At 31.3% G+C, this 51828-nt stretch overlaps 4 protein-coding genes across 7 annotated transcripts in view; 3 read left to right on the plus strand and 1 right to left on the minus strand.

Moving 5' to 3' along the window:
* The window catches only part of LOC129321378 (uncharacterized), a 6420-nt gene extending 2083 nt beyond the window's left edge, over positions 1 to 4337 (minus strand). The window contains exons 1-7 of one of the 4 annotated variants that reach the window (XM_054967113.1): positions 4017 to 4335; positions 3360 to 3830; positions 3155 to 3260; positions 1424 to 1516; positions 1146 to 1341; positions 283 to 461; positions 1 to 65 (exon numbers count right to left, since the gene is read on the minus strand). The exon at positions 1 to 65 is cut by the window's left edge and continues 180 nt beyond it. In XM_054967113.1, the coding sequence (XP_054823088.1) occupies positions 1 to 65; positions 283 to 461; positions 1146 to 1341; positions 1424 to 1516; positions 3155 to 3260; positions 3360 to 3711 (991 nt within the window). In that variant the 5' untranslated portion in view covers positions 3712 to 3830; positions 4017 to 4335. Of the gene's footprint in view, positions 66 to 282; positions 462 to 1145; positions 1342 to 1423; positions 1517 to 3154; positions 3261 to 3359; positions 3845 to 3916; positions 3935 to 4016 lie in introns of those variants that run through there. The other 3 variants (XM_054967111.1, XM_054967114.1, XM_054967115.1) reach the window with 3 other exon arrangements.
* Positions 4338 to 5770: 1433 nt separating this feature from the next.
* LOC129321381 (protein XAP5 CIRCADIAN TIMEKEEPER) lies at positions 5771 to 12465 on the plus strand. Its single transcript, XM_054967118.1, has 12 exons — positions 5771 to 6042; positions 6256 to 6321; positions 6408 to 6472; positions 6731 to 6843; positions 8441 to 8519; positions 8650 to 8726; positions 8858 to 8919; positions 9030 to 9161; positions 10123 to 10176; positions 10889 to 10954; positions 11889 to 11963; positions 12180 to 12465. Exons 1-12 carry the CDS (start codon positions 5872 to 5874, stop codon positions 12228 to 12230), a joined length of 1011 nt encoding a protein of 336 aa, XP_054823093.1. The 5' UTR covers positions 5771 to 5871; the 3' UTR covers positions 12231 to 12465.
* Positions 12466 to 14911: 2446 nt separating this feature from the next.
* On the plus strand, positions 14912 to 20885 carry LOC129321382 (ubiquitin-conjugating enzyme E2 variant 1B-like). The gene is made up of 5 exons (XM_054967119.1): positions 14912 to 15131; positions 16315 to 16454; positions 19560 to 19685; positions 19766 to 19892; positions 20609 to 20885. The coding sequence occupies exons 1-5, from the start codon at positions 15101 to 15103 to the stop codon at positions 20665 to 20667; spliced, it is 483 nt and encodes a 160-aa protein (XP_054823094.1). The 5' UTR covers positions 14912 to 15100; the 3' UTR covers positions 20668 to 20885.
* A 23040-nt stretch (positions 20886 to 43925) lies between these two features.
* LOC129321367 (probable peroxygenase 4) lies at positions 43926 to 50760 on the plus strand. The gene is made up of 6 exons (XM_054967101.1): positions 43926 to 44212; positions 44306 to 44410; positions 47479 to 47564; positions 49531 to 49625; positions 49860 to 49985; positions 50425 to 50760. The coding sequence occupies exons 1-6, from the start codon at positions 43933 to 43935 to the stop codon at positions 50573 to 50575; spliced, it is 843 nt and encodes a 280-aa protein (XP_054823076.1). The 5' UTR covers positions 43926 to 43932; the 3' UTR covers positions 50576 to 50760.
* Positions 50761 to 51828: the final 1068 nt, after the last annotated feature.

A 51828-nucleotide genomic window follows, 5' to 3' on the forward strand; every position in this document is an offset into this window, starting at 1 on the left:
CAGGTGATGCAAGCAGAAAGTTGGGCAGTTGTTTCAACTGAAAGTATCTCAAGAAACCTACACCCCTGAACAAATAGAAATAGACAATTACACCGAATACTTGATTATTTAAATGTCAGACTTTTTTCTCATTCACTGCATATAAAGCCTCTTCAATTTCTTAGAGAGTAAAGATTCACATGTATTCTAACATATTAGGAAAGGGAGGCCAGAGTATAATTAAGAGTACATGAATTCATTATCCAGATTAAAAATACTTGCACAAATTGAAGGCAAACGTACCAATAATGACTCTGGATGTACTTGTAAAGCAGTGGTACCCTTGCCTTGCACCAGGGCCTCAATTCATCATGAGAACGCCCAACACACATATTGTGATATCCATAAGCTTGGTAAGCTATAAAAGGAGCAAAAATACATGCACATCGAAAAGCTCCAGAAATGACAGCCAGTAATGCCAACTGGAGGAAAAAAAAGCGTGTTAACAATAATCATGACTCTCAGATTTCATGATGCACTGAAGATGCAGATCTAATCCTGCAGGATTACAGGTTTATGAATGCTAGGGGTTGGACATCTAAGTGAAGATGAATCAATCACCACAGGTCAAAAAAGAAAGAAAGAAAGAAATTATCAAATCCACATTTCCCCTTCATTTGGATGAGGAGAAAAATAGGGTGGAAGGAAAACTACGAGAGAAAACTCCTAAACACAGTAAAAAAAATTTACTATTTTTGGACATTTCTCCTCCTAGTCCCCCCCTTTATTCTCTTCCCACTTTTCCCTCCATCCAAACTAAGCCTTCATATCAAATACCAGTATAATACAGCTCTATTGATTCAAAACATTTGCATTTGGTCTGTTACATGAATCTACAGTATAAACAAGAGAAATTCACCAACTACATTTCCCGGATAAAGAGATTTTTCATCCTATTTCTCTCATTTCTTACTATTCATGTGAAGTAAAGGAATAATTTTAAAACAGAAAAAAAAAAGTCAGTCAAACTTGGACACAGCAAGTGGAGTAATGAACACATTTAACAATACTTCCATAAAGTTTTCAGACAGGTAAGCCATAGAGCTACTCATAATATAAAAGGAATAAAAGAAAAGAGGAGAGGGAGGGAGAATGAACAAACTCACATGAGCTTGTCTTTTCTGAAAGAGAGCATCATATGCCCGATGCATTGTCTGATAACAAAAATAGCCAGCATTCAGAACCCCATTTGACCTTGCAGAACCAGAGAGAGCGAGGAAAATAACAGACATACTATTTCCACCAGAGATCAAGTGGTATAATCCTCCAAAGGATAGAAAAGCATACAAACTTTCTGTGTATCTGCAATTGCAAACACATAATCACTTTAACCAATAAAAGGACAAGCAAGGCTAAATATAACATATAAGAATGAAAAGGTTACATTGATGAATAAAATATAGAGGCTGGATTGAAGCAGAATAAAATTGAAGCCAATAATGATGCTTCAGGGTCCTTCAATATAGTAGTTGATAGCCTGCAGGAGTTACAACTAACAAAATCAATAACCATGAATTTTGCAATATAACACAGGCCGGTTAACTTAGATATTAACTCAAAATATAGAAAAATGAATTGATGAACATCACACAGACATCATCTTAATATTCAAGAAGCGTGTTTGTCTTGTTCAGTTGAAGATGAATTCATTAGTGATGTATTTCTTTTGTGGCCTTTTGCTCAAGCAATCAGATTTTAGTTCATCTATGGGATTGCAATCAACTGTGTGCCAGATTCAATAATATCTTTGCAGAGATGGTTCATTTATAAGAGCATCTTGATGATGAATTTCAGGAAAGAGTCAGTTTAGCACTCTATGGAATTAGGCTTTGTCAAAATAAGAATTGTTTTAGTAATGATCAGCTAAAACCAGAAACAGCTTTAAGGTTGATTAATGGGTTTCTACATCAATTTTGTAATCTCAACACTGAATAGATTGTTAATTGTTCAAGGTGGTCTGATTATCAGTTCTGTGTTTGGATGGAAAATTTTGAATATAGAATTGGTATTTAATGGCTAGGGTACCCAAACGTAAAAACAGATAAATGGCATGGTTTCAATCAATGTAAGGTCAAGAGAGTGTTTCAGTCAATGGATTTACAATGATAAGTTTTGCCAGACTCCATTAACACTTGTTTTCCAGGCTATACAGAAAGTGATGGTGTTTATATTAAAAAAAAGAGGTTCTTTTAAATCCACAAGGGCATATTGTAAACCTTCTTTCCTTTTCTAGACCTCAGGCTAATATTGCAAACTCAGCATCAGATTTCAGTGCAATCACACATCAACTGGACATCTGGAACTTAGGCTTAGCTTTTCTGCCTCTAAATTTTGCTTAGGAGGAAGTACTTGTCCATATTTCAGGGGGGGAAAAAACTTACGACTTTTCTGGTATTTCTAATATGGAAACAAAAAAGGAAAAAAAGAAAGAAAGAAAGATGAAACTTCACAAAAACGTATTAAAAGGGGAAAGAAATATTTTAGAAAAGGTAAATGCATTCCTGCTACTGTCATAGAAAGTGAATCATGAATGAAATTAATATACCATCAGCACCTCAACCTCATGCAGTATGACAGTGAACAGGCCATTGGCTCTAGGATTATAGCAATGGCTTAGGCAAAACAATTCAGGTCAAATTATCCCCAAAGAAATGCAAGCCTTGAAAGATAGTCCACTTACTATTGATATGACAAAATAATAACATGAAGAAAGGGAAGAAAGAAACACTACTTTGAGGACATTAAAAGGCTCAAAAGTTGATTAAGACATGTCCGATAATTGCAAGGGAACATCATGGTTTCAGTTAAATTATATTAGAGAATTAGGGATGAACATTTTTTTTAAACCAACAACCAAATCAATGGATGTAAAGTCACTGCCATTTCATTTTTTCTATACCTAGAGAGTTTTATACATCTCATGGAAAGTGGCATGCAAACCTCCCTTGATTCAATTATTCCCTTTCATTCTGATTTTTAAATTAGATTTCATTTTTATTTACTGAACCTTGCATGTGGTCAAAGGATAACAATCTAGAATTATGGGTTTTTGAACCAAAGTCAAATCATATATACTGCATAGATAAAAGAAGGACCTGACGCTAAAACAACTCACTTGTAAAAGTAAAGAGCTGCAAATACAAATGTGACATTATTAATTAGATAGCCAGACACTGCCAGAACAGCTCTTTCACCAATAAACGGTACTAAGGGGGCAAACACTGCAACGAATTAGATAATAGTTTAGGTCATACAGAATCCAAATGAAACCATGTCTAATTAAAACCAAATTAGTAAACAGAAAAGGAATGTTCTCAAACCTGTATGCGACACGAAGTAAATGCAAATGGGAAGGAGGGGTAAGAAGGCATACGATTGCTCGTACTCATAGCCACACTGAGCAATGCGGACAAAGTAGACAGAATCCCAAACTATTCCATTCTCAATGGCAGAACTCAAGCGAGGCCAAAGCAGAGGTGGGTGGGAAGAATCGTTGCCAGGCTCAGTGTTGGATCTGGTGAGGCAGTCAGGATTTAATGGTGCAGAGGTATCATAGGGGGAAACAAGAAGCCGGAAGATGATGATTAGTGTGAAGATAAGAAGCCTTGACAGTAATGCAGAGTTCAATACTAGGGTTTTATGTGCCGTCAAAGTTGGCAAGTTATTTGCCATTTCGGAAACAAAAGAATTACCAAACAGGAAATATAATTCACCCGGGCCCCAGATAAAGGAACAAGCTTCCACTATAATGATCAAAATTGTCCATGCTTCCACCAGGAACAATAATCCATCTGGAACATGAAAGCTGAGTTTCAATGGGAACACATCCAATGCAGAAAAAGACAAAAAAAAAAGTTAGATTTTTATCAGAATTAACCTCGCTATAAAACCATTCAAGTCAGTATCAAAGTTTCTCGTGCCTTTACATGAAAGTACCCCAATAATCGACCAAAATAGATTAGCCTCGGGTATCGTACCTGCGGGAACCTAGAAAGCTAAATGGGTCCTTCAGATTCCAGAGGGTAACCCAAGATTAAGGGATAAATAATGAGTGTGAAAGAGAGCGAGCAAAGGGAGCAGCTGAATCCCCCCCCCCCCCACCGAAAGCGATAGATCAGTTCAACATGAGTGACAGAATGAGGCAAAAGCAGCAACTCCGACCATTAATGGCGTCAGACTCGCCGTTCGCTGGACCTTCAAAGCCGCTGCAGGTACTACAACAAGCGGGAAAGGGATCTTCAACGCCGTTCGTGCAGCCACCGCGAGATTATCTTCGATCTTCACCAAGACACCGAAAAAGAAAAGTCAATGAGCAGTTTGAATTTAGACTGGGATAATTAATTATAAAAATCTAATTAATTTTAATTATAATTAATTATGATATATTTATTTTAAATTAATTTTAATAAAATTAAAAATATTTTAATAATTTAGTTTAAATTCATTTTAAGTGTATGAATTAATATAGAGAACATTATTTTTAAAAATTAAATTACTAATAAAATTATATATAATATTAATAAATTTATTAAATTTTATTTAAGAAGTAAAGTATATTATTTAATTTATATATTTAATTAATTATAAAAATTTAAATTATATTAATATGAACATTTTAATTTGTGCAAATAAATAATTCAATAAATTTAAATTTAAAAAAATAATAAAAAAGGATATAATTCTTAGATATTAAATACTAAAAATTAATTTTATAATAATTAAAAAAAATAATATATCAGTTGATCTATAATGGTATTATAAATATGATCATATTTGATAAAAATATTATGAATGATGATAAGCATTAATATTAATAAATATGATAATTTTTTTGCATCATCATACTCTATTTAATTTTTCCTTTATAATGTATAAAAAAAATACGTATAATAATATTGATAAAATTAATATTGACAAGTAAAAGATTATCTGAAAATAATTAATATTTATAACAGTAAAATTAAATTGAAAAGCTGCCTCTCGAAAGCTTATTATTTAAAAGTAATTTTGGCTTATTAATCAATTATACAAATTTTGTGCTGTTTAAATATTTTTTTTCAAATTATAATTTTAACCTAAAAAATTGATTTAATCTAAAGTTATGGTGATTCAGGATTTTTATTTTTAAAAATTATTTTTATTTTAAAAAAGTATTTTTCATCTAATTATTTTTACAACCATTTTATTTTTTATTTTTAAAATAATAAGTTATTTTTATTTTTATTTAGTTATTTTTAAAACACTATACATTTAATTTTTAAAAATTATAATTATTTTAATTAATTTTTATTATTAATCAATACTATTAACTACCCATAACTATTAGTTACTATTTTAATTTTAAAATTATTTTTTAACTAACATAATTAAATAAATTTTTATTTTATTTTATTTTAAAAATAATTTTAAAAACTGTCTTAAAAATAATTTTTAAAAATAAAAAATAAAACAAAAGCCAAACATACCCTTAACTTTAATTAATTAATAATTAATAATTGATTAATATTAATTATTAATATTCATTATTAATCAATCTTAATTGTAAAATCAGTATAAATTATAAAAAAACATGATTAATTATTTATGTTTTAAATTTTATTTAGTATATGGAAATGTCAAGTAATTTTTTAATAAGAAATTAATAGTAATTCTAACAATTCTATTAACATACTCATTCTCAAGATTAAGCGCCCGTATAAATATATATATATAATTTACGACTTCGGCTTTGCACCTCCATCGTGAGCGTTGGTCGTTTGGGTGATCGTGGCTGTTGGTTCCGGTGGAAGTTGAGGGGAAGCGGTCGGCTGAGACGACGAAAAAGAGGGAAGGATGTCGGGAATGGGAGACGGGTACGTGGGCACGGCCCAGGATGCCGTCAGGATCCGACGGCTCGAGAAACAGAGAGAGGCCGAGCGCCGCAAAATCCAAGAGCTCAAAACGAAGTCGGCCTCCGCCAAAGGCCAGCCTGGTCTTCTCCAATTCGGTTCTAGCACTTCTGAGGTTTGAATTCGAAACCTACCTCCACTAAATTTCTTTAATTTGTCGGGCTACGAGCTTTCTCTTTTGATATGCAACGATAATGAGGGTATCCCTTTTTGATGCATTGGTTGCGGCCTCAGAGTCTGAATCCTTGAATCTTTAGTGATTTAGTTTCATCTTATTTTCGCTAATAAACTTCTGAAGTCCCTTTTCTTCGTCAATGGGTTTTTTCAGATTCTTGAGACTGCATTCAAAAAGGAGACTGTTGGTCTAGTGACTAGAGAGCAGTATGTGGAGAAGGTAATGGAAGCTTAGGATTTTTTTAAAAAGATTTGTTTATGCTTATGCTTCAGTAATATGAATTTAATGACTTGTTCGTAATATAGAGGGTTAATATTCGGAACAAGATAGAGGAGGAAGAGAAAGAGAAGCTACAGAAGCTACAGCAAGAGTAAGCCGAGTTATATTCATCTGATGTTGAAATAACAAAATTATCGAGCTTTGCTCGCCCTCTTATTCCCACTCCCCCCCCCCCCAAAAAAAAAAAAAACAAAGAAAGAAAGAAATAACAAAACTATATAGCGATTTCCGTCGGACTTTTACCATTACTGCTTTTGTTATTGTGTGAGCAAGATTGTGTTTCGCTTCCCCAATTAGATTGTCCGATCTCTCTTAATTTATAGTTTACTATTCAATATCCAATATATAGGGAGGAAGAGCTTCAATTAGAAAAGCGTAAGAAGAGGAAAATAAAGGGAAATTCTCGGTTGTCTTTTGCTGAGGATATTGAGAATGGCAGTGAAGAGGAAGAAGCAGAAAACAGTAAGTTGTTTTTCCTACAACATTGTACTTCTCCGATTACCTTTCAGATTTTAGTGGCACTGTTACGATGTTTTATGTCACTGCTCTGGATTGCACTTTTCTTCCTTGCCATCATATCAAAGCATTTTGTTCATTATGCATGTATTGCTGCAGAAACGTTATAAGGAATAAGTGGGGGAAGAAAGACTATTTAAAACTGTAATTTGCAAATTAGGGTTTAAAATTGGGGATTTGGGAAATTCTAGTTTTATTTTATTACATGTATTGAAGCCATTTATGGGCCCTCTAATAGCTTAAACTTCTATGATGATGTCGTCCTCAGCTTTATTACCATTAAGAGTTAGATTATTGCCTCCTTGCTCTTCATAAATGATAACGAATTTATTATAGAGCGAGGGAAGATAGGCTTGCATTTGGTTAATAGTTCAGGGCTGGTTCAAATGGATTTTGCATGAAGAATTGTTCTAGAAATATATATTAATTTGTAATCATTGAAATGATGGAAACTGCAAAACTGCTCCTGTTTCAGTGCTGAAACTCTCACTCCGAACCACTAAATGACAAACTGGCCGCACAAACTGCAAGGATTCACTTGGCCCATCTTTGGAATTATGTTGCTGTACACTACTCTCTTGTGTCATCAATCATCATGCACCAGCAACCTTCCCTGTGCTGCTGTGCATGGACTTCATGTGCCATGCATGCCTGCACCCATCAGATGCTCTAGAAATTTTTTAGAACTCTTTTTCATCGTGGTTTTCACCCCATCCAACCTTAGTTTATGATAATCATCAATTGGAGTATTCTTGGGTATTTCAAATAAATTTGCCTCTTTGAATTGGAACATTAAGATCCTTGTAACAAACATTGATTTGAAATTTACCATGGTGTAAGGCACCCAAATATCCAGACTAGCTTGAACAATCTTGTGCAACAGTTTAGGGATGATAGAGAAAATATTGACTGCTGCTTTAAAGGAATTGTTGGCTGTAGTCTACAAATTAGACAAATCTTTGGGTCGAACTTGGGAGAGCTAAAGAATGAAGAAGAAAGCCTTCAAGATCTCATTGCAATAAAGAAAGCTATCTCAAAAGAGCTCAATATTTTCATTAACTTAGGGAGTGAATATCATGATGATTGTTGATTGTATAAGTTACTTACCTGAATGTGTCCAGATTTGCATGTGCAGACTTTCAAGTCTCCAATTTCCCACAATCTTTATAACTTAAAACATTTCTTAAATGAATTCCTTTGATGCCTAGAAATTATGATCTTGTCTAGTTGTCTTGGTTTTGTAGAAATAATAGAATTAGGAGAAAAGTCTCTATTGAGAGGGTTTGTGAATTTGGGGTGCCTTGAGCTAATGACTTGATAAGTGGAACCATAATATCCTAACCAGCAAGCCAGAAGTCCAATGGCTATTTAGATCCATGTCCATGTGAGATTTAACAAAGTTTTACATTGACTATTTGGATATTTTAGAAAAATATTGGTGAACATCTAAATGTATGGAATATGGATATTTGACACCATGGAGTCATTTGGTACTTTTTCCTTTTTTTTAAAATAACATCAATTTTCTTTTTGGGATTGGCAGAGACTACGGAAACAAATAAACTTAGGCGTGGTAAACTTGGTAAAGACCCTACTGTTGAAACTAGCTTTCTACCTGACAGGTGTTGCATCTCTCTTTCTCTTGTCCTTTCCCCTCATTCTTTCTCCTTTACCCTCCCCAAATTCTCCTATCCATTCTTTATAGTGTTGGCCCTGACCCTAACATCTGAGCATAGGATCATGTTGTTTCAGTGAGCGAGAGGCTGAGGAACAAGCAGAACGTGAAAGGCTGCGGAAACAATGGCTTCATGAGCAAGAACAGATACGAAGTGAGTCTGCAAACTTGTTTACACCTTTTAAATTTTACAATAACTAAAAGTAATGAAGTGTGAAAAGTCAACTTATGGAATATAATCAAGTTAGAGGATGAGTCTTGTGTAACTCAGTTCTTGTATTTCAGATGAACCTCTTGAAATTACGTACAGCTACTGGGATGGAGCTGGCCATAGGCGTGTGATCCAGGCAAGCAAAGGCTATCAGCTTGAATTTTTCTTTTCTAATAATTCCAGAATTTACATTTAATTCATTATAAATGCCTTGGTATCTGAAGCATTTTATTTTATTTTATTAAGGTACGAAAGGGTGATACAATTGGAGAGTTTCTTCGTGCTGTCCAGCAACAATTGGCCCCTGAGTTTCGTGAGATTCGAACAACTTCAGTGGAAAATTTGCTTTATGTGAAAGAAGATCTTATTATTCCCCATGTAAGAACGTGTGCCTTAGACTGTGACTAATAGAACAACCTGCTATCCTTCCTATCTAAGTTGTTTAGGATATCTTGCTTCTTATTTTTCCTCTGGGTAAAATGGTGATAGAGTACCGAGTACCATGAGATAATGGGTGATGTGGGGAAGTTACAGAAATTTTAGGGGCAGTTATTATTTTCAAGTTATTTTAGATACTATGATACAAAAATAATAAAAGTATATGTCATTTAGATGGTTATTGACTGTTAAGGGTAGTTAAGTCATTTAGCTGTCTTTTAATGATGTTACTTATCATTTCCTAGAATCCTATAAATATTAGGATTGCCTTCTCATTACTAGCCTATTGACAGAATGAACTAGCACTATTCAGATTGATCTCTATTCTCTCTTCTGGATCTCTCTCTGGTTCTCTCTATCTCTTCTGTTCTTTCTCTTTCTTTCTCAATTCTTCTCTACTTCTCTATCTCTCTTCTACTTTCTTTTCTATTTTCTATATCATATTATCTGTTAAATAATATTTTTTAGATTATTTTTCTGTTTTGTTGAGTGATCCTTAAATGTAGAAGTAGAGGGTATTGTAGATTATGTTAGTCATTTTATTTATTTATTTATTTTTCAGGTAGTTATGCCCCATTATCTGAGTTATGGATTAGTGGAGTATTTTTAAGAACTATTATTTATTTTTCTATCTATAAATATTGAGGCACAACATGTAGAAATCATCTGGAAATGCAATCATTATTTTTATCAATGGAGATTCTCCTTTGGCTTTATTAGTTGTATGAGTTTAAGATTCCTGCACATCTTCTATAAAAAATTTTCCTTTATCTTTATCAATTGATAAAGTTAGATTCTAATTTCATATTTTAATAAAGATTTTTTTCTTAGTTCTGTCTGCCTATCTTGGATCCTATCAAATGGTATGTGCTAACTTATTAAATTTATTTTCATGTCCCAGCAACACAGCTTTTATGAGTTGATCGTAAACAAGGCTCGAGGCAAAAGTGGACCTGTATGTTTGCCTTCTTTTTTGCTTTTAGTTCAGACTTTTTCTCTTGTTGGAGGACCCTCATACATTACTAATCCATTTCTAAATGGTTTTTCTAAAAATAAATATAATTAATGAATTCCTCTTTTTCTTTTGCTGATGCATAAGAAAATATATCTCAAAATTGCTATATCTAGGATAGAGGTTCTCAGCTGATGGAGGTAGGAGGAAAACGAGATGATAAATGAATAGAAGGAGATACACCATATGAAAGATAGACCGATAAAAAGAGATGATTCAGACCTTGTATTCTTTTATTTCCTTGAAGAAATTTTCTTTTCTCAAAAGCAGCAATGGTTGGTAAAGCCTCATATTGCATGTCAATTCAATGAACTGATTAAAACATGGTTTAAATGACAATTTTTGGTGTTCTGGTTTTAACTATTAATTGATTAAGATTATGTTCTGTTCGTTCTGACTTCTGGGGCAGAAACTTTCATAGTTAATGAATTTGAGAGACTGAAACTTTACGTGGGTTTACCCTGTGATAAATGTTGGCTTTTGCTTTATAGTCTATATGAGCTTGGCGGATGGTTGTTATCTCTTATGTGCTTATCAGCCCTAACTATTAACTGCATGCCATCTTAAATTTGAAAATAATTTATTAGCGTTTTATAATGATTTGCAATGTCAAATTGAGTTTGCTAATTATTTCTATGTGATATATTCCATACAGCTTTTCCACTTTGATGTGCATGAGGATGTCCGAACAATTGCTGATGCAACAATAGAGAAGGATGAGGTAGGTTTTTCTTCCTTAATATTATTGCTACTATTTTGGAATTTAATGTCATAATGACTGGGCTTTTTTATTTCATCTTGATATTGTTTACTCTCCCCAGTTTATTCTCTGATTTGTATTTCCCTTTATCAGTTTGCAGAAATCATAATAGTGTTTAAATCTGTTAATGAGATTATTTGGTCTTGTTTATTAGCAAACCTTCTAATTCCTCAGCCATCACCATTCACCTAATTCCCCAGCCATTACCATTCACCTCCCTGAGATCTCTTCCTAATGTTATATGAGGTTTTGGAAGAATATGGAGTTTTCTTATATGCTTATGTTTTAGTTTAGCAAAATTATTCATTAATAGAATTGTTGCTAGAGTTATCAAAAGAAACTTTTGCACTATATTTTGGCTACCTTGCAAGTGATTGAAGTTTAATGAAGTTAATGTTATTTTTAACTATTTTGGCTTCAGCTCTTCTCAAACTACGATCTATGGGAATACAAACTGATGTCGTTTGGTTGAGACTTGAAAGATCAGCATGTTGTGTAGCTCATAAGGACATAAACCATTAAAAAAGGGGCGGGGGGAGATAATCTTGAAATTAGTTGTTTCACGAATGCAAAAATGCATTGCTGACTTCTATCTGAACATAAAAGGATAGTTTTTATTTTCTTGGGTTCAATAGAAAGGGACGGATAGCTAATTCTGATCACAGTATCACTCTTAAATACTTGTATATGTTATAAAAGTTGGAGGTAATAATTCTTTGTTTGGACGCGGCCTTAGTTGTGTTGCTAAAAACAAAAAGGGAAAAGAAAGGGATATTTGAATTTTCATTTTTACCATATCAGGAATTACATGTGTATGCATGTGGGTGATTGGGTTTTCTATTCCATTTGTCTTCTCTTCTGGCTTAATCATTTTACTATGGTTCTTTGCAAACAGTCTCATGCCGGAAAAGTTGTAGAAAGGCACTGGTACGAAAAGAACAAGCATATATTTCCTGCTTCAAGATGGGAGGTACTTTTACCAGAGCTAAAAAGCATGGACTTTTATACATGATAAAATCCCAAGTTTCCGTGTATAGTTTCAAGTGTCGCATCATGTTGAATGCTGTCATATTCGTGTTCTGTCAATTCATTAGGATGCTTTTAACTGCTTAGATCAGCGTTCTTTTTATTGGTGTCAAAGCATCTTCTGATGTCTTTCTTTTTTGGTATATAATATCTATTGCAGATATATGACCCAACAAAGAAATGGGAACGTTATACCATCCATGGAGATTGATTGTAGCTGCTGATTGATGTCTGTGCATTTGCCTATTTGATCATGCCCCAAGTGAAAATCGTGAAAAGGAAAAGGGGACAATTTTGATGCAATTCATGGGTTGGAACTAGGCGATATTTATTTCTGTAATTTTCAAATTGTGCACAAGCCTGAGCACTCAGATTCATATTATAGGGGATTGTGGCTGCAATTTTAGATGGCTAATCAATATCAATATATTTTTTTAACCGGCAAATCAAGAGCAGCATATGAATATTAGCCATAGAATTTTGATGTGAAGTTAGAACTCGATATATGAATATTAGCCATGGGCTAACGTCAAAATTTCCTTCTCTCGCTTCAATATGCTCCACTAAGATTTACATTTAAAAAAGAATCTCCCCCCTTTCAGTTCTATCTTCACGTTAAAAAACTGTTTTTTTTAAAAAAAAAAAATTCCATGTACGTTGAAAAAAAGAAAAGGCGCTGTCTAAAAATGCTTGCACTTTTTTCTCGGAAGCTGAGAAGGCATGAAGACTTGCTTAGCATTTGTGATTAACATGATAATATTGCTTTGCCAACATTATCTCTAATATTTTACACTGGTCTGATAAGGATGAGCCCTTTTTGTCACTTTACCTCGAGTCGTTTCATCAATGGAGTCTGTCGACGCCATGTTGTAGGCTATTATTTATTAGACTTTGGTAAGAGTGATGTGACGCTTGACAAGCACAAGGTCAAACACTTGTACGTATCATTGAATGAGACGAGACTCTTAAACTTAATAGATTGCTTTTTGTCGGGTTCCAAAATATTCGACTTGTACGAAAACAATGTTTGGATAATTGGGTATTAAATTCTTCAGTTGACCTGTAACATCAATAATTAACTCACTAAGCTCATTGTGAAACTTGAAAATCATCAAAATCTTTTTCTTTCTTTTTTTCATGCAATGAAAATAGCATATGGACAATTTATTTATGGGTTTATCTATCATCTGAAGGGTGGAGACGACGTGACTATTGAATTATGGGTTTATTTGATAGGTCTTAAGATGGTATGGGACATGAGCTTCAAATGATTAATTCTGGAATTATATTTTCTAAAAGCGGTGGAATTGACTCATGCAGAACCTAATATTGAACACCAAGATCACAAGTTGCCACTGGAGATTCATCAATTATGTAGTCATGAATGGGAGATCCAGCTGCAACAGGTTCAACATGAATTGAATAGAGCAGTGGATTGGCTTGTCAAATAAAGATTTACTATGGTTCTTATGTTGCAGTTGATTTCTTCTCCTCCGACTAAGCTTACTAGTTTCATTAATTTTAATATGCTTGATAAGGCTTGTATGGGATTGGTTTAGATAGCTTTGCTCACAAGTGTTCACAAAATGGCATCGAGATACCCTTGTCTCTTGTCTCGTTCCAAAAAAAAAGATCAGAACTGAATTTTTATCTTGTGTCTTATCCTGTTTTAAAAAGTCATCCCATCTTTTTAAAAATTGAGATGAGACTCGGGCGAAATTGAGGTGTCCTGCTATCTCGATAAATTGAACAATGTGGGAGAAAAGTTTGAATAATAACATTCAATAAAATTTTAAATCACATAATTTATTAAGTTTAAAATTAAAATAACATGAGTGCATAAATAATAATAATTTAAAGTCAATTATTAAATTATATTAATTACAACTACAACTATAAGTATATGACACATTATGATAGCAATTATAATTAATCTTTAGGCTATAAGAGCCACAACAACGAACAAATCAGGCACAACATTCAATCATTGTTCTTTTTTAATTGAGATATACTAAGCTAATTATTCTTTTAAAAATAAAGCAAGAAATACAATATAAACAAAAGTTATTAAATAGATAGATATAGGAATAAATTATATTAATATAATTGATATATTATAAAAAAAGATATTACCTTATATTACTTACTCTATGTCATTAAAATTATCAATATAAATTATAATTGATATAATTAATATAAGTATAAATTGTATTAATATAATTAATATATTTAATATATATTTTTAAAATAAAAATAATATATATATTATTTGGAATGGGAAGGGATGTTCTAAGGGAACTCTTGTATTTTATCACATCCTGAACTCCTTTTCTGTCTTATCTTAACTGTTTTCGAGTTGAGACAAGACCCGTTCTGATATAATCGAGATAAAACCAGATTAATTGAGATTGATACAAGTTAAACACCCTTGATTTTGCTACTCTTCTATTATAAAAAAATAACATTTATAAAAATAAATTATTTTTTATTTTTCATTCACTATTATGGTCAAGCAATTTTTTAAATACATCAGTAACATACCAAAAATTGTATAATATCAAAAAATTATCAAATCTTATCAAATTATCCATTTAATGTTATCCACTTATTCTATCGAGTATCTCATACAACCAAGATGACATCTCTTAAGTTTACATTTGTTTATTATTATTATTATTATTATTATTATTATTGGTGAAGTGAGTATTGATTATCCAAAAGACCAAATCTTGACCCCTGGGTTTGAGTTTAGGGCAAGCAAGAATTTTCCCAATCTTGAAAACCGCTTCTGATTGGCCAAATCTTGTAGTCCATGGTAAAACAACGGTAGTGTCCGCAGGTAATCACGTATCCCCGAATCCAACGCCCATTTATCAGTCCTTCGTTTTCTACTTTTCCATGCGTTACGTGTAAACCTCCTTCCTCGACTTTGCCCAACAGTAGGTGAAGTGTGTTGGTCTACAGTGATCATCAACGCGGTCTTTCTCTCCCCTTCGCTATCTCTTGCACAAAATTGCTCTTTTTCTCTCTCTGGGATTAGCAAAACCCTAGACCTTTTGTGTGCGCGCGATCAGCGGCAACATGGGTTCCGAAGGATCATCAAGGGTCGTTGGTGAGTTTTTTAAGACCTAGATTTATTGACGTTTTTGTCGTTCGTTTTCCTTTGTTTTCTTTCTTGTGAATAAACTGTGCTTGGTTTCCTTATGGAGATTCAGTTTTTATTTTGTTTGGTTTGTTCTGTTAAGCATGTAAATTAAGTCGTTGCATCCAGGCCTTGGTCAGTTGTACTGATAGAAACTGATTGCCGGAGTGGGAATTGCTACGGTATTTCGAATATTCAAAAAGCTTGCTGCCCATCGTGATATTGCTTAGGTCGTAGTGCTTCCGGCATTTGATGTCTTGTTAGGAATTCTAATTAAATCGGTCTTACCAAAATCTGAAACCGGCCTGAGTCGTGGTCTGATGCCTTAAAAAGATTAACTTATTGTTAAACCTAATTGTATCCCAAATCTTATGATTTACTACTATCGAATAATAATATTTAGTTTCTGCTGTGTCTTACCTGCAAAAACTCAATATGGATGCTATGTAATATTGTGTCATGTATGAATTTGGTATTTTCTGCAATCAATCTTTGTACATTTTGGATGTTTAAATTACTTTTCGTCCCTCTTAATATGGATGCTATGTAATATCAAGTGATGTGTGTTCAACTTTATTATTTTGTGAATTTGGCATTCTATATTGCGATTCTTTGTGGAGCTTGTAGTTTGATCTTAGTTTTGTGTGTTTCTTGGGAAATGACCTTCTGGTAATTTCCCCCCATTTTCTTATGCAAGTACTATGGTTGTCTATCTAGGGACAAAACTCCCCAGCAGTGGAAATCCTTTTCTAATTAATTTATCTGTTGCCACCTGCAACTTACAATAATTACATAAAGCCTTTCCCATCATTAGCCTATGCTCACAGTATGTTAAGATTTTTCAGTTGATGAATTTATAAGGTGACCAAATGTGTAGTTGGAATCTGTTAAATGCAACCAAAGGCTTAGTTACTATACTACTGATGAAGCACAGTGGCATCATGCAATCTATGTAGTTGACTCTGCCTAGTGGGATAAGACATCATGTTGTTGTAGTCTTCCAATTTATTTCTTCCTATTTTTTTAACTTTTAAGCTTAAGTTGTCAATTAGTATACTTGCTAGTCAATACACAATCTCAGGTTTTCTATGTTTTTGCTGGAAAGTATACCTGTGAATTTCACTTATCTGGTCAAATATTTGGGTATATGCAGTGCCTAGAAATTTCAGATTATTGGAAGAGCTTGAGAGAGGTGAAAAGGGGATTGGAGATGGGACTGTCAGCTATGGAATGGATGATGCTGATGATATATTCATGCAATCATGGACTGGAACTATTATTGGCCCCCCTGGTGTAAGTTAATTTTATTGCTGATCGATCTCCAATTTTTTTTTTCAAGTGTCACCATCTTTTTGAGAATATAAATGCCAATTCTCCATATTATGGGTTGGGCATGCAAAGTAGCACATTGTATTAATGCCAGATCATGGTATGTGCAGCTCATTGAGGAAATGTTTGTGGTTCACTTAGAGTACTGCTTTTTGTTTGAACATATAAATCACCATCTTTGGTATCTCCTAAGTTCTTTTTATAGAGTGCTTTGTTTCTGCTTGAGTGATAGAGTTAGACTTATGACAAGCTGTCTAACTGCAATACGTTGCCCGCTCTTGGTGAAGAAGGGGCCTCTTAGTTTTATACATTCTATTTGTTTTTCTTTCTACTTTTTCATCCTATAAGCGATTATATTCCAAATTTTGCGTCTTAATTTTACTCATCAAGAGACTAGATTGGACTAGCGCTGACAGGCTTAAACAGTTTGCTAGTTAACTCTAAGGTTCAATCCTCTTTGCTTTTATGTTTTAAAGATGATAATTCTAACCTCTGCTATATATAACATAGACTGATAGAGTATAGATCCTGGTTGCTATTTGTTGAGGGAAACGCCTGTTCAGAACTTAAAAAATTTTCTATTGTACATTGAAGAGATCCATTCTCTGTAATTGTTAACTGAGGTGAAAGCAGTTATGGAGTTATGGTGGTGGTTGTGCTGGCTTTATTTTTCTGGGAGTAGGTTCTTTTTGAGCCAAAAGACTTTATAACTGATTTTTTTTAGCATGTTAGGCATTTATGTTACTCCAAGATGGCTAATAGGGGTTAGAGCAGGCAGATGGTATATGAAAATAATTACAATTACAAATCAGGATGGAATATTATGTATTATGAACTTGTTATAAAATGGTTTATTTTTGTCATTCCTTTTGGTAACTGATCATGTGTTGATGAACAAAATGGCTCCAGTTCTGTCACTTGTTTTAAAGTGGTATGTAAAGAATAAAGAAATATAAAGATTAAATAGTTTTAGCTAGATAGGGAGTTAGTTGTTAAGATTTGCTTTAAGGGTTTAAGTAAGGTCCCATCATATAAGGTCCTAAGTAAGTAGATGCTATGCTTACTGAAAAACCCTAGAAATATTTCCGTCTCTCTCTGTTTCTCTATCATATTTGTCTGTTTCCATTCTGTATTCTTCCCCTCTCTTCTCTATTTTCTGTTTCTATTCTTTCTCTTGCCCCTTCTATCCTATCAGTGGTATCAAAGCCTACCTTTCCTACCTTTTATGCCCGAAACATGCTCCTATACAGCATTAAAGAAGATGGCAGATCAAACAGATGAACGTTTACGTACTGTTGAAACCCCGATTGAGGCACTCATGGCTTAGATAGCCCAACTTGTGTAAAGTGGATAAATTGCACTCCAATGGGGGTTCAAACAACAATGGTGGGGGTGGCTGCCAGAAGCCAAGAAAGGACCAGCGAGAATATCAACCTTTGACCAAATTTACCAGATGGAATTCCCAAGATTTTGGAGAGGGGATGTTCTTAGGTGGCTTATGAAGTGTGAGCAATATTTTCAGATAGATGCCACCCCTGAAGCATGGAAAGTCATGATGGCCAGCACTCACCTAGATGAGAAGGCCCAATGGCATCAAGCCCTCATGTGTGCCAGAAGGGGACGAGTAGTGGGTGGGAAGAATATGCAGAAGCTATAAAGAAAAGGCTTGGACTACCTATGAGGCACGCATGGCCGAATTGATGTACCTACGACAAACAAGGGCTCTTGGCAACTATGATGACTCTTTTGATGAGATGATGTGCAAGCTTGATCTGCCAGAAGACTATCTGGTGCAGACCTATCTTGAAGGCTTACAAGAAAGATTTTCTGGACCTGTTCGTTTACTGAAGCCAATGACCCTCCAGGATGCTCAGCTTCTGTTGCAGGAAATACATTTGACAAAGGCATCTGATGAAAACAAGGTCTCAATAAAGGCATCTGATGAAGTAAGGGAGATGAATCATCTTGGGCTGGTCTTTGAGGTCCTTCTCCACACGCGTTGCAGGTGAAATTGGCAGCTGGAGAAAGTGGGTCCAATTTCATTAAAGGCAAAAATGTCTTTTTGCACGAGTCCCACTCTGTTCCTTCCGTCTCCTCTGTTCCTTCATCTTCAGGGGGTCTTTCTTCATCAACTAATGCAAAGGTTACAAAAACGCTGAACCCAGAAGAAGTTGATGGTCTTAGGTCAAAGAATCTTTGTTTTTATTGCCACAAACCCTTCTTCAAAGGCCATAGATGTTCACCGAATCAGCAGATGCAGATCCAATTTATTGAACTTCAAACTGACATTGTAGAAGAAAGTGAAGATACTGGACAATGATTAGAAAAATAGAGATCTTTTGGTGGAGGAAAGGAGTTTTCTCTATAAGCAAGGTACTGGTTTGCTGGTTCTATTTGTTTTTTCCTTTTCCAGTTTTTTTCATCAAAGGGTTCAAATGCCGCGTCCTTGAGGTCAAGGGTTTTTGAGGGGAGGGTATTGATATGTAAAGAATGTAGCAATAGAAAGATTAAATAGTTTTAGTTAGTCAAGGAGTTAGTTGTTAAGATTTGCTATAAGGGTCTATATATAAGATCCTAAGTGTAGTAGTTAGATATTATGCCTAATGAAAAATCCTAGAAACATTTCCGCCTCTCCCTCTCTCTCCCTCTCTCTGTCTCTATCCTATTTCTCTGTTTCTATTTTGTTTTCTTCCTCTCTCTTCCCTATTTTCTGTTTCTATTCTTTCTCTCGCCCCTTCTATCCTATCACAAAGTTTCTGAAGTAGTTATCTTGAGTCTTTTCCAAGAATTCAGTCTATATCTCCTGTGCCTAGCTGATCAAAATGATATAAAGATGTGTTGAAGTGAGTTCCTAGTTCCTACTATTCTGATGACTTTTCTAGTTAATCTGAGGGGGAGGTTTTTGCGCTGCACTTCTAGAACTACAGTCGTACAGTCCTGTGCAAGTTTTCTTCCTCCACGTGACTATATCATGTTTTTGTTTTGTGGTTTTGTTTCTATGGAAACTGGTTTCAATTCCCAACCTTGCAAGGTTGAAATGTTTACCTGGTTCAATTTGTTGCTTTACAGACTGTGCATGAAGGGCGTATTTACCAGTTGAAATTGTTCTGTGGCAAGGATTATCCTGAAAATCCACCTTCCGTTAGATTTCAGACAAGGATTAACATGACTTGTGTCAGCCAAGAAACTGGAGTGGTAGGATTGCATTTTTTTTTTTCAGAGCTTCTTTTAGGCTGCTCTGATTGAAAATGATCTTATAAATAGCTAATTATCAGGTTGAGCCTCATTTATTTCCCATGCTCGCTAATTGGCAACGGGAGCATACAATGGAAGACATATTGATGCAATTAAAGAAAGAAATGATGTCTCCTCAAAACCGGAAGCTAACCCAGCCTCCTGAAGGTCTGGAAATCTTACTGTTAATGCGTTTGATAAATGTTTCTATGTTTTGCTTATTTTATAATGTATGAATCCTTTTGATGAACTTGTAGTTTCTTCACTTTGGTTAACTTGGAGGTTTAAGGCACCCTTAAATATCTCATTGAGGAGTTCATATTATACTATTTGGTGTGGGATTTAAATATTTCATATCTTAATTCTTATGAGTAGTTTAACACGAGAGGTTTTAGATTGCTTCTCCTTTAGCTTAAATGCTTAATATCGAGGAGTGCGAATCTTGACTGTTTCTTGAGTCTCTTCTTGAGATAATGTAATGCATTTCCTGAGGAGTAATGCCAGAATTTGAGATTTGGAAAATTGATATTGCTTATTAATTGGTCTGAAAATATTTAATTGTTTTTAAAAATTTAGAAGCAACCAGCATTTTTTATCTTTTGCTTAACTGTTTTCATTGCTCACCTATGAAGCAAGGTCATGAACACGTTGGCATGTCAAACTTACGGATCAAAATGACTAATTTCAATGTTGAGTGCTAAAGTAGACATAAGAGCTTTAGGATTAGGATTAATATTTATAGTTTCGCTGCTCTTTATTCTCTCTCTTGACCCATGCTTGTTGATTTATGCACAAAGTTCGAATGAGCTTATGTTTGTAGATTGATTCCTTAATCTCCATCTTGTATGGGATGAGAAAGCTGACAGATGAGTTACGTGTTTCAGGCAACGACGATGGCAGAATTGATCAGAAGGGGATGGTGGTGAGATGCAGCATTGTGTAATGAAGTCAAAATCTACAAATAATAATGTAAATAATTATCATATTCAATAGATTAACTCCCTGTTATTGGGAGAATGGCTTTACAAATGTAATTATGGACCAATTACGTATGGAACCTATAATGTGGAGCAGTCTGAGATAGTGGTCATCTTGTCCATCAATTTTCTGGAGAATTACAATTCAGAACTCTAAATCAAAGATATTTACATTGTAAGTTTACTTTTGGAATCATCAATATCAACGTAGCTATAAAAGATATAGGAAACTATACGTAGCGTATAGGTAAGAGCGTAATACATGGATGTTCTGTCCTGTAAAGGATTTTTTTTTTTTTTGGCCCCAATAACATAACACAGGTCTATCCATATGGACCCGAAGAATCCAAGAAATAAACGCATGTTGAAAGTTGACATGAAAATGTGAAATCCTTTCATTTGGTGTACGAGTGAGCACGTGATATCTTGTAGATAGTCATAGTTGATTGTTGGTGCAAAAAAAGAAAGTTGATAGTGATAAATTATAATGACGTATTACCTGCCAGTGGGAATGTACTATACCGTACAATAAAATGTGGAGGGCAGTAAAAAGTGGTGAGGTGTCAGACAACAAAGCATTTCAGTATTTTTTTTGGGGCAAAAAAAAAAAAAAACAATGTGCGGTGAATCGAGAGAAAATTGCAGCATTTGTCAAAGGGAAAAGAAGGGAATCTTCCAAAAAAATTTTTTTAGTACAATCTCATGATTAAAAAATCGTGTAAAGAGATTAAAGTCAAGTTGCATATAAAATTATAAGGTTAATACAATCAAGCGATAGATTATATGAGATCATAATATTAAAATTATTGTGGGATATTTGATGAGCAAGTAAATTGACACATTTATTTACTTTCTTATAGATGTAATCGAAGGTGATTTTTTAGTCTTTCATAATCAAGTCTCTAATCTTGATATATTCTAAGAGGGGATGGCTTTCAGATTGATTGTGTTCGATGAGAGACAAAGCTTCCATGGAATCTGTGTAGATGTTAATTTTAGAGAATTTAACTTTCTAACAAAGATTGAGACCCTCCAAAATCCCTATAAGTTCAGCGGTTGACATGGGATGGTAGCCAAGGTTCCTTGTGAAACCCTTGATCCAATTGCCCTTATTATCTCTGATGATGCCCCTACAAGCAGCCCCCCGTTGATGTTAACAAAGTCATCAATATCGAGCCTGACCCACCCAAGTGCAAGAGAATTCCATTTAGCTTCATCTTTAGCACTACTTTTGGTCAAAAGGTTGATTTTAGTCTGGAGCCTTAGATTATTAATAATCTGTTAAATGCATGAGAAGGCAATGTCTTTTTCTTAAGTATTGTTTTCTGAATAGATCTTGTTGCATCTTGCCTTCCATATATTCCAACATACAAGAGCGAAGAGTCTGTTCCAATTTGTTCTTCTTGTACTCAAGCTACCTGCTTTATTTTTATCATTTCAAATTATCCAATTCTGCACACACAAAGAGAATAAAGTATTAAGCTTGTTAGGATTAGCTAATTTTTCCCAAAATAACACGAGCTTTTTTACAGTCCTGTAAGATATGGATAGAGGAATCAAGAGAGGAACTTCTGAAAGAATAGGTGTACTTTTGGGGTGTATTATCATTATTATGGGCGTATTTGATTTGGAGATGATCTTAAGCAGCTTTTCGAAGAAAGTGTTTAATTTTTTTATAATTTGGCCATTTTCATATTTTAGACCATTTTTCAGAGCAATTTTGGTCCTTTTGAATTTCCATAACTTTATAGGCAAACTTGATGGAGAAGTTACCATCAAAAGAAGGCCTCCAATAAAGAAGGTCATTGTCTCCTTGTGGATTAGGAGGTTGCACTTAAGAGGTTACACAAGCCCAATAAGATTGATCACATTAGAGTCAAGATACCGTCTTAGGAGATCAAAGTTCCACCCTCTAGCGTGAAGTTTGAAACTCTTGTGTGGAGAATATAATCAACAATAGGGAAAGCATATATAACTAGAGAATAAAGTGAAGGAGACCATTTATCATACCAAAATAATATTTGGTTTCCTTTGTTGACTTTTCAACCCATGTTGAAGAATCTTCCAAATTTTCAAGTATGTTCATTCTTTCGTGCGACAGCCACGTGCTGGCCCTAGCTGGCTCCAAGCTAGCATGATTGTTTTTATCAACACCCCAACACACAAAAACACACATGTATTCTTTGAGAATCATTGTCCAATTGGATTTAAGAGCCCTCTTTTCACTGCAATGAATATGCACTCTCGACCAATTAAGTTCAAAATATAAGATGCTTTATTATTTTAGAAAAAAAATAAACTAATCATTTTATCCTTACAATTTTAATTTAATTAAAATTTAATTATTAAATTTTAACTCAATATAGTTCATTTTTTAAAACTTTGATTGAATTGAAACTCAATATCTAAACTTTAATTCAGTGCAACTAAGTTCCCATTGTTTTTACTGATACTGTTAGAATTAGATAGGGCATTAAATAAGTCATGGTACTAGTTTATTGAAATATGGTCAAATTGTGGTTCGACTATCTCAATTAAAATGATAAAATTTGCAAATTGTGCATAAAAAATAAAAATATGTTAGACAACATTTAACTACATTCTTATCATAAGTATCAAATTTATAGTTAGTTGCACCAATAAAATTGTTTATTATCAATTACAAAAAATAAAAATTATCAACTATGCCATAATAATTGTCTAATCAAACCAACATAAGCCTTTATTATTAACTAAAATTATTAATAAATCATCATATATAACAAAAACCAACCAAAAGACAAATTAAAACACAAAAGAACATAATTTTAAATTATTGGGATTTTTTTAAAAAAAATGAAAGCTGGTTTCGATTGTTTTTCCATCGACTTTACCAATTCTAACCAGTTTTGATTAGTTTAGTTTTCACCAGTTATAGGGGGTTGTCTGATTCTAACACCACTGGTTTTAACAATTTAAAATGTTGGCCCCTACATTTTAGAACCTAAAATTATAAAAAATAAAGTTATTTTTATAATGGGTAAATGTGTATTTTTGTTCCTGAAATATTCTCGAAAGAGTGCACCCAATTCCCTAAACTGTTGGTTGGAGCAATCTTGCCCATAAAGTAATGAATATGAAGCATTTTTTCTCTTTCTGTTAAATTTTTTAACAATTAACGTTGGAGTCCCAATTGATATTTCTAATGGTTAACATTGAGAATTTTATAATATGAGTAAAAATACTTTGTTTTAATTACTTTTAAGGTATTTGGTAAAAAAAAATTACTTTTAAGGTAAAATTGCCCCAAAAAATAGTTTAAGGTGCTAAGCACTCATCGACCAATATTTCAAAAATAAAAATTCACATTTACCCTTTTATAATTTAGGGTGTAATGTTTTCTATGGATGAAATTATAAAGAATGAGTTATACTAAGTTAACTTCATAAATTGAGTTTCAAACAAGTGAAAACTATAATAATCAAGTTATACCGAATCAAAATTTGGAAATTGAATTGTAACTAAATTAAAATTATATAAGAATCACATAGTTATTTTTTCTTTAAAACAACTTACATGATTTGAGAATAAATGAGATGTCAGTATGATTTCAACACAATTTTAAAAAATGCAATCTACTTTTTTGAAGGAAGACTTTTTTACACAATTAAAAAAAAAAGCAATTGATATATGTAACCCGGCAGTTTGATGCACTGAAGTTTTAAATTGGCAATGAACTAACTAAAATGATATGAATTGAAATTTCCAAAATATCTTCTTGACGGCCAATTCATCAAGTTATATCCCATCCCAAGAGTTGGCTTAAACATCATTTTAGTCCTAATTGACACTTAAGCAGCCGAAACTAAAGCACTTTTCTTAGTTTGGTGTTATTAGGCAAAGTGTAAAATCTACCTTAACCAATCACCATTAATACCATAAACTATAGTAATCAAGAGATTAACTCCTAAAGAGATTACTAAGTTATAATTTCAAAATAAAGAGATCTCAAGTTTTCATAATTCAAATTCAGTTAAATCCATTTGTTAACTCTTTAATTAGAGTGAAAACAAATTATAGAAGTATGGGATACTTCAAAGGAGTGAAAGAAGTTGAAAATAGTTGAAAAAATATCATTTTTGCTAAAACAGAATAGTGCCCCATGGCTTATGTACATTGCGTCATGGCTTGTCATTCTTTATACCACACGTTGTGATGCAGGTGCCAATACACCATGGCATGTTGCAGGCAAATGACAGTAAACTTTGCTGTCATTTGATAGTAGAATCAGGCAACTTTAGATGTGCTCCGATTATCCATCCGACATTCGAATGACATGATTTAGGTGTCTACGAAAAGCCTGTTTTATAAACTAACTAATGACATGGGTTTCACTTTCAAAACGAGTCATACAAGAAAGTTAGACACTTAAGTGTATTTTTATCACTTTTTATAACTTCCACACTCAAAAGGGTGTCCAAAATCTAAAATAAGTGCCAAAAGTAAATCCTAACACCCAGATCATATTCATTGGACCTAAGACTATTTGTACAACAGACCACATGCACAATTACATTAATATATTACAATTTCACGCCTCAACCCCTTTAATACTAAAAACAGAAGTGGGAGGTAATTTTGCATTGGAATTTAACATAATATCCACCAATGTAATCAAATGAACAATTTTACACTTGCACTATTATTTTGACCCTATGAACACTTACAACCTTTCATTATTCACATATTAGGGCCCAAAATATATCCATACGTCATAAATCATTATATACTGCAAGTGTAAAAGCAAAATGCATCCAAATTGACAATATGTGATTTATTACACAAAATAAACAAAACATAGAGGCATGCACAAGAAATACACATATTCCTATTCCTCCAAAGGTTTCTCCCTCTCTATACTTGAGTTAGAGCTTGTAAAATATTAAAGAAGAGGGGTGAATCTAGCCACTTAGTAACTAAAATAAACCTACGCTATGCAATTATATATCAATTAAAATAAACATAAGAGTATGAAAAATAGGTTTTCTTAAAACATGCATTAACACATAGTTTCACATGTATCATAACACATCATTTCTCAATCAATTCATTTCCATTTAATCACATGGTACATAGCCACAAGACACTCAGACATGTGACAATGACCTGATATATCAACACGACTTGCTACAACTCAATCATGTGACATGTCATATAATCACATAGGCAATGATCAACCATCCTTATACCCTATATATTTCCTCCGACTGAAACCGTGGGCTATAACATTGAATAGGACTTCGTCCGTGTGACTAGACTATCCAAACTCATCAATTGTGAGGTATGACTTGGCCAAAGATCATATGACTCACTCTCGGATCATGGTTTCCCCCACTCTCAAATCTCTGAAGTGTCATATATCCTAAGCTAATCTCCTCAATAAACTAGTAGAGATAGCTAGATTCTAATCTTTCAATAAACTATGGGACAATCACTTAACAAACTATAGAACAAGGTTATACCCTTATGCATCAGAAGGAAACCAAAACTACCATATAAATTTTTATCTACTCCTGTCCCTAGTTGAGCTCCGCCTACTGATCATGCCATGTACAATGTCCACTCATTTTTCACAATTTCATTTATGCATTATCACAATCAACAAATTGGGCTCACAACCGTGCATTACCCAAGTGAGCATCAAGTCTCATTTTCACATATATCACATAAATCCATCATTTTCAATCTCTCATATTCATCTTTATCAAGCTCATCATCAACTACTCAATTTCACACCACATAGCAAATTGCAATTCATTTTCAAAATCATTTTTGCAACTTTACAATTCATTTTGAAGCAATTATGTAAACCCGTAGTTTCATAGCATGTTACACATATTAACAAGTCACAATTCACATGTTAAACACACATTTCATATTGTATTGCAATTAACATACAACTATCTAAAATAAGATTCTCTCTATTACCTTAAATCTTTGACAGGTCAAAAGTTTACCTTTCAATACTATATCTTCCAAGCTTGACTTTCCTAAGCCAAAATAGTGTTTAAGAGTTCAATCTCCAATTAACTAATTGAAACTTCATCAATAACATCAAACACATTCTAACTCTCAATTTCCACATCTAGATTTTTCAATGTCCACGTTGTTTATGTTTGGGCCTACCCATCAAGTTTATTGACTCTCTTTAGTTTTCAATAATATTAATGAGTCATTATTAATGGTATCATAATTCTTCCAACAACCCACCTTAATGAAATTTTCGGATATTTGTGGCATCAACCTATCAAAAATATCAAAACTCATTTTTTCTAGGGTTAAATGCTCAAATCAACTCCCATTAACTCTATTTGAGTCAATGAATTCAGATCTATAACCTATATAGACAAAAAATCACCTCCTATTATTAAACTCTAACCAACAATTTCATAAATGTGGAAGAGATATGGAGGAATGGAGTATAGAATACTTACCTTAAGTATTTCTAACTCTAAAATACTCCCAATATCATCCTAGTATGAACCCTAGCAGAGGTCTTTACTGGTCCTTTATTTCCTCCTTCTTTCTCTTCCATTTTCCACCTCAATTCACGATTAATATTCTATAGAAAAGAGTTGTGCGCCGCGGTGTATGGCATACAGAGGCCCTCTTACTTCAGTTGTTGTTTATGCACCACAAGATATATATTGTACGCCACGACGGCACAGAAACACTTTACCCTTGTTTTCTTCTCCTTCTGATGCTTGAGTAGCTTGTCTCCATCTCGGACTCATAATTTGGGTAAAACACAACCAAAATCAATCATTAAATCTCCTTGGCCACACACCATGTCAAATTACTCTATTATCATAATTAAACTTAATTAATTTGTTAATAATTTGGCAATTAAAAATTTAAAATGTTACACAAAGCAAGAGATCACAATTAAACATTTTTATTTTTAATATGTGAGGCTAAGATTCCCAACCTTTTGCTTTACATAGCTTCGCTGTCAAAATCATTTCATGAACCTAAATTTGCCCCTTCACAAAGCTAAGTACACTAACTTTCTTTTCAAAATTGCCAGTGCATTGCCTTGATTCCCTAGCTTGTAGTTTCAAACCTTTGGGTGTATTCTCTTAGATTTTATTTATAAAATAAAAAAAATTATAATTTTATTTATAAATTATATAATTAAATTTTTATCACAAGTTTTCTTCTTTACTCTCATTAAATGGTAGTGTATAGAAAATACATTATTAGAGTATGCATGTCTAATAGAGATAAAATTAAAAAATTATTAAATTTTTAAATAAAATTGATGAGTTTTGGCATATTTTTATTCCAGTAAAATATAATTTAAAAGAGTATATATATGTAGTGTAGCCTTGTAGGGTATGCCATGACAATGACAATGATGATAAGAATTAAGAAGCACCATAGAGTGAATTTCTTCTTTATGTGTTTATTATTTGTAGTATATACTATAATTAAGAACCTAGTGATATTTAAATATTTTTACCGAAGTTTATGACATAAATATTGTAATTCAATTTTTTGTATTGAAATTTTCTTCATTTATTATTTTATATCTATAAAGAATATGAATTAATTTTTATTAACACTGTAATATTTATTATATCTCAATTATTATTATTTTTATTTTTTGTCACTAGTTCTGCATATTTTTATTTTAAAAATAAAAAATTGAAATTAAAAAAACTATTTTTTTCATTTCATTTTACAGCATTTTTCATATCATATTTGAAAGGGAAAAATCGGGAAAAGAAAATTTGAATGAAAAATAAACAATAATCATAGCATAGGTCATGGTTTGGTTTGGAGATCACTTTTCATTATGCACTAAAATGGTTCGAATATATCTTCTTCCTTTTTAAGATAAAAAAAAAAAAAAGGTTCAGAGAGAGAGAGAGAGATAAAAAAAAAGATTGGCTCGCTATACTTTTTGTCACGTAAAATTTTTTTGTATTTTTTGAAATTTTATAAAATAAATTATAATATAAATAAAATAATTTATTATTAAAATTAACCTTGGTAACTATAAAATTTGTCAATATTCTTAATTAGTCAAAATTCTATTCTATTTTTGGGAAAGATTTGGTGGCCGAAATTTGGAACAAAGATGAACAATGACTATAGCATATGATGTGAAGTTTCATAGGTTGTACTTTCGATCACAAATTTAAAAAAAGTGAATAAATGTATCATATGTTTACTCATCATGTCTCACAAAAAAATTTTGATATTATTATTTTTAGTGATCCGTTATTGTCAATCCCTCATAAAATTTTGGCATGATCAAATTTTTATTCTTTTTACACAATTTTTTTGTAGCCTTAAACTGAAAAAAAGTTTTATAAGATGGATCCAAAATGTGACCACTTTTTGCTTATTCACAGGAATGTGTAATGTCTCGAATATTTTTTTTAAATTTTATTTATCATGTAGAATATTTTATTACATGAAATTTGATAAATAAATTATATTATTCATAATTTTATCAAAATTATATTATTTATAGTTTATAAGTAATACTGTTTATCATAAATTATATATTTTATATTAGCATCAAACTATCAATTACTAAATTTCGCAAATGTACCTTAATTTTTGTTATATTATACAAATTCATTCTTTAATATTTTTTTATATGTACTCTGTAACATCCTGATTTTTTTAGATAAAAAAGAAGAAAGTAAAAAAAAAGGGAAAGGGGTTTAGTTCTACATTCGGTAGATGTGAGAAGGTGAGGCGCCTTCTCATATATAAAAGGAGGAGGCGCATCAGTGGAGGAAGCACGAGAAAAAGGAAAGCTTATGCAATTTGTAAAAATTACAACCAATGGCCCAAAATGTAATTTGTAAAAATTGTAAGTAATGACTCAAAAGTTTGAATAATTAAATTCAGACTTATAGTTTTTTTTAATATAATATTGGGACCCACAATCCCATTTTTATATTATTTTTCTCTTTTCCTCTCACGTTGCTCGGCGTTTTCTTGCAAGGAGGGATTATTTTCTTTTTCTTCAGGTATGTTCTAACTTTCATGTTTAGATTAGCATTTAAAAAATTATTTAAGTATAAAATTAATTTTATAGTTATTTTCTAAATAGTATTAGCTTTCTAGTGATATAATTATTTTATAGAATAGAGCAAATATTTTGATTAGGATTTTTCTATAGGATAGTTAATCTGATGATATGATGGATTAAAAATATAGGTTGAAGTTTTTAAAGGTATAATAAATATTATAGAATATTTTCTTGAGGTTGAAACTCATGTTTAAGAATTTTTGAGTTAAAATCTAGATCTATATGGTTGAATTTATGTGGAATCTGAGATTTAGGGATGAATCTCTAATTATTAAATATTTATTTAAGTATGAATAGGTATTTTTGACGTTATAGAAAGGTGATTTGAGGTTTCAGGATAATTCTAAAATTTTTAATTTATTTTTGGACGAATTTTTAGAATATAAAAGAATGAAATTGTGATACTAGAAGTGATTTGAGGATAAAAAAATAGTTTATTAGGGTACGAGAATTTTAGAAAATAATTTGGAAAGTTAAATGAGACATAAATCTTAAATTAGTGTTAATATGAATTATAGATCTAAGACTTTCTAACTCTTTAAATTAGAGTTATTTATTTTAATGTAAAATTAATATATAGTATTGTGAAATAATTATGTAGATTATATTGACAAAGATAGTGGTGAAAAAGGAGTTGTGAAGGGGAACTTGTTATTCAAGACACAAGGTAACCATTATTAATGTGTTGTGATGGGTGTGTTTTTGAATGGTTATGTGTTGTTTTATTGTTTGGAAAAATTATAAATTATTGAAAATAAATACTGTATATATTTGTTTGAAATTATTGCCAAGTGGGTCAAAAATTTATTTTTATTTATCATGATGAGATATTATTGTTCGGATATATTCCTATTTGGATATTTGAATGATACATAACTTGTCAGGGTATTTTAATATATGGTGTTAATGAAAATTTCTTTTCGGTTAATTATTACCATGTGGTAAGCCCTCATTGGACCCAATGAGTAGCGTGTCACTTGGTCTAACTCACCTTTAGCCGGGTGATTTGGCGTTCGAGCATGGCGAAAGGAGGATATAAGGTGTAGTCATGCAATTAAATATTTGTTCGGTTTGTTTGAAAATATTGTTCTGTTAAATATTGTGTGCCCACTTAGTAATCACATGATTAGTTACATCCGCATGCATCATTACATATTAATTTTTGGTTACTGGGACTTTTAAATCTCATTCCCCGTGGTTAACATTTTTACAGGAGTGAGTCCAATCGAGAAAGCACCAGAGGCATAACTTTGGTGTATGAGACACCATCTTTTACGCTGCCTCTCATTTTATATTATGCAATGTATCTTGTGCTAACCTAAGACATTTCTTATTTTGACAATATGTAAACTCTAATCCTTTTTATTAAATGCATTTATATGACCAAGAGGATTATATTTGTCCCTCTTGATTCATGACCTGATTTAAATATCATGCCATGAGGATCCTGTCTGTCCCTCATGGTTCTAATTGCTTTTTGAGATATTTTAAGACCTGTGGTATATTATCTTGGATGTATCATGGTAGACATTTTTCTACCATGATAAGGGTATGATAAGGGTTCAATAAAAAAAATAATTTATTGAATTAATAATTTGTGAAAAATCGGTTTGTAAATTTGAGGATGTTACATACTCCCTCTATTTAAAATATAAAACATCTTTTAAAAGATTGAATATTAAAATATGTAAGATATTTTTAATACTTTAAGGTATAAACATCACATTTTAAAAAAAATGTCCTTATTAAATAATTATTTTATATTTATTTTAGAGTAAAACATCATATTACATAAAGATAAATATAAAAAAATAATATTAATTTAAAAAAATAATTATTTTTTATTGAGAGATAAAATTTAATTAAAAATATTTTATATTTTGATCGGTGAGGGAGAGTAGTCTATAAGTACTATGATTTGACAGGATGAAAATATATCAAGCAGAAAAAAAATAAGCATTTTAAGTTTTAAAGAGATTGACATAGAATTTCCGATTAATGAAGGCCATGATTAGACAAATTGGTGGGTGGCACATCATATAGGAAAAAAAAACAAACAAAACACAAGAAAAGAAGAGTGAGTGAAAGAGATAAATGTGGGCAGAGCGACGATAATGAACAATGACTGAGCAGCTCACAATGTATACGCGCAAAATGACGGTGTAACAACCAAATAGACGGCTAACGAATCATAATATGGACTCGTGGCTTCGATCTGACATAAAATATTAATTTATTATAATGTAATGAATTAATATTTAAATTTTATTAAAAAATATTCATATTTAATACTTTATCATGTCTCAATTATTTTTGTCTTTAGTTAAAAAATATACTTGTAGGCAATACAAAAATCATAATATAAAATAAAAAGTACTTCCTTCATTTCTAAATATAAAAAACTAATTAACTCATTCAGTTTAAGAAAGTAAGTTAAATGTAATAATTATGTATAAAAATTTAAAAACTTGACTAAATTGTTCTTGTAATTAATGAAATAAAATTATCTAGTAAAAATGAACATTGTATTTATGAGGAACCATTTAAAAAAATGTGATAAATTCTTTTTAAAACTTGTAATTTTATTTATAAATAAAAATAAAAGAAAACATAATTTTTTTGTATATTCGAAAATGGAGTAGTAGGGACAACAACTAACGAAAACAAAGCCACCAACGTGGTTCACCATTCCCATTACTTTTTAACTTTAATTTTAGTCTTAACAAACAAAGTTGTTAACCAAAAAACAAAAAGGAAAAAAAAAAATTTCAGCATACAAAGCGAGAATATACCCATACAGTGCTGTGGTGCCCACTGTCATATCTCATCTTCGATAGAATTGGGAGAGTTCTTATTATATAAGCGAATACATTGCATATTCTCATATGTTAATCTTTTGATGAGAGAATAGTGATTCCGTGACATTATACTTTTTTATTATTACCATCTCTTTGGTTTTTCATAACTTCAATCCAAAAAATTGGGGGGGGGGGAGTTCGTAACTATTTGATGGAGGGAAAAAGTTTCTAATTATCTCCATTTAAAAATATAAAATATTTTTATTTTTTTATATGTAGAATGAATTTTTTTAAAAAATATTCTTAATAAATAAAAAAGTAAGTTAGCCTTTAAATTATCGAGTATTTAAGATTTTAAACTTATTCTTTATATAATATTTTCTTTAACTTTTGAAACAATGTAATTTTTATTTCTATCAGTAATAAAAATTAATTTTGAATGTTTGTTGTCAAGAAAATGATAAAAAATGATTTCAAAAAGTGATAAAAAATCAGAATAAATTTTTTATTTTAGACACACACGTTGTTTTCACTTTATGTTTTATATTTTTATTAGTTATTTTTTAATAAGATAAATTTTATGAGTTTATTATTGGATTTTATGTTACCAGTTTATTTAGGCAAAACGAATTCATTTGAAGCCGTGAATTTGACAACCTATAGCTAACAAGTATTAATTAAACTCGTAAAAGTTTGGTTAATACTTACAAATATTTATAAGGTTAATGTGTAATTTTACCTTAAACTTTTTTCTTTTAAAAAAATAAGTCATACTTATATCCTAAAGAAAATAGTGGAACGAGTAAGAGTAATGTGACGATGCATATCATATTTTAAAACTTGTATTTTTTAAGTTTTTTGATACATAAGAGGAAAGAAACTAATCACCGATGCTAATGTTTTGCATCAAAATAATTACTAAGTCAAGAGGAGGGGTGAGGACAGGATAAAAAACATTAAAAAAGAAGAAGAAGAAGCTAATTTGGCAAGAAGATCCACATATTCATTCACATCTCTCAAAAATTGGCTGAACGAGCACCGCCCAATCTCGAATTAATAATGATTTGATTTTTCTCACAGGATCAGTGTTGGAATGGTCAAGGGGATCAAGATAACGTTGGGTTAGAAAAAGTCTCCTGATCTCCACTAATAATTCACTTAACTTTAACTACTAAAAAATGGGTAAAATTACATCGTTTTTGTTTTTATTTTCTTTTACCAGAAAAAAAAAGATATATCATTAACGAGGCAAAGAAACATTGGCCCTGTTAATTAGGGCTCCAAGTACGTAATTAATAATTGGATGATCATATATGCTCTTTTCATTTCAAATTATAAGATAATTTTTTTAAAAAATTACATATACTAATAAAACTTATTAAAAATAATTTTCAGCTTTAAAAAATGTTCTTAATTTAATGCTTCATTTATGAAAGAATATTAAAAAGACAGAATATAATAAAAAGGATAATATTAAAAAGATAGCATTAATAAAGTTTTATTTTTATCAAAATGTCTTATATTTTTGGATGTTGAATCTTTCTAAAAAATATCTTATAATTTGAAATAAAGATAGTCTTTTCATCTCAAATTATAAGATAACTTTAAAAGAAATTTTTATCTTAAAATATAAGATAGTTTAAGAAAAATAAAGTTTAATTAATAATAATTTTGAAGCATAATGATTGAGTAGGGAGAGAATTGAAATGATATTATAACATAATAATTAAGTATGTAAAATTATTTTTAAAAATTTATAATTTTATTATAAAAAAATAAATTTTATTGATATATGTACTTCTATCTCAAATTATTTTATAATTTGGAGACGATAAGAAACGATCAATTCCAAGCGTGCACGCATGGGGAGGCTAACCTTTCCCTTTTTTGGGCATATCTTGCAATTAACTGCAACGCACGGTCAATCATCATGTCCTATGGGATTCAAAACAATCATGCTCCAACAATCCCTTGCAACACAAATGAGAAGTAGCTTGATATAAATAATATTATTATAAAATTACTCCCATCCTTTTTATTCTATGGTGCACAAATAATAATGCGTGTATCAAATATGATACTTATTTAATACTTTATTATTTTTATTTTTAAAAATATAGGATATGATATATTTTTGATACGTGCATATATATTTATAAAAAAATAAGAAAAACATTAAAAGTATAATTTTAATTTAAAAAATATTTATTATATATACTTTTATTTTATCTATATCTAATTGCATATCACCTAGTTTCTGTTAGAATACCAAAAGATTATATCCTTATGTTTTTATAATTTAAAAATATAATTTTTATCTTCTTATTATATCTAAAAATTTTTTAAGGAAAATACAATCTTTGATTTTAAAAGAAAATCACAAAAATATATTAAGAATAAAAAAGATTAGTATCATAATATTTAGTAAAATTTAATTTCTTAAAAATAGTATGAAGTATTGTCTTTAAAGTACCAACTTGCTATCTAGAAGTATCATATATGTATTAAAAATACATTTTTTAGAATCAAAAAATAATATTTCAATGCTATATGAATATGTATCAAAAAAAAATTAACATTAAAAAATAATATTTCAATGCCCTACAGATATGCATAAAAAAATATCAATAAATATTGGTATTGGATATTATATTGAGATAAGTATGTAGGATAATTTAAAATATCAGTGCTTTATAGTTTCCATTCCTTTGATTACTCATTCACTTCCTCTCACTCTAAAGCTAGAAACATATAATTATATCTGATTTAAATTTATTAATTTTATAATAATTATTAAATAAAATCATTAATTTTTTTAATAAAACTCTTAAATAATGAAATGTTTCATCTCACTAGGCCTTATAACATTCCATTAATGATCATCACTTTTCATTTTATCATATATTTTCAATCATAACCGAGAGATCATTCATGAACTTAGGAAGCCGTTTAAATAATATTATTCAAGATATTCAGGAAGCGATCATATACATTTTAGAATTTTTAATTATATATATATATATATATATGTGAAGATGATATCAGATGCAAGAAATAGCTTGAGATTTTAAGTTGAAAAGGTTTACTTTAAGATTATGATATGACGCTGAACAACATTCACAAAAAGTCGAATTTAATTGGGATATATTTGAGAATAGATGGCCACAAATGCATATGGTCTACTTATGGTAAGCAATCACCATTTAAGATATAAAACGTGCTCAATTTCTATTTTCTAAGGCCATTTGTTCACTTACGACAAAATTTCACAATTTGAGATTACAAACATCTCATATGATCTTGTATGTTCTCTCTTTGACTTCATAACTCGCTCCCAAAAAAAGAGCGAGCATTTCTAAATTAGGATAATTTTTTTTAGAAAAAGATTTTCCTCTTTAAAAAATTGAATATTTTAAAAAAACTAACTTATTTACTCAAGATATGCAAATAAATTTATTTAATTAGTTTATTTAAAAATTAAATAATTAAAATATATTTTATAAATAAATTAAAAAATAAGATAATCTTTGTACAAATATTTTGAATCCAATACCCTCCATTGATCTGAATATTTGCTAGACACTTTGACTTAAATTAATTAAATTTATAATGTAATTGTTTTATCAACAATATTACAACTCGATTTTTTTTCACGAGACGTGAGTATATTCTATTAACAATAGACTAATCTTTTTTTGAACAAGATTTACTCCAACTATAAAAGGTTAAATCCAATTCTCATATACTTGCTTTTGACAAAAACTCCTGCCATTTATTCAAGCTTATATTCGTGAGAAATTCTTTGGTGCTCCCGATGCACTGTTTGTTTGTTTGTTTGTTTGTGTTTTTTTTTTTGGCCAACGCTCCCGATGCACCATGTCACTGTTTCATGTTCTCTCCAGTACAAATATATTAAGTCACATTATTTTAATTCTACGCGGCAAACAATTATGGGGGCAGATTGGGGGATGCTCGTTGTCCTTCCTTAAAAAAAATATAAAAACTAAAATATTATAAATTAAGTGATTGCCAAGCAGGATTAAAATAATATTCCCTCTCTTAAAAATGTAATATATTTTTAGTATTTTATGCTGTAATTAATATATTTTTTTAACTTTTTCTAAATTAGCCATACTAAAAAAATTACTTTATATTTATTTTATAGTGAAACAACCTATTAAATAAGTATAAATATAAAAAAATAATATTAATTTAAAGGCAATTAATTACTTTATTAAGAGTAAGACTCAAATGAAGTGAGTATTACTTATTGCATTTTTATTTGAGAGTATAAGTGATATGGTGCATGAGGTATATTTAAGAATTTTTTTAAATTCATTTTTAACTCATGATTTTCTTTACAAAAATGTATAAAAATAAAAAATTGATCGTTAAATATTTATTAATTTGACCGTTAAAAAAATTCTAAAAAGTTATAAATAATGCTTTATAAAAATTAATATCAAATAAGTTTCAAAAATTGTAAATAAATTTGGGAAAATTTTTGTTAGCCCTCGTTACTTTTGGAGGACTCAAATGAACTTATTGTTCTTAGTGAAACCCGAGGCATGAACAACTAACATTACGCTGTTAATGAAAATTAATTGTGAAAGACTAAAGTATCATTGTAACTCCATATTTAACTGACTATCGGATAATTATGGGATCATCAACGACAACTTTGTTATTAAAAAAAAAAAAAAGATTCGTTGGATTGTTCGGTCATTTTGGCTTCTAGAGGGAAGGAGGCAACCGAGTCTGAATGGAATAACGGAATGCACACCCCAACAGGTTTGTTTGGCGTTTGCTTTACAGCGAACAAAAGAAATGCGTGTGCCTCACAGATGCTTCTACGCCACTCCCCCACCACTTGTGTGTGATCGCTTCCTCGCCCCACGAGGGCCCCGACGCCCTCATTTCCCTCGCATCGGTTCCTTTCCTCTTCCCTCCCCCACGCGCCTCTTCATTCCACCTCCTCTCACGCCCTTTCCCTTCACCAATTCATGCTTCACACCCTAATTTTTGATCTGTTAGAGGAAATGATTTTCCTGTTATACCCATTTTGGCCAACATGAGTTTACTTGTAATTGATCTTTTTATTTTTACAAGACAATGAAAATATCATCTTACGTTATAATTAATACAACTCATGCTGAATATTTGTTAGAATTTTTCTTACTTCATTCTTTTTAAGAAAATGGTAAAAGTGTATTTTTAGTCCTATAATATTGTATAAAGTTTGAGTTTAGTTCATTGATTTTATAAATTATCTTTTAAGTCTTCTAATCCTAACATACTTATGATCTCAAATGATAATAATTTTTTATGTCCATCATTGTAATTTTTAAAAAATTAAACTTAATGTAATATATAATATCATTCAAGAAGGTGTTCTCAACATTTAACAGTTCAATAATGTTAATATTTTTTGTTAATAAAACTAACCATGTTCAAGTTAGACAAAATTGAAAAGATACTTTAAAAAATTAATTAACAAAAATATAATATTAAGTAAAGTGATTAAATTACTACATGTACTTTTACCAAATAAAAAATATTACACAAAATTTACGCATAAATACTTATTATTTAGTACATAATAAAATCTTATGCACTCATTTGATAGATAAACAATTAATAACTAAATATTAGAAAAATATAATATATTTTTACTTATTATCATACACCCCTTCTTGTTTTATTTATAAGTCACTTCTAGTATGCTTTTAATAATAAAAGAATACCTTAAATTTCATTAATCTTATCTAAAAATACACAAGTTTTTAATTTTATCTATATTAAATATAGGGTAAAAGTCTATTTTTATCCTTAATGTTTTTCCCAAGAAGTACCCAACACCCTAATGCTTTTCTTGTAACATTTTTGCCCCTAACCTATTTATTCAGAGCACCTATTACCCTAGCGTTAAATAAGGGCAAACGTCTATTAAACCATTAGCTGTGGGCCCATTTTCTTGGATATGTGGATGGCAGTTGATGAGGTGGAGGGTTTACGCAATTGCTACTTATTCAATTCAATAAATTCAACAAGGTCACTTGAGGAAAAAGAGGACAACTTTGATGAGGTCAAAGGCATGGAGGGTTTATGGCTTCAGGAGCAAACTCCATGGGGAGTTCTTCTTCATCTTTGTCAAGAAACAGTCAAAGGAGGATGACTTTTTTAAGGCAAAGATGTCAAATATGATGGTGAGCGAAAGTTGTGTCACTGCGGCACGGTAGCTCCAAGGTGGATGTCATGGATGGAAGGTAATCTAGGGTGAAGGTTTTATGGGTGTTGCTACTATTACCAAGTATGTGTAAATGCATCTAGGTTGTTTAGATTTGGTATCAACTAGACTTTGCCGTGAGTTGTATGTTGTGACAAGGAAGGGGTTGTGGCTTCTTCTTATGGCATGATGATAATCTTAGGCAAAGATCGAAGGAAGTCATTAATGACCTACTAGGTCATCTTGAAAGGTTAGAAGAAGAGAATGCAACATTAAGAGGAAGAATAGATATTGGTGGTTATAAGGTAGAGATTGGTAGCATCCATGAACAACTAAAGAAGTTGAAGGCAAAAAGAGGGAGGAACGAAATAAAAGTGAACCACTTGTAAATGAAATTAAAGATTGCAATCACAACATTGATATGCTCATAGATTTTCTTTGCATTCTGTAAAAATTCATGACTAATGTGTGAAAAGTGTGTAACTCCTATTTATTTTATTAAAATTTCAAACCCCCTGTTCATGTATGTTAAGTAATGAATTTAATTTTGGAACCCCTGTTTACCATATTGTCTTAAATGAATGTGCACTATGTAACATACATTTTAAATGACATTGTAACTTAAAATGAAGCTAGTTGATTCATTAATTACTAATTTAAAAGTATAGTGTTTGAACTTGTTACAAATAACCATACTTGACCTAATTAGATTCAAAAGCATAGAAGTGACCACAACCAACTAAAGTGGCCATAACTAAGTTTAATAATAAGTCATTTATATACAACCATATTAAAAGTGGCTATAAGTACAAGAGTCCTCAAGGACCTAATCTAAATTCCTCCTCGTCTTGTCTTCAATTTTTGCATCCCAAGCCCCTTGTGTTTGAGTGACTCGAGGTGTGATATTGTGACATTATCATGTCCTGCCCATTTGAGTTCAGGTGCTTTGAAAGGAAGGTTTGAAGGTTGTTTGACATTTGATCCATCCCCATTGAAAGGTATTTTCCTCAAGGTACTTGTTATGGAGTCTCTTTTCATTTTCTGCTTCCTGAGTTGCTTTTCATTTGGGATGAAAAATCTAGTTTTAACATCTGTATTGTCAACCATATATTTTGATGTAGTCCCCTGTTCAATAACAACCTTAGAACTATGACCAAGCTACACAAATAAAACACAAATGTACAATAATCTAAATTAGCAATTGACAACACTCAAGTGAAAAATCACAATAAACAAGAGGGAAAAAATAACATTATATATTGTCTATCTAGTCTATAAATCCACACTGACACTAAAGCCCATCTCAATCCTTAGCCTATTTATTGTCCTACTTACAAGACTATAAGTTGGCTAAGTGTTTGCATGTGGGGGTGGGTTTGCATTTAGCGTTAGGACTTGTGTAGTTGTAGGTGGAACAATCATAGGAGGAGGGGTTATAACAATCTCATTGACTTCGCACTGTTAAGTCATTTGGAATTAAGTCACTTGTGTAGTTATAGGTGGAGTCATTGGATTAGTCACAGGGGTTGTCCCAGCCTTCTTTCAACCTCTTGTTTCAGCTTTATTAGTTTGGGGAGGTACCTATAATCAATTTTTCATAGTTAATAGAACATCATGTTACGGTTAACAAACCATTTAAAAGAGAATTAATATTAATACAATTGTACCTTCTTGTAAGTGCTCTTATTGTGACAAAATTCATGACAAGTATGGCATTTTTGTGCTTCTTCTCTCTTGTTTATTTTTTCTGGAATGGGTCGTTGGATTTTAGATAAAGTAAAACCCTTTGTGATGTTTGTTTCACCCCATTGAATTGCATGATATTTTTGCCTTCTTTTTATTGTTTTTTTAGTATTGCCTCTTTTTGTCTTAGGTCTTCCAAGCATTTTCTTTATTGGAGCTAATGTTATTAGAGTGTGCCTCTCAATATTCCAAAATTGCTTTCTCCTAACAAGTTGCAATTTAGTCTTATAACTTGTAATGTTTGTGTCTTTATGGTAGTAAGCCAAAATTTAGGTGGTAAGGTCTATCTTAGCATGGTACATGGCACATATTGCATATTGGCACGGGATTCCAATTAAATCTCATGCTCGACATGTGCATAATTTAGTGTTAAGGAATATTGTGTGCCTATCCTAATCTTCATTCACCTCATAACCCTTATCCTTATTAAAAAAAACCCTACATCCCATAACTAAACCTATATTTTCTTAAAATAACTTAATGGCCTTAAGATTATAATCTCTAATCCACCTTGCAACTGCCTTATCACTTTCCACCCACTTGGTCACATTCTTCAATCTTATCCCATCCTATATTCTAATGACAAGTAAGTATCTAAATTCATCTATTTTACTAGCATTATTATCTACTACCTAACTTTTATATTTATTAATAAAGTAAGTCCTTATCCATGTTTGAAGAGGATAGGATACTAAAGCCTTTGCTACCTCCTCCCTTAAACACCCAACAACCTTTAGATTATCCTTGAATTGTTCTTCAAAAGTACTCTAAGCATATATGAAGAATATTTTTTTTCTGCTCTTCTCCTTTCTACTTTTTACTCTAATTGGCATATATGTGCCTTGCACATAAACAATGCTCTGCTTGGGGAAAAACTTACCTAACAGCTATAGGAAGTCCTTATATAGTATCAATTTAGTCACCCATTAAGTAAGATAAGTCATATCTATCATAGAGAAATTCAAATGGTTTTGCAAGAATTGAATGAGGTTACCTTTTGCAAAGAGAATAATAGAGATTCAATTAGTTTTGTAAGAATTAAATTAGGTTACCTTTGCATGTCAGACATTAGAGTCACAGTTGACCCATCTCCAAACTCAAGTGAGTTTTGTATCCACTACAAGAACCATCTCCAATTTCTAGTATTCTCTTTACAAGTCAAGCCAAAAGCTATAGGGAAGAAAGAGTCATCTGCATCTAGGCCGCAAGTAGTAAGCATAATGCCCTTAGCATTCCTTTTCAAAAAAGTCCCATCCAATCCTATAAACGACTTATATCCAACTTTACATCCAACCTAACACACATTGTGCATAAGATGTAGAACAAAAGCTCCAAACTAACAATACAAAAAAAAATCATGATACAAGAGTTATACCTTGCATGCATTAAAGTAAAGATACATGTGATTGAACACATTATTACCTCTATCCAGTTCTTCCTTGCTTAGTTCCAAACTTACATCAGACTTTGGGTTTGAAGCTCTTAATTCATTACAATAAGCCTCAAGTTTTGCATATTCATTTATGTAGTTGCCTTCCATTTCTGTCATGATCATCCTCTTTACCCTTTTACATTTGAATACGCTGACACTTAACTTTAAGTTTTGTTTCAAGTCCTTCTTCATATCAGAAACCTTATATTGTGGCCTTTCTTATACCTTGTCTTTGAAATTGCTAGCAATCCACTTTTCATATGCCCTAGGATTCTTAAAAACCCTAAGGCATCTGTGTTGTAAACAAATGGTCTTGACTTTTAGACTTGGATTACACCCATCATTTGCTGCATAAAATAGAAAGGGATAGCCCACTTCATACTTAGCCCAGATCTTATATGGCTCACTCTTTATTAGTTGCAACTTCACACCTTCATTTATGGCATCATTAATAAGGGCTTTTTTTGCCTCATCTCTGTCTCTAAATGTCATTCCCAACATAAAAAAAGGCCTACTTGAGTCTATGGGCCCTTTCACCTCATGGATAGGCCAATCATTCTCTTTTGGCCCAATTTCTTCCTCTTCAAGGTCCTCACTATCTTTGTCACTTCCTTCATCTTGTCCTAATGTCTCATTGAAGTCAAAGTCATCATTGCTTGCTTCTCCACTCTCACTTTCATCTTCACTCTTACTTCCTTCTTCACTATCATTCGCACTGTTTTCATGTCCAGTAATAGTATCATTATCAACTTCATAGAACTTCTCACACTTAATATAGGCATCAACACAACATGAGTCCGAGTTAAACTCCTCTACATCTATTGGGTCATCCTTTTCTACTCAACAATTACTTCTTTACCTTTTCCTAAATCATGTTTCACATCCCCTAAATCCTTCTCAACCCTTAACCTAGTGATGTTAACAATTTTCTCCACACTACCCTCCCCTGTTTTTCCTTCCTCATCACTAGGTGTACTAAATAATTGTTGATGATGATAAAGCCAAATATCCCTAACATTTTCTATAGCCTCATGTACCTGAACAATAAATGGCATGTCATCGTCTCTATTAGACTCACTATTGCTATCATCTTCCCTTTCACGATCTTCAAAACCATCATTGTTAAACTCTTCCATGTCCTTGTCTGATCTATCCGGTTTGTCATCAACATCACTCATTTCTATTTAAAAATAAAGATCTAAGCAAGGGCTATTGTGCAATTTCATAATCAAAAGTGAACTAGCCCAAACCTTTAAAGCTTCAGATCGAAGTTTCTTACTTGTAGCTAGTCGACAAATCAATGTCTCTACCTTCATTCTTGATTGACCCAAGTTGTCTCACCTTTAATCTTGAGTTCTTTTGATAAATTTCAATTTAATCACTTTAGATCGCTTTCATCTTCGTATAGGGTTAATGAGTTTCCCTTTCCCACTTGCGAACATCCATTAGAAAAATTACTTTTTAACCCTTCTTATTTCAGTTAAGAGGTCAAACTATTTCTACATTAGCATTTTCGGTCATATTTTACTCCAGCTAAGCAATTTAATGCCAAGGTTAAGGAGGTGCTTAGAATAAAATAGGTTAGGGGCAAAAATGCTAATCGAAAAATGTTAGAGTAATGAGTACTATTTAGGAAAAGCATTAAAGGGCAAAAATAAACCTTTACCCTTAAATATATATATTTTGAAATTAAAATATTTTAGTATGTAATAATCTTCTCAACATTTAATAAAGACAAAAATATAAAAATAGATATAATAATAACAATTAAGGTATCCTATAAATATAGTTAAAATAAATATTCTTTTTATCTTATAAATTCGATCTGAAGCATATGCTAATTAGAGCAAACCCTAATGAACTAATTAAACCCTGAGTAATCAGCTATAATACACATGAACATTGTAATTAAAGAAGGAAAGGTGTGGGCGGAGCGCGTGGATGTCCATTTTCGGGGCATCTTGCTCTCTAAAACGTTACGTTTTATCTCATTTCACTTTATATAAAGCTTGGAGATCATACTCAGAATCGCTCCCAAACCAACACAAAAAAGACATCTTATTGTTGTTCATAACCATTAAGCCCCAAATTAAATCACCTTCATTTCCAGAAATTAAACCTCTCCCTTCTTCTTCTTCTTCTTCTTCTTCTTCTTCTTCTTCTTCGTTGTTAGCTTTCATGGCTTCATCGTCGGTCCAGAGCAATGATGCCATTCAAGAGGGTACTCTGCATCCATTTAACCTCTTTGATTTTGCGTTGTTCTGGTTTTTTATTTGATTTCCAGTTTCGAAACTGATTTTTTGATCTGGTTCAGTGAGTGAGAGACCTACACCTTTGGACCAGAATGTTCTGCAGAAACACGTCGCCTTCTTCGACAGGAACCACGACGGCGTCGTTTATCCTTGGGAAACATTTCAAGGTCAGGTCTTTCTCTCTTTACTTTCCCTCTTTCTCTAATTTTCTCTTAAATTTATTTGGTTTGAGGGAGGAGGGGAGGGAGAATTTTGACAGAAGACGGGAAGTATTTTAATATTATCTTATTTGATTGATGAAGGGGGAAGAGAAAAAATAATAACATATAAACAATTTTACTTTTTATATTATTAAAATTATTGTTTTGATAAAATATAATTATAAATATTTTTAACATGTAATTATAAATATACAAAGTAATTATCATTATTAAATATATTATTAAAAATTTATTATTGCTGAATTTGATAAAAAAGATATAAAATAAAAATTAAAATAAAAGACATATTAGTCATTGTATTACAAAATTATACCACTCACCTCCTGATTTCCCTAATTTGGAGGGAAGAGTTTGGAAAGAAGGGGGAAATTTTTTAAATTTTTTTCTTCCCCCTCTTTCATTTTTGCAAACCAAATAAGGGGAGGTGAGTAAAATCCCTCCCTTTTTCTCTCCTTCCTTTTTAACCAAACATATTCTTATGTTGTGTTCTTAATCAATTCAAAGAGAAATGATGCCTTAATGAATATCAAATCTACGTATATGAGATTTGTTTGAGTCTAATTCGTTGTGTTATTTTTTTTTGTTTTCTCGTTATGTTGTTTTTTATATATACTCCTTCTTATGGAAAAAGAAAAAGAGCAAATGTTTTTTTTATTTTAATGAGTAAATTGGTGAAGCCCAAAATACAAGAGATTAACTAATAATTATACGAGGGTATAAGTGCCCCTTACATCTCGATACATCCATTGAGAGAGCTTTTTAAAAAGTTTTATCAGAACAGTACATCCAAGATTCGAATTTTTACCATATTTACATCTTGATACATCCATCAATATACATGTTTTTTTTGTCCCCAAACACATGCCACATGGAAAATTGCCAATCATTGTCAATGACCCCGATAGTATGCCTCAACTTTCAAAAAGTTGAATCATTCTACTCAACAGCTTCATTCCACAAGTTACTTTTGTAGAATCACATTTGATAACAAGCTTGGCTAATTGCAATTCTCTTGCCACTTGCATCCCATAATAGACAATCCAAAGTTCAGCATCGACAGTACTGCATATACCCAGACTGGAAACATAACCCCCAGCCACTCGTGCGCCTTTCTCATTACGGAAAAGACCTTCACCTCCACTTCTATCCATTCCTCTTTGCACAGCTCCGTTGATGTTGAGCTTCACCCAGCCACTTGAACGGCATTCCCATTTGATCTGGGCATGCATCTTCCTCCTTGTTACAGTATGATCATTTTCGCTGCAAAGAGTAAATGTTTTAATTGCAAACAATTTACTCAAAACCAGAGGGTATATTAGTTCAAGATTAATAGTAAAAAGCGTAGTTAAGCAGTGATTAGCCTGATAGAAGAGGCTTGTTATCTCTTAAAAGATAAAAAGCAAAAAATAAAGTCAGGGAACTAGAAATTCTTAAACCTGGATTAGCCCATTGAATATTTATATTAAAAAAAGTGGGTTCTGAATGTTTATATTTCTAATATCTAATGTTTTATTTTTGAATTGGCCAGCTGTTTGGTTTGAGCTTTATTTTATAGAAAGCACAATAGAAATAAGCATGAGAACAACAATATTTTTTAAAATTGCCTATAAAAGTGAATTTTTCATAACAACATGGCAAAAGTTATAATTACCAAAATGATAGAAAATTAAATTTAATCCAGAATTTATATTTGTTTAAACACGAAAGATAAATAAAAAACTTTTTTATTTTATTTTTTACTTGACTAATTAAGTAGCATCGGAGTTTGACTAATTAGCAAGGAAGAGGTATAACTATAATATAATACTCCCTCCCCTCTAAATTATAGGATACTTTTGAAGGAGTTCATCCATTCCAAAATATAAGACACTTTAGGCGGATTAAGGACGAAAATTTTTTAATTTTTCCCATTCCACTTACTAAAGCTGGTTTCTTTCCAACTTTAGTGGAATGAGATTCTAATATAATTGAGGGAATCTGAGATTAATTTACACCCACACATATATTAATACTCCCTCCCTTCATTAAATACATCAATTTTAATATTATCTTTTCTCTTTCTATAATTATTTTTTGCCCCTTCTCTTTTCAATATATTAATTTATGAGTATTTTTAAAAGTTTATATTTTATTTTGAAAAGATATTAATAAGGTTTATTAATATGTAAAATTTTTATCTAAAAATGTCTTATAATTTAGAACGAAGGAAGTATTAATATATGTGTGGGTGTTAATTAATCTCAGATTCCCTCAATTATATCAGAATCTCATTCCACTGAGGTTGGAAAGAAACCAGTTTTAGTAAGTGGAATGGGACAAATTAAAAAATGAAAAATGAAAGCTCAAAATTACCCTCCATTAGCATGATGCCAAGGAATCATCTCTCCCGTTTCATATATACATATATATATATATATATATATTGAGGGCCAGGATAAAGGATTTCAAACAATACATTGTTGAAACTCTCCTTAAACTCCATGAAATCTGGATTCAAGAAATTTAGTTCTGGTTTATCATATTAATCCCATAACTAATTTGTATGGTAAACTATTATGTAAATCATTACTTACTAAGTTTAAGACAAAGAGTCATATTATTTAAAGAGAAAACACAATCTTTACTCATTATAGTTTTATCAGATTTTGTTTTTAATCCTTAAATTTTTTTAGTATTTTTAGTTCTTATATTTTTAGAAAGATTGAGCGACCTTTGTTCCTTAAGTTCTTATATTTTTCATTTTTTAGTAGTTTTAGTTTTTATAAAAATTGAAAATATTGAAAAAAAAATTGTAGAAAACTACAAAAAATTCAATAAAACTATAGAGATCAAAGATTATGTTTTTGCCTATTTAAAACATAAACTACATGATATTTCATATTAATTCATGGTGAGCGTTTCTGTATTTTTGTATATCTAATATAAACAAGGCCGTTTTAGGATAAGAAAATGATTGGAGATTTTTTTTTGGGTAATAAAAAGAGGATAAAACGTCTTTGTGGATTAAATTGCAGGATTTCGTGCAATCGGGAGTGGGCTCCTCTTGTCCACTGTGAGTGGTTTCCTTATCCATTTCGCTCTCAGTCAGAAAACCCGTCCTGTAAGTTCTAGCTCTTTTTTCCTGCTTCTTTAAATATAATGTTTCTCTGTATGTGACATCAATAAATAAATAAAAAATTGATATATATATTACATATTAATCTGAATTTAAGTTGGATTAGGCTCTAATCAAGTAGAAGTTTTATCAATATATATTTTTTCATTCATAAGACTTATGCTTGATATCTCGCTTAAGGGCTATTAATTCCCCTCTTTGCTTAACCTAACAGCCCGGCCTTTACAAATTTTCTTACATTTGATGTAAAATGATGGCACATTTTGTGTTAATTTTAATTTTTTGGTTATTTTTATCAGAATAAGAAAAATGTTCTGAACATGTTAAACTGTTCAAATTAATTGAACAGTCATATATCTTACTTAAAATGATATTTTCTTGCTTATAACATGAGGACAGCAATGAATCATCTGAAGTTGAGGAATTCAATATTCATTTTAGTCGTTTTTTTCTTATTTATTATTTTTATTTGATATATATATATATATATATTCATCATAATTTTCTGTATGCTCACTAATTGAAAAAAAAAAAATACGTGAGTATTTCACGAACCCCTACGGAACCAAAAAGTCCAAAAAAACCTTAAAATCAACGTGTAAGAGTAGTAATGATATGCACAACGAAGTTCTCTGGCTTTTTATGGATAAAACATCATTAATTTTATGAATAAGATACCTTAGCTTGACGTACTTAACTCAATTTTTCAATCGGGGGTTCACAATAATATTTAATTAATTTTTATACGAATGAAAGGTCCTGCGTGCAGGCGGCAGAAACAACTCAGGAGTAACTTTTTCGAGACATTTGTTATACAGAAGTGAAATTAAATGTTATTAGATGTTTAGTTAGTATGTTATAAAAAGTAAGTATTTTTAGAGAGCACCTAAAACTCCTCAAGCACATCATAAAGTGGGCTCTACCAAACTGAAAGAAACTTTGCACCAAAAGAATAGAAGTGAGGGTCATATGGTAAATTATGACATATCATTATCATCACTTCACTCAAGTATTTGTTCGCCATTACCGCACAACTGGACATTTATTTCAATGACCCACTTCCACTTGCATATATCGTGCATGAGATTTCCTTTTATTTATTGTTTACATTCAACGTGTTATAGAATAGAAATAGTTGCTGTGCTATTTTCACCACCACATGCCATTAATATTACATAGATAGCAATTTCAAAGCCTATATCATAAATCTTTATGTCATCTTAAGATAACGTGCATTACTATTGCAATTATAAGTTCTTATGATATGGAACCCTGTTAGTGACTTAATATTATTTATTAACTCATTTATTGAGATTAGGGTGGGTTTATTTTTAGTATGATGAGTTTTCCTTGGCATATATACAATTAAAACTGAAACTTGATTTTGTAAGGTAAAGCAAAGCATCAGTACTTTGATAGTATTTTGTTGGTGACGGACGGTTTGATTACATCATGCCACGTGCTTAAAGCAAGAAATAGAAGTGCATGAAAGATCAGCCTCGTTGTGGAATTTTAAATGCAAAAGCAATTGTCTAACTACCAAAAATCAATCAATCAGTTGCCTTTTTTGGATGAAAAGGAAAAAATTAGGAGAAAAGAATAATATGGACGAGAGAAAATTAAGTGGAGATCAGAAGAGTGAAACGAAAATATTTTTACTATTTATGTTTGAATAAAGAAAAAAATATTTAAATATATAAAGAAAATGAAAATGTTGTAAGAAAAATATGTGGAGTATTATTTTCTCTATAAAATATTTTTACTTTTCAAATGAATATGAGGATGAGTACCTCCTTTTTTCTTTCATTTGGGACAAATAATTGAAAAATATATTTTTTTCTATATCTTTCTACTTTTGAAATGAAAATTTTGCGAGAAAACATTATATGTCACCTACCTCTATTTTTCTGCTGTATACGTCAATTACTGTTTCTGACTTCTGATGGTGTAGGGGAAGTTTCCTTCTCCACTACTTCCAATTGAAGTTAAAAACATCCACATGGCCAAACATGGGAGTGACTCTGGAGTCTATGATACTGAAGGAAGGTAATAATAAATGTCATTTAATTCATATATACATAAAATCTTGATCTTCTTTGCAGTGAAAATTAACTGCTCAAGCTAATGAGCAATCTATATATTGGACCACTATATCCTTACTCAAGCGATCTTCATGCTCTTAAGTTCCATACGTATACAGTATTTTCTGCTTCTGCCAATTCAGCACATTTTACAGAAGCCTATTCATTTCAATACATTCTTTTATGGATGAATTTGTAGGTTTGTTCCATCGAAATTTGAAGAAATTTTCAAGAAGCATGCAAAAACACGCCCAGATGCTTTAACATATGATGAACTCCAGGCCATGATGAAGGCCAACAGAGAACCTAAAGATTTCAGAGGATGGTAAGTCACTCACAATCTATTGCATGCTCAAACCAAATTGAAGGAAACTAATTCATCAAAGCGTAACAGTTCTAGTCATGTCAGAGGCTCAAACACTTTCATCAAACACATCACACAACATTAATCTACCTTCGAAAATTGGTCCAGTTGGTCAGAATCCTTGCGAGGTGCATGGGGCATGTGTTGAAAATTCAAATCCCACTATGTTTATTAGAATTTCATTAGTATATGATATATATAAGTATCTTTATAAATACTTTTTTAAGTTTTGAGACTTACGATACCTTAGTAAGCTCTCGAGACTTCAGAAGAAAATGAGAGGAAAAAAGGGTCATGACACCACATTCTAGTGTAACGCTAGAATCTTGTTAGGATGTAGGTGTGTGTGTTGTGTTTTATTGTGAGAGATACATGAATGGTGCGTATGTGATGCACGTAGGGTTGCTGCGTACACAGAATGGAAGATCCTATACGATCTTTGCAAAGACAAGGATGGTTTACTGCACAAGGAAACAATCAGGGGTGTTTATGATGGAAGTCTCTTTGAAAGGATGGAAAAGGAGCACTCCGAGAAGAAAAAGAACAAGTAGCCCCAATCTTCAACTCTGCAATTACTACTTTTGGCATGTTCTTTCTTTAATTTTATCCTTTTCTGATTATGTCCTTTAATTTTAAAGAGTTTCATATTTGAATTACGAGGCTTGAATGACTTTTAATTTGTCATGGTGTGTGTGTATATATATATATAATTTTATGAAAGAAATTGCCATACTCACTGAATTTGTTAATTTGATTTAATTAACCCATTAACCTCTTCAATTAAAAAGTTAAGGAAAAAAATCCAACAAGTGTTGATCCTATTAAAAGGGGTTATGATAGTTTAAATAACACAAAATCCCAAGTCTTAATTTGTGCCAAGACAGAAAATATCTTTAAAAAAGCTGTCTCTAATTAGATCTAATAATATTTGAAATTAGATAGTCATATTTTTTAAAAAAGAAGTTTAAAAAAATGACTTATTTTCTGCTTTTTAAAAAATAATTTTTTTTTCGCAAGTCAAACAAGTGAAGGTTCAAAACAATTTTTAAATGCCATTTAGAAAAGGAAAAATAATAATAATAAAATCCTTCCAACTATATAAATAACAATATGATGTTTTAAAATGTCATATTCCATTGAAGTCCTGAGAGATTTTTGTGTCAATAAATTTTAAATTAAGAATGCCATTTTATTTTTATTGATAATTTATAATTTTTTATTCAATTCTTGCAATTCTTTAATTAAAAATTGATATTACTTAAACAAAAATTGTGATTGAACTTTTTTATTTTGATAAATTATTTTTCAATAATAAAAATTATACATGACAAATTGTGATTTTTTGTTGAACTCTTATGATTTACGGAATAAAAATTGTTATTCTTTAATTAAAAGTTGTAATTCAAACTTATTTTTTAATACTAGAGATTATACTTGATAAGTAGTGATTTTTTGTTCAACTCTTGTTATTCACAAAATAAAAATTATTATTCATTAAACAAAAGTTGTGATTGATGCTTGTTATTTTCAATAAGGGTAAAATAGTCTTTTCACTTTAAAATCTATTGACACAAAAATCCCTAAAGATTTCAGTAGAATGATCTTATTTCGAAGGACTGTACTGCTATTTATATAATTTGAAAGAATTTTATTATCACTTTTTCAAATAAAAACCGTTTTTTGAACCATAACCGGACGCATCCTTTCTATGCATTATAAAAAATCTGAAAATTAAATGAGTCACAGTATTTATAATTGATCAATTGTAAGAAACAAGTAAATTTGGTGTAAAGGCCGACTTCTT

Source organism: Prosopis cineraria, unplaced genomic scaffold (assembly GCF_029017545.1).
Source record: "Prosopis cineraria cultivar Desert tree isolate PC_DT_omini unplaced genomic scaffold, ASM2901754v1 PC10, whole genome shotgun sequence".
Classification (NCBI taxonomy): domain Eukaryota; kingdom Viridiplantae; phylum Streptophyta; class Magnoliopsida; order Fabales; family Fabaceae; genus Prosopis; species Prosopis cineraria.

Bases quoted from the DNA above. Each gene is read 5' to 3' on its own strand.
- LOC129321381 (XM_054967118.1), top strand. From the start codon at position 5,872: ATGTCGGGAATGGGAGACGGGTACGTGGGCACGGCCCAGGATGCCGTC. The intron at 6,844-8,440 runs GTAAGTTGTTTT...TGGGATTGGCAG, and splicing joins AGAGGAAGAAGCAGAAAACA to AGACTACGGAAACAAATAAA. The intron at 11,964-12,179 runs GTACTTTTACCA...TATCTATTGCAG, and splicing joins TTCCTGCTTCAAGATGGGAG to ATATATGACCCAACAAAGAA.
- LOC129321382 (XM_054967119.1), top strand. From the start codon at position 15,101: ATGGGTTCCGAAGGATCATCAAGGGTCGTTG. The intron at 15,132-16,314 runs GTGAGTTTTTTA...GGGTATATGCAG, and splicing joins AGGATCATCAAGGGTCGTTG to TGCCTAGAAATTTCAGATTA. The intron at 16,455-19,559 runs GTAAGTTAATTT...GTTGCTTTACAG, and splicing joins CTATTATTGGCCCCCCTGGT to ACTGTGCATGAAGGGCGTAT.
- LOC129321367 (XM_054967101.1), top strand. From the start codon at position 43,933: ATGTCCATTTTCGGGGCATCTTGCTCTCTAAAACGTTACGTTTTATCT. The intron at 44,411-47,478 runs GTCAGGTCTTTC...ATTAAATTGCAG, and splicing joins TCCTTGGGAAACATTTCAAG to GATTTCGTGCAATCGGGAGT. The intron at 47,565-49,530 runs GTAAGTTCTAGC...CTGATGGTGTAG, and splicing joins TCAGTCAGAAAACCCGTCCT to GGGAAGTTTCCTTCTCCACT.